We start from the raw sequence: 71,670 nt of genomic DNA, 5'->3' as shown, positions 1-71,670 counted from the left end.
GAAGCCTGTGAATTTGAATTTAGAACCAGGAAACACCAGGAAGCCCATGGCTGTGGGGTCATGCTTGTATGAGAGGTTAACAAACTTCTTCCTTTCTTTGCTATCAGCATGGTGAGTACATCTTCCCATTAAAAGTAGCCCCAACACAGAGTTCATGGTTCCGTCTCTACCTCTGCAAGCTGAGCACTTGGATTTTTGTTTTTCAGCGCTGGTGCCAGCCTCTGCCCCACCGCACCATGTTGCAGCTAGGCTGTGGGGGTCATGCTTGTAAGAGAGGATGAGAAACTTCTTTTCTGTGGTTTACATTTGTGGGCCTCCCTCCCAGGAGCCGTGCAGTTGGGGTCTTTTTTGAGCTGAGCCATATCATGTGGCTAGCCCCAAACCCAATAAAAGGACGTGCCTGCTGTTCAATGCGGACCATGTTGCCAGGCAGCACAATATCCTGGCTTGCACACAGTGAGGGCTCCAAGGGTAGGAAAGATTTTCAGGGGCTCGCCTCCCCCAAAAGAACACTGAAGGAACCATCTCAACTGGCTCTTCATCCACTGATTCCCCCCAAAACCACCCCAAATAGGATGAGGGGGGCCAGCCTCCTAGGAATCAATTGGGGGTGTCCCTGCCCTCCCCTCCGCCCCCACCCCCGACCTGAGCAACACAGCTTTTACTGAGATTTGGCAAGCCCCTTCCCCTGTGTTGGACAACTCTGTGTAGCGTAGCGAGAAGCCAAAAATCTTTTTCCTAATGTTTTTTATCCTTCTCTTTCTTCATGCTTTGGCAAATTCCTTAAGACAGGGAAAAGTGGCTGGAGGGCCAGCTGAGAAGATACAGACAGCTGCTGCTTTTTGTAAAATCTTTGATATTTCAGTTAGAAAAAGCAATTCAGTTATAGAAGCAAGAGATTTCAGTTAACTTGGCAATCTTGGGTGATGCCCTACTTTTCCTTCTTGCCTTCTGGAAAAATGGCCTTTTGCTTTCCAGGGGAGGGGAATGAGGGCAATGCAATATAGGAATTTAGGGGAGTAAAGCCACTTCCAGGTGCCCATGGCTACACACATGCCGGCACTTCTAATTTTGAAGCTGCAAAGTTGCTGCAGAGGAGAATTAGCCTAATGAAGTGCTGCATATTCACCGCAGCATTTCATTAATAATCTCCCATCCCCCTGATTACCGTGCCCCTTCAAAGTTGGGGGCAAGTGTAGACAAGCCCTTAGAGAAGCAAAACCAAATGCACAAACACAGAATGGGGGATAACTGGCTTGGTAGCAACACTGCTCAGAAAGATCTAGGAGTTGTGGTGGATCACAGTCTCAACCTGAGCTAGCAATATAATACTCTTGCAAAAAAAATGGCAAATGCAGTTTTGGTTTATGTTAACAGAGGCATAGGATGTAAATCATGGGAAGAGAGAGTACTGCTTTACTGAGTGCTGATTAGATCTCAGCTGGAGAACAGTGTCCGCTTTTGGTCACCACAGTATGGAAAGTATCATAGAATCATAGAACGATCAAGCTGGAAGAGATCTAAAAAAGCCAAACCCATCAGATCAGCCCAGCCAGGGCTTTGTCGAGGCGAGACTTAAACACCTCCAGGGATGGAGACTCCACTACTTCCCTGGGTAGACCATTCCAATGCTTCACCACCCTCCTAGCGAAAAAGTTTTTCCTAATGTTCAACCTGGACCTTCCCAACCACAACTTGAGACCATTGTTCTGCATTCTGCCATCCGTGACCACTGTGAACAGCCTCTGTCCAGCCTCTTTGCAACCTTCCTTCAGTAAGTTGAAGGCCATCATCAAGTCCCCCCCTCAGTCTTCTCTTCTGCGGACTAAACAGTCCCAATTCTCTCAACCTTTCTTCATAGGTCATATGCGCCAGCCCCCTAATTATTTTGGTCGCCTTCTGCTGGACCCTCTCCAGTGTATCTACATCCTTCCTATAATTGGGGGTCCAGAACTGGACACAGTACTCCAGATGCAGCCTCACCAAAGCCGAATAAAGAGGAATAATGACTTCTCTGGATCTACTGGTAACGTTCCTCTTGATGCAACCTAATATGCCATTAGCCTTCTTGGCTACAATGGCACACTGTTGACTCATGTCCAGCTTATCATCCACTACAGCTCCCAGGTTCTTTTCTGCAGAGCTACTACTGAGCCAGTCGGACCCCAGCATGTAACAATGCTTGGGATTCTTCCAGCCCAGGTGCATGACTCTGCACTTGTCCTTACTGAACCTCATCAGATTTCTTGCAGCCCAGTCTTCCAATTTGTCTAAGTCAGTCTGGACCCTATCCCTACCCTCCGGTGTATCTACCTCTCCCCCAAGCTTAGTGTCATTTGCAAACTTGCTGAGGGTGCAATCCAACCCTCATCCAGGTCATTGGTAAATATGTTGAACAGAAGAGGACCCAGAACCGAACCTTGGAGCACTCCACTAGAAACTGGCTGCCGTCCCGACATTGAGCGGTTGATCACTACCTGCTGGGCCCGACCTAGCCAGCTTTCTATCCATGTTACCGTCCATTTATCCAATCCACATTCCTTGGTTGTAGAGAGATGGAAAGGAACTTACCATCCATTTATCCAATCCACATTCCTTGGTTGTAGAGAGATGGAAAGGAACTTACCATCCATTTATCCAATCCACATTCCTAGGTTGTAGAGAGATGGAAAGGATCCAGAAGTGAGAGACAAAAGATGGTCGGAGGTGTGGAATGCAAGCCCCACGAGCAAGTGCTGAAGGAACTGTTGATGTTTGTTCTGAAGCAGAGGAGAGAAACATGATAGCAGACTTCAAATACTTGGAAAATTGCCATAAAAATAATGGAGGAAAATTGTTCTCTATTGTCACAGAGAACAGGACAAGAAACAACTGGTACCAAGTACAGCATAGCAAATTTAGGTTAACCCTTAGGTGAAATCCTACTTACGCTTAGAAAGTTGGACACTGGAACAGTCTGCCTGGGCAAGTTTGTGAAAACTCCACTGGAGACGTGACGCTACTTGACTGTGAGTCTGTTGAAGTTCTGGGAGGGAAGGGGAGGAACGGGGATAGAGAGCAAACCAGACCATTCGTTCCTCCTCCTAAAGTGCTGGGAGGAAGTGGGTGGAGCAGGAACGGCAGGGCTCCAGTGCCCTGGTGCATGGAAGGCGTGTGGGGGAGAGGGGCAGCCAGGGGGCACAGGATGCTCGCCACTGGTCTAAGGGAATTCTTGTGACTTCCTGCTAGCCAGCGTGGTAAACAGAAGTGCTCCTTGTGACTGGTTTGGTGTGTCTGAGGGTGGAGGAGTCCTCAGACTTGGACCGTAAATAGCCATCTTTAAGCTGTTTGCTCTGATTTGTCCTGCTCACTGTTACCCCCCTGCCAACCTGTATTATTTCAGGAGGGGTTCAAAAAGAGGCGGGAGGTGAGCTGACAGAGCTGCAAGGCCCTTGGGCAAAGGGTGGAGGGAGATTTAAAGAGCAGCAGCCAGGAGCCCCAGGCCCTGGGGCACTTGATCCCTTCTCCCCACTCCCATTAATGGGCTGACCATCTGCTTGGATGGTTTAAACATACACGGGTATCTTGGCAGGGGATTCAACCAGCTGGTCCTTGCAGTCTCTTCTAACCATATGCCTTTATGAGCCTCCCAATTTTCGTGCAGCTGTGACCCATTTTAGTGTCTCAGTACTATTGAATAGACACACAAGAAAGAAAAACTGCTTCCCCAAATACCGTGTTATTCGCTGAAGTTAGTGGATTTTCAGAGATTTGGTCCCTGAACATTTTTCATTTTATGCTCAAATTCTATCCAGGGGTTCCTCCCGGAGTAAACTAATGCATTGTTAGTCTTTGGTCAAACTTCAGCCAAAGCAAGGGCGCGTGTGGCAGGGTGGGGGGCAGAACATGGGGGGTTAAGTGCCTCCCCAGCTTTTGTTTGGCCTGGTGGGGTAAGGAGCAGGGGGAAGAAGCAGGGCTCTGTTCTATCCCCCAACATCCTGGCCACTGGGCTCAGGTCGGGCGCAGCGGAGGCAGGCTCAGCCACTTCCCACGCCCCCACTCTGGGTCACTGTGCTGTGCAGTGCTGTGGGCTGCTTGTGAGAGCCCATCTGGGGAGACGGCAGCAACAGGCTGCTACTGCCTGAGCCCAGCTGCAGGGGGCAGGGACTGAGTGAGCCAGAGTCCCCTCTTTCCCCAGCTCATCTCTGGCTCATTCTGCTGTTCCCTGGCAGCTGGGCCCAGGTGGGAAGGCCACTGCTGTCCCCTCCACAGCCAGACTGTCCCTCAGCAAGCTGATGCACTGCAGCGAGCTGGAGTGAACCACTTCCGCTGGTGTGAGAAGCAGCTCTCTCCCACTCCCTGCCTGGGCTCGCCTGCCAGGAACTGGAGTGGAACATGACAGGGGCGAGGCAGTGACAACAAGATATGGCCACCTTCTCCTTCCTGCAGCTAAATGGTGGAGGGCTCAGAGCGCGTCAGTGAACGCAGCATAGGGATGTTGCTGGGAAGAGGAGATGTGACGTAGTAATATGTTATCCCCTTTTGACTGTGGCCCCCTCACCCAGCACTAAGAGGTGCAAGTCCATGAACCCAAAGGGATTAGTATTCTGCTGTCTGGTTACTACTTGCAATCATTCCAGATGGCTGGAGTACGGAAACCAAATTGGCTTGCGTAGTTCCCAGAGACTGGAAGCAAGTTGTCCATTGCTGCTAGGTATGAAACCTCCCCATTTCGACAAATAGCAAGCTGTGGGTTTGGTCAACCACTTACCCATGGTTGGTGGTTTGGAGTCCAGCCATAGGTTTATTATGCACTTTCTAGCAAAGCCTGTTGATCTGCTTGTTGGGAAAATTTACCAGCATTCATATATAAACACCCCAAGGGAAGGGATGGGGGTGGTCAGTCAGAATTATTTAACAGTAGGTTTTCTATTACTTTTGCTCTAATAGCATCTGCTTTGCTTTTCTTTCCTCTTTTCTCTCCAAGCAGGTGGTGAAAATAACTGGCAGGCTGAATAAAAGGCTGGAAACACTCCTGCTGCAGGGATGGGTGAGGTTCCTTAGTCTTTTGTGTGTCTTTTTCAATCTATGTCTACTTGTGCAGGTGTGTTTGTGAGAGTAACTGTGAACATGTCTGAGAAGTGCTGTAACATCCTCTGACAACAGATGTTATAGAAGTGAAAGTATTACTACTGATGGCTGCCTACAACAGAACTGCGCATAAGATGGGTACACAGGGTCAGAAGCAAAGATTTAAAAGGTCGTTTCCTTCCAATACACCTGCCTAGGGTCAGCAAGAATCCCAGTTCTGTGATCCTGCCATTTGCAGGGACTCTTTCTCTATGTCCTGGAGCAGAAATTGCTCCAAAGGTGAGGGGGCAGGGAGAAGGGAACCCACACCCAAGGGAGGGGAGACTGCATAATCCCTCCCTGACTTTCTCTGGTCCAGGAGCCTCTGCATGTTACCCTGCTTTGGGCAGTGTCTAAATGCCATATGCTAGTCCATAGTATCATCCAGTAAATATCAATTTTCCCCAGATCCATAGATTTCCTCTGGCCTGGGCTTTGAGAACCCGTGATTTTTAAGGGATCTGCTACAATTTTGGCTGTTTTTCTAGAAGCTGCCTGTGACTTTGGGCTATTTTCATTCCGTCCCACCATCAAACTTTCTGGGTGGGTGGGGAAATGGAGCTGGCACTTGCCCTAACTTTATCATGCAAGGAGAGTGGGAAGGAAAAGAGACAGGGCAAAGTCTGGTAGCCAATTTTATTGCTAGTTTTCAAAGTACAATGTGGTTGGTGGTCGGAGTACAATGTGGTTGGTGGTCAGCAACCTTTCCAAGGCAGAGTGAGGACTTTTGACCTTTTGACATCTAAGTATGGGCCTAATGTCAGTGATACTTTTTAAAGTCACTAGTAGTTCTACTTACTTACTTAGTAGTTCATTACTTACTTACAACAGCTTCATTAATAAATAAAGATGCAGAGATTTACTGTTTGTGGTTGTTGGTAGCATCAGCTGGTATTTTGCTAATTCACAGGCAGCATGACTTTGAGCAAGCTCCCGGCTGCAAGGATGAAGGGAGACAGGGCTGAGCTCTAGCCTTGCATACTGATAAAAATGGCCTTGCGCGCTACTCTTGGTACCTGTGCTGGGAGTTGCTGACCCAAACACTCAATCAGTGTTTATTATTTTGAGATTGGCTTCTTTACCCTATCCTATCTGTGTTTTTTGCAGGCTCCTTGGCAACTGCTAAGTGGAGACATGCAGTTAAATGTGTGACCTCTATGCAGGCCAAGTAACTATTCTGTAGAAAATTAAGTCCTGCAAGAGGTTGCGAAATCTATTCACTAGAAACGAGGAGTATTTCTGGGTCCAAATGGTGATATTTAATACTCAATTCTTGCTGTTAAAGAGACATGACTGGGTCACTGAACACACAATGTACGTTTCACCTTCCACAGATCTTCTTTCTTGCAATCATGTTTGTAAGCATTGTAAACTACACAGCCTATCAGGTGTGCTACCTAAATGAATAAAACAAAAATGTGCTCTGAAGAAAGGAGTACACACACATCATATTTTCATCCAATTGTTCAAGGTGGTTGGAAGGAAGATCCAGGACTGGATGATGTTTCCCAAATAGCTGTTCATTCATTGGTGGTTGCAATAGATGAGCTAAAACCTCTAGGACCTACAACTAGACTATGTCTAATTCTTGCTGATTCTGCGACACTTCTACAATACGGCCTTTCCTATCCAGTCATAAGAATATTAGGATGGCCATACTGGGTCAGACCACAGTTCCATCTAGACCACAGTCTTTCGACAGTGGCCAATGCCAAATGCCCCCAACAGAAAGAACAGAACAGGTAATCATCAAGTGATCCTTATCCTGTCATCCGTTTCCAGCCTCTGACAGAGGCCAGGGACACCATTCTGACCCATCTTTGCTAATAGGTATTGATGGACCCAATCTCTGTGAATTTATTGAGTTCTTTTTTGAGCCCTGATAAAGTCCTGGTCTTCACAAAATCCTCTGGCAAGGAGTTCCACAGGTTGACTGTGCACTGTGTGAAGAAAAACTTCCTTTTGTTTGTTTTAAACCTGCTATCCATTAATTTCATTTGCTATCCCCTATTTCTTATGTTACGGGAACAAGTAAATAACTTTTCCTTAGTCATTTTCTCCACAACTGTCATGATTTTATAGACCTCTATCATATGACCCCTTAGTCTCCTCTCTTCTGAGATGAAAAATCACAGTCTTTATAATCTCTCTTCATATGGCACCCTTTCCATACCCATAATCATTTTGTTGCCCTTTCCTGAATCATTTCCAATGGTAATATATCTTTTTTGAGAAGAGGCAGCCACCTCTGTACACAGTATTCAAGATAGGGGCATACCATGGATTTATCTTAGTGCTATTTTATTTTAGAGGAAATAAGATATTATTTGCCTTATTTTCTATCCCTTTTAAAATTATTCCCAACATTGTTTGCTTTTTTTTTAACTGCTGCTGCACAGTAAATGGATGTTTTCAGGGAACTATCCACAATGACTCCAAGATCTCTCTCTTGAATGGTTTTTGCTAAATTAGCCCTGTCATTTTGTATGCATAATTGGGCATATTTTTTCCACTGTGCATTACTTTGTATTTATCGCTAAAATTCATTTGTCAATTCATTGCCCAATTACCTAGTTTTGTGAGATCCTTTTGAAGCTCTTCAATGTCATCTAGCTGTTTGAAAAGTGTCCACTGAATGCCTTGTTGATGGCCATCTGTTATCCTGTTGATAATCCAGTCCATTGTGATCAAGAACAGGAGAGGTGATAACAGGCACCCTTGTCACTCTCCTGAGAATATGCTGAAGGAGTCTGCCAAAACATCATTATGAACAACTTGGCGTGTTGAGGGTTCGTGCATTGAACAGGTCAGGTTAACAATTTTGGATGGAATGCCACCACATTGCAGCGGTTTCAACAAAGTGTCTCTATCAATATTGTCAAAGGCTTTTTCAAAGTCTTTGAAGGTAATGTACATGGGGAATTCCACTCAAGTGACTGTTCTATGATCGTTCTGGGAGTTGCTATTTGGACTGTACAAGATCTCTCACTTTGGAAGCTGGCCTGTTCTTCCCTGAGCTATATATCAATTTCTGTCTTTGTTCTCTCCAAGAGAATCCTATCAAACACTTCTCCTGGAATAGACAATAAGGTGATGCCCCTCCAGTTCTTGCATTCCTTCAACTCGCTTATCTAGGTCTTCCTCTGTGCTTGCCTTCCTGATCTGCTCTTCGAGTGCTGCTCTACACACATTCCCAGTTGCTTCCTCGCCTAGCCTCTCCACGTCTCTTTGTTTCTTGAACTGTGTCTTATACTCTCTCAAGTTTCATCTTGATGTTTGCAATCACTAGACTGTGGTCTGAGTCCATATCCACTCCTTGGATATGTACTGATGTTGCCCATTTTCTTCTTGTCAAAATCATATCTATCATGTTCTCGGACTTCCTGTCATTCGATTGCCATGTCCACTTCCCACAGTCCTTTCGTTGGACTCTTGTGTTGCAGATCACCATCTCGTGCTCAATAGCAAACTCTAATAGTTTCTCGCCTCGTTTGTTTCTTTCTTCATATCCAAACCTTCCCATGACTCTCTCCCAACCTTCATTATCTGTTCTGACCTTTGTGTTCTAATCAACTCTAACGATCAACACATCTCTCTTTTGTTATCTCCTCCAGCATCGTTGTCAAGTCTTTATAGAACAGGTCAAACTCTTCCTTCATGCTGCCTGATGTGGATGCGTACACCTGAACAACTGGGATGTTGAACAGTTTCGCTTTTAATCTCACTATCATCATTCTTGCACTCACCAGTCTGATTGATGCACCTCTAGCTCTTTTGCTAAGAAGGAATCCAACTCCTGCCTCATGCTTCGTTTTGCTCCCTGACTGAGTAACTTTGTAACTGCACATCTCTCCCAATGCCATCTAATGCATCTCCGCCAGTCCAAGCATATCATGGGGTATCTCTCCATCTCCTTTCAAAGTAGCCCTAATTTTCCACACACCCACAGCATTCAGACGTTCCATGTCCCAATTGATAGTATATGCATTAGTTGTAATTTTCTTTCAGTAGCCAAATTATCAGTCCAACCCCAATCACTCGGTTGGGATCAAGGATCTTGCTTATCTGGGCAACATCCAAGACAGCATCTTTTATCTGTTAGCTGTACTGGCATCAGATTTCATTCGTATTGTTGCTTTATGATCAGCGCATCAACCCTCATCTAACCAAACCTCCTCCTTTATCCAGGTTTTGGAATGGCATGGAACCCCTACAGCAGGGTTGGGATGCAAACATGGATCGAGATTACATTTGAAAAGGGTCATTAGCTGGGCTGGGCAGCTCCACAGGTGGCTATTAAGAAACCATTCACTCTCCTGAAGTGATTCTCAACTTCTTAATTGGATTAACAGCCATAAGGCAGTTATGCCAATCAAATTGAACCTTTTCAGCTGCAGGACAGAGAACATACTACAGGAGCAGCACCCAACTCAGGTAAGGTAGGGGCCTGAGTCCAAGGTTGGGAGGGAGAGCAGAGCTGATCAGCTCCCTGGCTTCCAGCCTCTGCCGGCGTTCTGCAGCAGGCGCTGCCAGCTAGGGCTCTGTGCCCCAGCAGGCTTCCAACTGCTGGGGTCGGGGTTCCCCCTAAACCCGCGTGACTGGTACAGCTGATTAGAGCACCACAACCCATCCGGCTTCCAGCCACAGGGGTCACTGTGCTTCCCCTAGCTCCTTCCAGTCTGTGAATGACTCCTAGCCCCTGAGTGACACACCTTAGCCCCCTTCAGCCCGAGTGACTCCTAGCCCCTGAGTGTGAGTCCTTGGCCCCTTTCAGCCCGTGTGTGTGATTCTCCTAGCCCCCTGTAGCCCCCGTGCGACTCCCCTAGCGCCCTGCAGCCTGTGACTCCTCGCCTGAGTGTGACTCCCATAGCCCCCTCCAGCCCGAGCGTGTCTACCCAACCACCTTCTGCCCGAGTGACTCCTAGCCCAAGTGTGACTCCCCTAGTGCGAGTGAGACACCCTTAGTTCCCTTCAGCCTGAGTGACTCCCCTACCCTCCTGCAGCCCCTAAATGTGACTCCCCTAGCCCCGTCTAGCCCAAGTGTGACTCCCCTAGCATGTCTCCCCTAGTCCTCTGCAGCCCCTGGGTGTGTCTCCCTAGCCCCTGAGTATGACTCCCCAAGCCCCTGATTGTGTGGTTTGAGCTAGGGGAGCAGTTTGGGGATGAGTGTCTTTCAAATACCACAACTCTAACCATAATACACGTGTCAAAACAAAAAAAGCAGTCATGTAGCACTAACAAAATAATTTATTAGGTGATGAGCTTTTGTAGGACAGCCCCACTTCTTCAGATCATAGCCATACCTGAACGGATTCAATATCTAAAGCACAGAGGCACAAAAGTTGTTATCAAGGTTGACAAATCAGAAAAATTGTTATCATAGCTGGCAAATCAGAAGAGCAGAGGGGTGTAGGGTGGGGAAGTTAAGAGTTAGCTAAAACGAAGTATGTAAAGTATGTATGTTAACATGGTTTGAACTGGGACAGCACTTACCTGGCCAATTATAAAGACTCTTTTACACACATGGGTCTGTCCCACGAAAGCTCATCACCTAATAAATTATTTTGTTAGTCTTTAAAGTGCTATATGATTGCTGTTTTGTTTTGATAGAATCCAGACTAACACGACTACCTCTCTGTCATAATAAATGTAGTGTTATGATTTGATTAATCTATTTCCCCTTTTCTATGAAATAACTATTATGACTATACAAACATGAGAGGGCACAATTTTATAGTCTTGCCTCGGGCACGAAATCAGCTAGTTATGGCTCTACCTTTCTTCCCCTCCCCACCCATTTTTGAATTGTCTTGGGTCACAAAGTCTTCCCGAATTGTCAGAAGGGTCCCTGTCTGGAAAAGGTTGGGAACCACTGCCCTAGAGGCTTTATGGTGGTTTTGCCTCTGTAGGCTTTTGTTTAAAAGCTTTCTAAGGTCACAAATTCCCCAATTTTTGGAAGTAGCTGCCACCACCCAAGAGAAACCCCCTCTTTAAAACACAGGAGGACACATTTGGGATGTCTTCCTGTGAGGTTACCCAAAGTTCTTAACTCTCCCTTAGGAGAGAGCTTGAAAACAAAGAGGAAGACATTAAGCGGCAATCTGAGAGCAGACCCTTCAGTCTTGGGCATGCATATATACAGACACTTTTCTAGGACAAAAATCAAACAGTTGTTTTTTTTTCTTTTAAAAAAATTGGTGATTTACTAAAAACACAAAAGTCTTAAGTGATACTTAGGTGTTACAGAGCCAAAAAAAACAAGTAGGTTAAAGCACAGAGAATTATTTCCCAGGATTCAGTTTAAAAGTTACAGTGTACAGGGAGGTATATCAGCCAGCCTAAAAAGTCCTGCACCAGACCCAAAATAACCTGATCACATCCGATTAAACAGTTCCTTTCTACTTACAAATCTGTATGCCCAGGTCTTCTTGTGGCCTGAATATTTGCTGAATTCCTTAAGCCTGCTCAGGGTTAAACATCTTTGTGTCTCTCTCCTCCAGCCACACAAAAGAGTAAGCCCCTCAGAGGGCAACTGCTTACGTTAAAAAATCCCCTCTTCTCTTTTCCCATTGGCTCACCTGGCTGCTTGCCAGCAGAGAACTCTCTCTCTCTGGGTTTAACCCTTTGCGGGCATTCATTCATGACAGCAGGCCACTGCACCGGACCATAAGCATCGCCTCAAGACACATTCTGGAGACTAACTGGAGGACACTGAGCCTGACTGCCCCTTTTACAAGGCCACCTGAAGGAAGAAAGACTGGTGGCCCCTGTAGGACTTGTTTTTCTTCCCTGCCTTCACCTTTCTATATTTTGTTTTCGCTGAACCCAGGGGGTAAGCTCAAGAAAGTCAACCAGAGGCCAGGGTTCCTATCCTACGGAGGAAGGCTAACCACTCCAAGCTGGATGATGAAGCTCTGCCCCTCTGAGAGTGTATTATCCCCTCCTTTCCCTGAGGTTCTGCAGAGGGACTCGGTCCCTGACAAGGTCAGAAAGGATCACCTTCTGGATAAGGCAAAGGAGCAGGTGACAGAACTGGGCTCAGTTTGTGCCCACTGTAAAGTAGGGAGAAGGATAAAAGGGTATGTAGAGGTGGCTGGAAAGCTAAATTAGTGATGTTTGCAGAGAGAGTGGAGCTCAAAGGGACAAGGCTCTATAAGTGCAAAGAACTATAAATAAAACCAGCCACTGACTGTATACAATTTCAGAGCAGATGTTTTTAAAATCTATATAAGGGGAAACTCTAACCTTCTTCAAAGGTTTTCTGAAATTTAGTGCTGCTTGCCTGGCCTGCAGCTACTGCCTCTAGCTGCTGCACCATCACTTCCAGCTTTGCTTTTTCTTCCTTGCCTACTGGGGGGTAGCAGAGAAAGTCCGACTTCCCCCTGCCATTTTGCTGGGATGATTGGAATGAGCAGAGCTTTTCTAAATACTTCTGCCAGCTTTTAAAGAAGCCACTGACCAGCACACAGCAATTCTCCTGGCAAGAGAGCAGATTTAGAAGCAGCCTTCAGGTGAATCCATATGGAGGGACCCTGCCATGTTCTCCAGGTGACAGCTTTATGAAACCATGACAATTGGATGGCGGGAGGAATAGAATGACCCTCAGCATTGTCTGCGGCTAGAGGAGGGAGCTCGTACTGCTTCTGGCCAAGCTGTGAGGATGCTGCCACTAAGTCTTTCCCCTCACCAGCACCTCAGAGGAGTTTTGTTGCCTTTGAAATTACTGCAGAGGGAAAACAGCATCAAACTGATGCCCAGGGAAAGAGGAAATACAGACACCCTGGGATCTGCTCACCCAAGTGGCACCCACCCCTCCTTCCCCCAGACTGTGGTGTCTCCACTCCTACTCCCCCCGCCCCCCGCCGCTCCCCCCTGCCCGCCCTCGAGCGCTGCCCCCGCCTGCCCTGCCCGCTCTAGAGGGTTGCGCTTCCTTTGCAGCTGTAAAGGTGCGCGGCTCAGGCGCCCTTTCTGACTCCCAGCGCCGCCCCAGCAGAAGATATCCCCGGCCCCGGCAGCTGACCCCGCTGTCTGCGGCGCAGGTTATCTAAGGCGGGGCGGGGCAGAGGAGGAGCGAGGCGGGGAGGCCCCGCCCCGCCCGCGGCTGGAGGGCGCCGCTCCTCGTGTCCAGCCGGGAACGCAGCGCATCGCGGGGCCGCCATGCGGGACTACGACGAGCTGATCGGCTTCCTGGGCGAGTGGGGCCCCTTCCAGCGCCTCGTCTTCTTCCTGCTCAGCGCCAGCATCGTCCCCAATGGCTTCAACGGCATGTCCGCCGTCTTCCTGGCCGGCGTCCCCGAGCACCGCTGCCGGCTGCCGCCCGGCGCCAACCTGAGCCGCGAGTGGCTCAACGCCAGCATCCCCCGCGAGGTGCAGGGCGGCCGGGAGGGGCCCAGCAGGTGCCGCCGCTACCGCCTGGCCGCGCTGGCCAATTTCTCCGCGCTGGGGCTGCAGCCCGGCCGGGACGTAGACCTGAGCCGGCTGGAGCAGGAGAAGTGCCTGGACGGCTGGGAGTACAGCCGGGAGCTCTACCGCTCCACCATCGTCACCGAGGTGCGCCGCGCCGCGCGGGGGACGGGGCAGCAGCGCCCGTCTTGTGTCACGCGCAGCTGATGTGCCTGTGCGGCCGCTTGCAGGCGCCGGCGCCGCCAGGCGGGTGCGTCCCCGCCTCCCCGGGCTGGCGGCTCGCAGCGCGGCGGCGAGTTCCATTTCGGGAGCAAGCGATCGCCGGTACTGGCGCGGCTCGGACACGTGCGGAGCCTGGCTGTGGGGGCTGGAAGGCAGCGCGTACACCAACACCCACGCACCGACAGGCGCGCGCGGAGCCCTCTAGCGTGCAGACTGCTGCTGGCTTCCTTCCTTTCCCCATCCCAGCCCGGGGCTGACGGGCGAGCAGTAGTCCCCGAGCGGTGTGGGTGCCTTTTGTTCCAATGCAATGCACGCCCCAGAGTTTTGTTCCGCAGCACGAGAAGGGCGCGCACTGGGGGTGGCCGGGAAGGGGTGCGGTGGCTGAAGGTGCCATTGAGGTGCCTACATTCTAAACACGTGTTTTCTTCTCCCCCCCCCCCCCGCCCCCCAGCATTTTCTAGCTTGGTTGTAAATATTAGTTTGGAGCTAAAAATTGGCAATCTAGAGTGCAGGTCAGACTGCAGTCCAGAGCCAGCAATAATAATCTTCAGCTGCCCAGACATGTGCTGTTTTGAAGATCCCATCAGGACTTGGTCTGGAATAAAACATTATAATATTGACACCACAAGCAATTGTTTCTTGGAATAGGCTATTCTGGAAGGATGTTTCAATTTATTCTACCCTGTTCTATTCTATGCTAGTCAGAATGAAACAATGTTAAAACTTTTTAATTGTTGTCTTCCTCTGCCCCCCTTTATTATTGGCTGTGTTGTAATTCCGATCACTCCTTTTCCTGTGTTAAACTTTAGCAAGTAAAACACAAAGCTAGGGTGACATCCTGTTCCCACTGAAGCAGATGATATTGTTACTAATGGCTTCAGAAGGGATAGGATTTTGTTTCATTGTTCACTGAACATTGTGAATCATAAACAAATGGTGTGGTATTGGTTCTTGCTAAACCCTATGAAACGTGCAGAATAATATTTTTTTTCCATGGGGATTATCATAAATTGTTGCTCATGGCGAACAAAAAGCATTAGTTTCTGCCTTGCTGAACAGACTTATGCATATTGGTGGAGTGGGAGACAATCTTTTAAAAAGGAGAGAAGGAGGAGAATACGATGACCCTTCAAAATTTATATAATTGTAGCTCCTGGTCTTGCTAGCTTGCTGTGTGTTGCTAGTCCCTGTGTTGTCTTTATTTACGTGTCATCTCAGCTGCAATCTGTGTTGTTTTAGAGGGGTAGTCGTGTTAGTCTGTTTTAGCAAAAACAAAGAGGAGTCTTGTGGTGCCTTTAACACATTTTTGGGCATAAGCTTTTGTAAGGGGGCCCCAATCCATGAAAGCATATGCCTAACTAAATTTGTTGGTCATTAAGGTGCCCCAGGTTTCTTTGTGCAGTCGTAGTTTTACTTGTTAGGTGTCCCTTGCTTCATCTTCATGTGTATTTCACCATGCCATATCTGGGATCAAAAGATCTGGCACTGATACAGGAAGGGTTTGAAATGTAAAGAAACTTACTTATTTGGCATTGACTTACAGCACTTGTCCAGAAGCCTTCGGCCTGATGGGGGCTCTGAGTCTAGCTTACTCAGAGTCAAAATCTTTCATCAGGGACTATAGGATATTACAGTTCATTTCAAAATATTTCAGTTATGGGACACTAGCAGCCGAGTGTTTTGAAATTGGATTTGCCCCGCCCTTTTGCCTCTTTCAAATGTAAAAAGAGGAACTGAGAGATTTTTTTTTCTGTTTAGAAATTATAAGAATTTGCGATTAGGTCTTTGCCTTTGCTGGAGGAGGTTTTGGCAGTCTGCTGTGATTGGGAGATCACATCGTACCTGCTTACAGGGGTGGGGTGGGGCAAAGGGGGACATCTGCCTTGGGGCTTGGCATTTCAAAAGGGCCTGGAACTCCCAGTCACTGCCACTACTGCAGGAGTGTCTGTATCAGAGCCATGGGCCTTTAAATTGCTGCTGGAGCGCCATGTGGCATGCTCCAGGTGGGGGCAGGGGGAAGAGGAAGGAAGGGGGAACACATTGCATTATGGGCAGCACTGAGGACTGGTGGCCCTAGCCCCTCCCCTTATTCTCAAGACCTTGCCCCTTCTGAGAGTGTGGAGCTACCCCTCCCTCCCACCTTGCACAGGGGGCCAGCAAGTCTGTTTCCCACCCCGCCCCCCGGCTCACATGGCTTGACTGAGAAGGCTCCATGCCAAATTTGAGGCAAAAACTTTTTCTTCGTAATGTCATATGTTAAACTCCATAAAATCACTGATGTTAAATAGTTGTTCACAGACAAACTACATTAGTTCATAGTGTTACAATAGCACCCATTAGACCTAAAGAGATTGGGTGCATTGCACCGACATGTATTGGTGAACAGGCTGACAAAACTCCCTTCCTCTGGTACATGCTTAGCTTTTATTCTCTTGGTTTTTAAGAAGTTATAATATCATTAGTTATCTGCGTCCAGACCCCCAAGTATTTTAGGCACTTTGCTCCTATTGACATCAATAGGAATTACAAACTTAAATACCTTTGAAGAGCTGGATCCCAGTTGTGATAATCCTTCAGGCTAGAAGTTATCAAAATGTCCAGTTTATGGGTTGCTTTTTAAAGCAAAAAGTAGTTTTATTTTGGGCAACAAAAAATAAAAAAAGGACAAAATTCTCATTCTTTTTCTTTGCAGGTCACCTCTGAAGCTAGATCTACATTAGGCAGTTCAGTTATTTCAGGTACACAATTCTAGCTATGCCATTTACATAGCTAAAATCGACATATCGGAATCGACTTAACTTCCTGAGTGTAGTCTGAGCCTTTTTAGTCTTGCATCGACGTTCCTTATTCCACATGACAGAGTGGAGTACAGGGGCTGACGACCGAGCCCAGAGAGGTCAATTTTGCTGTGTCTTCACCAGACACGCGAAATTGAGCTCCGGAAGATTGACCACAGTGCATCAATCTTCCCATAAGTGTAGATGTGCCCAGAAGGGGCACCTTGGCTTAAGTCAATCCTAATTGCCATTCTGAAGTACAAAGTCTGCAGAGCAACGAAGGGTCCTGTGGCACCTTATAGACTAACAGAAAAGTTTTGAGCATGAGCTTTCGTGAGCACAGACTCACTTCATCAGATGCTCAAAGTGAGTCTGTGCTCATGAAAGCTCATGCTCAAAACTTTTCTGTTTGTCTGTAAGGTGCCACAGGACCCTTCGTTGCTGTTACAGATCCAGACTAACACGGCTACCCCTCCGAAAGTCTGCATAGTTACCTTTAAACATTGTTTATTTAAAATCCATGTGTCCTGAATGAACCAACCACATTTTGGTTGTATTAGAGTAGGCCAGGAGGGGCATGGATGGTGTCTTTACCCTCTGTTTGCCAAAAGCTGAGAACGTGTGACAGGACGGATGAGAACAACAAGAAGTCTTGCGGCACCTTATAGACTAACAGATATTTTGGAGCATAAGCTTTCGTGGGCAAAGACCCACTTCATCAGATGCATGAGTGGGGGAATGGTTTCAGAGGGGTATTTAAAGAGTGGGTCCCAGTAAGAGGGAGGGCCACAGCTGACAGGGTTGATTCAGCAAGGTGGAAATGGCCCGTTGTCAGCAGTACTTATCAAAAGAGGAAAAAACAAGTCAGATCAGAGAGGGGGATGTGAGCCTTTGTCAGAGTCTAATGGGGAGATATTAGCACCCAGAGCAGAGAAACTGCCTTTGTAAGCTGAGAGCCACTCCCAGTCTCTGTTTAATCCATGGTTAATGGAGTCAATTTTGCAAATAAATTGCAGCTCAGAGATTTCTCTTTCCATTTGATTTTGGAATTTTTTTGTTTCAGGACTGTCACCCTTAAATCTGCCACTGAGTGTCCAGGGAGATTGAAGTGTTCCCCCACAGGCTTCTGTACATTACCGTTCCTGATGTCTGATTTATGTCCATTTATTCTTTTACAGAGAGACTGTCCAGTTTGGCCAACGTAAATTGCAGTGGGGCATTGCTGGCACATGATGGCGTATATTATATTAGTAGATGTGCAGGTAAAGAAGCCCCTGATGGTATAGTTGGAGTTAGGTCCTGTGATTATGTCACTGGTGTAGATATGTGAGCAGAGTTGGCAGTGAGGACTGTTGCAGAGGCTGGGTCCAGGTCTAGAGTCACTGGTTTGTGATTTGTAGTGACTGGTGAGGATTTGTTTAAGGTTGGCAGGCTCTCTGCAGGCGAGGACAGTCCTGCCTCCCAAGGTCTGTGAGAGTGAAAGATCATTGTTCAGGATGGGCTGCAGATCACTGATGATGCGCTGGAGAGGCCTTAGGTGGGGGCTGTATGTGATGGTCAGTGGTGTTCTGTTTTCCTTGCGAGGCTTGTCTTGTAGCAGATGGTTTCTGGGTACCCGTCTGGCTCTGTCAATCAGTTTCCTCACTTCCTTATCAAAACAAAAAGCAGTCAAGTAGCACTTTAAAGACTAGCAAAATAGTTTATTAGGTGAGCTTTCGCGGGACAGACCCACTTCTTCAGACCATAGCCAGACCAGAACAGACTCAATAGTTAAGACACAGAGAACCAAAAACAGTAAGCAAGGAGGACAAATCTTTTTCTGATTAAGGTTAGTCAGTACCACAGACCTCTATCATCTCTCACTTTGTGATGAAAACCCTTTTTCCAAGTGGAGAACGCTACCAGGCATTTGTGGTCAGTGGGATAACATTTCCCTGCAAGTGTTGTGCAGTGTGATTTAAACTTCTGGCAAATGTTGAAACAATGTTCCTCTTATTTAGGATGGAAATAGTACTGTAATGAGAGCCAGTTTCCTAGCAGAGCCAGGCAGCCATCCACTTCTCTCAGCTTGTTAGAGATTTCAACTTGCATGTCAGCACTGAGCTGGTTACTTGATTGTGAAATATTAAAGGAAATCGGGCATCAAAGCTTTCTCGGCTGTCAGCTTCATTAAAAAAAACATTACATATCATCTTATGGGAATGCTTCTTGTGTTGCCTAAGCATTTATATGGGTGCTCCAGTGTTGTGAAACAATGAAGAACATCATTAGAGTGTAAAAACCTCTAAAGATACTTTCCCTATCTCTCTGCGTTTCTCAGCCTCTTACTATTTGGCTTCCTGCTAACAAGTAAAAGAAACAGTGCGTATCTTCATACCAGCCAATGGTGGTGTTAGTGTTGGAGTCTTTGGATTCCAAAATGTGATTGACTTCTGCATCAGAAACCGTCTGTTCTCCTAATCGAAGGGATAGAGAGCCACACTTGCTAATTTGAACCAATACCACTATTAGCATTTTTGTTCAGATTTGCACTAGCCAGAAAAAAACACCTTTAGAATTTACACAGCAAGAATTGCCCAGTTGATATTATTTTTAGATTTGTGTTGACAAATCAGAGTAGAATGGGTACAAGAAAGATTGTATGCGTTTTCTTCACAAGCTTTTTAAAAAGGTAGTTCAGAATATGTGTTGGGATTCTGTTTGTTCCCTAAAGGCAGCATTACATAATTACTGAAATGGGAACTCTTCCTCAGCATCAAACAGTTACGTCAACCAAATGGGTAGCAGTGGCCAGAATTTAAAATCCTCCAAATAAATAGCTGACTGTAAACCACTACAGTTTTAAGGTTCCTGCAGAGATTACTATTCTTCTCAGTGATGCTTTTAAAATAGATTTTGTGAGAGCTATCCAATGCAGGCAGTTCGCAGTATTGCTAAGGGAACAGCATCTAATGCTACCATCTTTGCCATTAGATGAAGGTAATCTCATTAGTATATTTAATACAGTACATTTTGTGTAGTACACATGACATTTATTAGCTACAGACTTTGTACAGTCATGAGAACCAGTGGCTGTTTGAGCTTCCTTGGAGTTGCTTGCTGTTGATCTCCACGTTTATTCTTGCACATGATTTCTGCATTCCTGAGATGTATAGGCTCAGGCTTTTAAACGAGATTTCAAACTGCAATAATTTGATTGGTAGGAACAGGATGGATTTCAAGACATTTGTAGTGCAGTTTCCTGCTACGTATTATGGTCTTTGCTGCATGGGATGCTAGGCTGAGGTCTGCACCATGGAAGACTGAAGAACTTTAATCAGTAATTTCTGGTAGAGTACCAGAATGAAGTGTTTGTAGGAAAGCTGGTTCAATAATCTCCTGAAAGAGCACTCTCATTTTCAGCAAACTCAATTCTGCTCTCATTTTGGGGAGAGGTAACTGGTTTGCAAACCTGTGAATACGAAGTTGTCACTTATTACTAGCACCAGTCAGAATTCCCTGTTCTGTGTGCCCTGGCTAATTTGTAGTGGTCAAGTTAAGATATGTGGCTATCATGGATGTTGTCTCTTGCGTAAATAGTTTTTGCTGCTGAGAGTGAAAGAACCTTCCAAGTTTACCAAGACTTTGCCCTCTGGATATGTTGGATCAGGAATTTTGCAGAATGACTTCTTTGATGGTTAATGAATAATGTATTTAGTTAAGATATTTCAGAAGGTGTGTTTGTAGTTAATTTATAAAACGGCTAAACTATAATTGCTGCAGTACATTTTTTGTCAATAATAGTAGATTGACTTTATTTGCAATAGTTATTTAGAGAGGGTGATCATGAGCCTAATTCTGCAATCCTTAATCGCTTGAAGTCTCCCTGCGTAAAAGTTGTAGGATCAGGCCCAGTAGATGAGTAAAAAGATCTGGTTTATTCATGCAAACGTGGGATGATGCCAGCTAGAAAAGGAAAAATAATTGGCTAATTTAAAAACTTTGAGATCAGGAGTTTGGTTTAGAAAATGTAGTACAAACCACATTTTGGTTGCATCTCTTCTTTTCCGTGACTGGTTATAGGACAATACAAGAAGCACCAGTTAGACAAATGCCAGTAGCTCAAAACAACTACTGTAACATTTGATTAAATTTGTTTTATTGACAGGTAATGGTATTATTATTATATTCAGTAGAGAAAAATAGGATTAACACTTGCTACCTTCTTCTAGATTTTAGAAGATAGGTGTTTAATAGACTAATATACTTGGCGCCAGTAAGAAAGTAAACTTAAATCTCCCTTGAATTATCCTAGATAACTAATTTCATGCTTGTGAAGAGAGTCGGGTTTCACACACTTAGGGTATATCGACACTATGAAAGTAGGTTGAATTTATTAAGGTTGATTTTCCAGCGCCTGATTTTATAAAGTCGAGGGTGCCTGTCCACACTGGCACATAATGTCGATGGAGTGTGTTGCCAGCTTTGACTTTCCCTGTCTTGTCCGTTCCTGCTGTCCCATTGCTTTGTGGGTTTCTGTCCCAGGATCTGATGGGACAAAAATGTGTCATGTGTGGTTCTTCATGTTTGTCATCAGCATCCCATAGCGCCCTTGTCTCTTCCCTCTCCCTTTGGAAAGCAATGCAAAAAGTGTTTGTACACAGTGGTGTGTCGGTTCTGGTGGCATGAAACAAGCTTAGACAGGTTGGATCGTATTGTTCTGCAAGTATGGGACAATCAGTGGCTACAAAACTTCTGCTTGTGTAACGCCACTTTCATGGATCTTTGCAAATTACTTTCCCCCACACTGAATCACTGCAGTACCATAATTAGACCTGCCCTGAGAGTTCAGGAGCATGTTGCAATAGTTGTATGGAAGCTTGCAATGCCAGTTTGTGGACAATCAGTTTGGAGTGGGCAAATCTGCAGTGGGAGCTGCTGTGATCCAGGTAGCCAAGGCAATCAATACCCTTCTGCTACCAAAGAGAGTGAATCTAGGAAATGTGCAGGACATAGTAGACAGTTTTGCTGCGATGGTGTTACCTAACTGCAGTGGGGCAATAGATGGAACACACATCCCTTTCTTGGCACCAGACCACCTTGTCACAAGATACACGTAAACCCCAAGGTGTACTACTTGATGGTGTTGCAGGTGTTGGTGGTCCACAAGGGTCATTTTGCTGACATCGGTGTGGGATAGTTGGCAAAGGTGCATGATGCAGGCATGGAACATTCAGGAACTCTGGTCTATTCAGAAAGCTGCAGAATGGCACTTTCTTCCCAACAAGAAAATCACTGTTGAAGATGCCAATACTGATTCAGGATGATCCAGCTTACTCCTTGGTCCTGTAGCTCCTGAAGTCATACACAGGCAGCATGGCCTTCAGTAAGGAACAGTTCAGTTATAGGCTGACAAGTACAGAATGGTAGTAGAATGTACCTTTGGCCATTTCAAAGCCAGTTTTGGAAGCTCCCGATTTGCTTAGACCTCTGTGAAGGCAGCAGTCCCCTCGTATTGGCAGCCTGCTGTGTGCTTCGTAATTTATGTAAACTCAAGGGGTTGATTTCATGAAAGGCTGTGTGGCCAAAGCAGATCTCCTGCCTCGTAATTATGAGCAGCCAGACACAAGGGCAATAAGGAGAGCACAGAAAGGGGCACTGCTAAACAGGGAGGCTTCAAAAAAACAGCTTTATGAATGATCAGACAGTGACATGACAGTCATGTCTCTTGCTCTTAAGGAGGTCCCCCACAAATGATGTGTGCTTGTGTGCAAACACCCTCTCCCCCCATGCAATACAAGCAATAAAGACATTGGTTTTGTGACCTTAATCATTTTTATTCAGGGGACGCTAAAGAAATTCACGGCAGGAGCTTCGGGGTGAGTAAGCAAGGGTGTTTTGCTATCACAGCTGCTCTGAGAAGAATCCCTGGAAGTGGAATGCAAGGCTGTCCCAGTTTCTCCCCCTCGCATTCCAGGATGCTGAAGTTGGTGGTGCGGGAGGTCAGGGAGCATCATGAGGAAGGCATGTAGTTCAGCATGGGCTGTAGTTGGGCTCTGTGCTCGTGCACCAAATACTTCAGGAGCTCTGTTTGCTGCCTCATTATCTATAACATCTCTGTCCGGATCTCCACGTCATGCTGTCTGAGTGATCTCCTTTCTTCCCTATCAGCCTGCCTCTCCTCCACCGTGGTTCTCCTCCATGCACTTAACTGTGCCCTATCCATGCAGGTGGCTTCCATGTGCTTGGTGAACATATCTTCCCATATTCATTGTCTCCTGTGGATCTGTGCCAGTCTAACAGCTGGAAGGGGTGGGGGGCGAGTGGTGCTGAAAGAGCCCACCCTTGATCACAGTGCAGTAAAACAGAAGTGAGGGCCAGGCATTAAGGAGACATGTTTACTGTAGGTGCAAGAAGTTTACCAACACACAAAGGAATTTCACAGATGAATCTCTGAGAAAGACAATGGGGAGTTATTACAGGCCAGGCCAAATTTTATCTTTTAAGTGTCCTCTGTGCAGCAGGAGCTACGCATAGATCGTAAGGACCTGCTTGACGTGGTTTGCTTTCCACTGTGGTCGAGCACAGATTGGGGCACTCTTTCAGGTCTGTGATTGCAAAAGCAGTTTCTCTAGCTGTGCACGCTGCAAGCAGATTGGGGGTGGGGGTGAAGGGCTGTGGCAGGGGTGGTCACCCTGTACTTCTCCTCTTGCTTTGGCCAGTGGCGGGTGGGACACCCATGGCAGCGTGGCTGTTTTATCAGAGCTTTATGTCTCTTGTAATCTCTGTGCACTTCTACTCACCACTCTGCTGTGACACTGAAAAATTTCCTTTCCCCAGCAGCCCAGGAGAGGAGGGAGGGAGGGTGGCTGTCCAGGTATGGTAGAGCAATTTGTGCTTTCTTCCCTGTGGCGGTGTGGCTCTTTTGGTCACCATGTGGTCTCTCCCCCAAATGTCTTTGGCTGGGACAGTGAAAGTTTTCCTTCTCCCAGCAGTTCAGGGAAGGGAGGGGATGGCCCAGACATGGTGGAGCAGCTTGTACTTTCCTCCCTGTGGCTGGTCACCCCATGGTTCCCCCCGCGTCTTTCCACCCTTGGCTGGGACAGTGAACGTTTCCCTTTCCCCCAGCAGTCCAGACGGGTCTGGGTGGTCCAGGGGAGGGGGACTCGTGGGCTGGGGTTTGGAGATTAACCCGCAGTGGGGCAGAGGGGTGCTGCGGTTTGTGGGCTGGGAGGGTGCGCGTGGGCGGGGGGGAGTGCTTCATGCAGACCTGGCACTTTGGCCTGCAAACAACCGCTCTGATCCCATCGCAGCTGCGCTGGACACGGGACAGAGAAGGAGTTCACTGACCTGTTGGACAAGCTTTAAAACAATAGTGCCTGGTCCCGGCTTTCCTTCCAGTTTTGTGAGCTGTTAGCCCAGGTAACTCGAGTCTCCAGTAGCCCTCAGCCTCAGTTGTACTCCCGTTGCCAGTGAAGCCGTTTTAAACAGCAGCCCACAGAGATCTTTATCTGGCTTTCCTGCAGAAGCAATCACTGGCATCTCAGAGACACCCAGAAGCAGTGGGGCTTGAATTAAAGCATTCCTCTGACGGAATTAAAGTGCCAGCTCCTCTCCCAGGGCTCCATGTTGAGTCCCAGGGCAGAAGTATGGTTCCTGCAGATCCCCTGGAATATTGACCCGCCCCCCACCCCAATGTGTCAGCCGGGTGACTTGTAAATATTTCAGCAGAGCAACACTGGGGAAGTGACTACAATACACAGAAGACTTGAAATCGAGTCAGCCTAGTTGCTCATTTCCAAGACTTCTCTGCCATGTAACCTTAGAGATAAAGACGTGTCCAACTTGGTGAGTTACTGGGGGAAGCTGCTGGCTGGAACTGGTTTGATGTTTGAAATGCAGAGTGCAGGTTTAGCGCTCTCATTCCTTGTTGTCCTCATTTGCAAGCAGAGGGCCAGGAGGAGCTGGCAATGGCTAGTGCCCAGGGCGCACATTTAGGAGTGTAACAGCTGTGACAAATGCAGACCCCCTGTAATGCGTCACAGGAGTTCCCAACCAAGATTAAAATCACCTGCCAGCTGTGCCTTGCCTGTGTGTGATCTCCCCTCCCAGAGAATTGTGCAGTGTTTACATCTGATTAAAAACAGGCGAGTGACTGCAGCAGTTCCAGTGCTCCAATAACAGAGGCACCAGTCTCTGGAGATCTGGGGCAGAGCAACTCCAAGTCTGGGGGCAGTCAGGAGGATGGGGGATCATGGACTGGGGTGTGGAGGTGACCCCGCAGTGGCGGGGTGCTGCGGTTTGCGGGCCAGAGCCTGGTATGGGCAGGAGAGGGGGCTGTGTGTGGGCTTGGCCCAGATCCCAAGGTGGGGGCAGGAGAGAGGGACTTGGGTGCCCCCACTTGGAGAGGATTGCAGCGACGGGTCCTGCAGAGAGGCCTGGGACTGATGGATATGTGAGCGGCCCCAGCTCCCAGCTGCACGGGGGGAGGAGGGACAGGGTTGAGCTCCCATCTCACATGCCAGTGAAAATCGGCTCTCGTGCCACTCTTGGCATGAGTGCCAAGGCTTGGCAAGCCCCGGGCTAACTCAACACATCCTGGATGACTATTCTGTACTACAGTGGGGCAGGAACTCTCCAACTTGTCGCCCCCTTATCATTGCAGGAATTTGTCATGCCCCTTCTCCAGTCAAGCCCTGTTACTGCCCTTGGCAGCTGGACAGTGGCGGCTGCTGGACAGGGCGTTCATGTTGTTTGCATTATAGGAGGACTATTACTTTTAATCCTGCTTCTGTTCTGCCCTACAAAACCCATTCCCATCCATTCTTGCACTGTTAGTTGAATACTTATCCCGCTCCTGCTATTCCAGCTGCAGGACTCGCTGTCATAAATATTGTGGGATATTGTGCATAAAAATAAATGTTTTTTCCCTTTAAAACATTTGAAAATTAGATGAGGAATCTGAACAATCCACCACTGAGGTTTCATCTTAAGCTATTCTCTAGCTACAGAACATCCAAATAAATCTTGCTTATTTTTTTCAGACGTTGCCTTAGCATTGTATTTCATGTACTTTCTTCACTACTGAAGGTCAAGTTTCTGTACAGGGGTGGATTTAAACATGATTAATATTGTGTTGTGCATGGTAATATTATGTTGATCTAATTTTTAACTAGCCTAAATTTACGATTAAATAATCTGATCTGAAATTGATAATATATGAACTCTGGATTCACGAGAGGTTCTGGCAGACACATCTTAAGTTTGTTTATCTGAACATGTGCACTGACAAAAACATACTCAACAGTCATATAACTGTGAATGTCTCTAATAAAACCTTGAGCTGTCAGGCTGATACAGGCTTGAATTGAAGATCAACAGGAATGTTTCACCAGTGACTCATTTGAAATGTCCAATCACAACACATTCCAGTGAGAAGAATAAATAGCGAACATTAAATGAGCTCTAAAGCTTATTAGACCAGAAAGCATTTTAAAATGGAGTTGATGTGTGAAATGAGTTGACGTTTTTTAACCTGATGGCATTTCTTTTAGCTGCAGAAATGCAACAAGCCTTCCACTAAAGCAGTGTAGGTACAATGAAAACGTTCACGAACGTGGAATTATGTTGCTTGTCGCTCCTTCCTACTCCCTCACCTGTTTTAAACTTTACCTCCTATGTAAATGACCCTTTTATTGTTGCACTCTTGTGGTGAGAGTCTCTGTGCTAAAGAATAGGGCCAGAAAGCTCTCTGTTTCTGCCCCTTCATTCAGGTGGAGCGTGAACTGTGCCCTCTCCATTATGTGTGTTTCTCCAGGGTGCCGTGATAGCATAGTTTTTATAGTAGCTAACTCCATTCAGATAAGTTAATTTTTCCACAGCTTTGTGAGCAAGGAAGAGATGATGCCTCTGATACCAGCTATGTCAGCCACCCCACCCGCTTTGGTACATGTAGATCCCAAAATCCTGGGAGGAACTTTTGCAGGACTCGACGGAGGATAAAATGCTGTGGAACTCTTGCTTTCTCTAATCTCTCTTCCACCTCAGATACTCTACACCCCAGTCATAGAATCAGTGGGGCACTATTGGGCCCTGTAAAATAATCTGTTACCTGAGACAAGAAATAGTTATAGTCCTGTGGCTCTCTCAGTGCAGTTGCCACCTGCACAAAACAAAATAAAGCTCCGTGGCTAATGTGCTGACTAAATGCTTGTTCCTCCAGTGAAAATGTAGCTTCTATAAATCCTATTAATTTAGAAAAAGGCAGAAATGTTATGTGAAGGGAATGTGGGGAAAGAGACTAGAAGTAAATCATTTTATATTTTTAATGGCATCTAAGGGCCTCGGTTGGGGTCCAGGCCCCATTGTTCTGGGTTCCATGCAGACATAGCAAAGAGACAATCCCTACCCATTTGGCCTTAAAATCTAAAACCACAGGCTGCTGAAGAAGTAGGGGATTCAGTGGCCCAGGTGTACAGCGGAGAAACATTTGGGTGCTTATCAGCTGTCTGTCAGCCATTGTGCAACGCCCAGCTGTCACCAAACTGTGGTCATATGTCTCAGAGTGCATTGTGGGTCTGATTGACCAAGTGGTGGGGAGGGAAGAGATGTAATTGGGGCCAAAATAGGGAGGCAGTTAGAGTTGGGGCTTTCAGAAAACATACTGAAGGGGGAGCGAGGTTGTAATTTTTCCCCTCCCTACAAGACCTAAGGAGATCCCTTTTTTTTTTTTTTTTTTTTTCTTTCCTTTTTTTCTGCTGTCTGTAAGCTATGCTTTTGCTTTTCTGGAAGCCAAAGTATGTTGAAATCCGTACAATAATGAACTCGGTTACTTAGTTAATTTAGGTAATCTTTAGAGCCAAATTATTGTGAAACATAAGAAGCTGTCACTATCTAATTAATACACTACATCGAGGAGTGCCTGATATTCAGAGCCAGGTAGAAAGACAAGTGTGAGAGAATTAGGCCAAGGATGTTGAAATCCAGACCTTTTCAAAATGAATTTGTTACTAAGCAGCTAATTTAAACCACCTTTTGTCTGAGTGATTGTGAAATCGTATTAAGAAATAAAGCAACATCTGTAAAGTTCTCTTTCTTTTGCAGTGGAATCTGGTGTGTGATGATGACTGGAAAACCCCGCTGACTACCTCATTGTTCTTTGTGGGAGTGCTTACTGGGTCCTTTATCTCAGGGCAGCTCTCAGACAGGTAAATTACATGCAGAAGGTGAACCTTGTTGCTTCTAGAATTTTACAGCTTGACCTAAGTCTTTAAAAAGATGAGCGTAAGCCTTCCTTTCTGAGCATGTTTCAGGATTCAGCCAAGAAGAGGGTGCTAAGTCAATTACAGTGGTATTTTAAAAGGGATGGAACTTGCCCAATTTCCATAACTCTGCAAAGTGCACATGTATTTCCTTGTGCTCAGATGTGAAGGTATTTGACCATTTGGCAAAAGGTTAATTTATGTTTCTTGAGCTGTGGTCTTCAAGTAGTTTCATCAAGATATAACAGCCTCTAACATCGTAATGGAAGACATAATGTAAGAGCACTGAGATGGTTTGAACTCAATCCACCATTTTTCTCTGTGTACTGAAGAGGGTTTGATGGAGACAAACTGAGCAGATCCAGAATGAAGGATCAGCTGACCCTTTGTTACCGTACATGTTAACATGATTCACAATGAGCAGATACGTTTTTATAGATCCATCTTTCAGCTTAAAGGCTAGAACTCCTGTATATCACAAGCTGTTGAAAACCATCTTTTTAATCCTGTATTGATTCCAAAAGTGTGCTTTTAGTTAATGTCTCTCTTTTAGAAAGGCATCCTGTCTTGATTTGAAGATATCAAGAAGCTATGGTGAACCTGCCATTTCTTTTGGTAGTTTTCTCCAGTGGTTAATCAGCCTCACTGTTTTTTTATTTTAATTTTTTTTTTCAAAAAGTGCTCCTAATTTCTTATTTGAATTGATCTGGCTTCAGCTTCTAGCCATCAGTTTTTGTTATGCCACTTTTCTCTCAAAGAGCCCTGTAGGCAGTGCCAGCCGAACAATACAGGCGAATGAGGCAGTTGCCTAGGTCCATAGTGCACCAAGCATTAAGGGTCGCCAGATTAGATGGAAGTGATTTTTTTTTCTCTGTTTAGAAGTTATATTAATGTGTTCTCTTTTATGAATGAAAGCATCAAATATTTCACTTTGTAGATGAGAATGGAATTGGGACAAGAAGCCCAGGAATGGGCTGGAGACAGACTGGGACAGGAATAGGTTAGAAATGCTGATGTTATATAATACAGGAAGGAAATTTGTCTTCCTACCAGCCTTTGAACAAGGCCTGCAGCTTCATATTGAAGAATGTGGTGAAAATAAAATATTGAATAACTGCTCATGAAGTGAGCAATATGCATTTTATGCACTGAGTACAGGAGGGGATCTGGAAAATGATAGTATGTGAAGATATAATTCAAGGCTATCATAATTTACGTGAACAAAGGGGCCGAATTAAAGTAGCCTAAATTTGTAATTTCCTAATTTTTGAGTTCTTAATTTTGCAACCTGACTGGATGTCACCTCTTCTGAATTATTTTTGCTAATATCATGAGTTCCAAACCATTTTTAATGCTCTTAAAAATGATGGACTAACAGAGCACTGCCAGTATTGATAAGCTGTGTGGCTTCAAGCGGAGCGTATGTGTAAGTATGTATTGCCTAGCCTTGAAATGATATTAATTCTGGATATTTTTTAAATTAGCTCTCCTTGTCTTGTCTTTGCAAAAGGTATGGAAGGAAGACTATTCTGTTTGCAACCATGGCTGTGCAGACTAGCTTCAGTTTTGTGCAGGTCTTCTCAACCAGCTGGGAGATGTTCACAGTGCTGTTTCTTATAGTTGGCATGGGACAGATCTCGAACTACGTGGTGGCCTTCATACTAGGTATGAACATCTGTTACATTCAGTGCTTGCTTGGTGTGCTGGTGAATGATGTATTTTTTAATTCCAAGTAGACCATTTGATCAGAAACTATCACATTCTCTCCCTAATCTTCTCCATTAGCATGCATTTCCTGGAAAAAATAAGGAGTCTCTGTTAATTAAAAAAAAAAAAAGCATGAATTATATGCTTCATGTACACTTTACTGTCTTAGAGCAAAAGAATATTTTAGAAGATTTTTAAGTAATTAAAAAGTTTTTTTAGACCAGTGGGTCTCAACCAAGGGTACAGGTACCCCTGGGATTCTCAGAGCTCTTCCAGAGGGCACATTAACTCAGTATTTCTCAACCTTTTTTATGATAAAAAAATTTACTTATTTTATGTTCATATAATTTTTTATTTATCCTTTGCACAATGATAAGTACAATGGCACGTTTATTGCTTATAGGCAATTTCTCCCACCAGCCAACTAAAATTAAGTTGTTTAAACAAATGTGTTGCAATGGTAGAGAAAATATTGTGTGTCTGAAAAGTATTGTGTGTCTGAAAAGTGTAGGTACTGGGGGACTTAATTTTTTTTCAAAGGGGTACTTGATTTTAAAAAAGAAAAAAAAAAAGCTGCAAAACACCTGTTTAGGCCAAACACATACACAACAGCGTTACCCAGTATGTTTATAAGTTGTGGTGCCAAAGCGCCGCCCCCCCACCTTTTTTTTTTTGTTGTAGGTACCTGCATTAGGATCCAATTCAGCAAATCAGTCAGGCTACGTCTACACTAGGGCGTTTTATCAACAAAGCCCACGGAGCATCCAGATTCCTAAGGCATTTTCTTGATACTAAATTGACAGAGTGCAGCACTTTTGTCAACGGTATTATCCTGCTCTCCACGAGGCAGAACACGTCTGTCAACAGAAGAGCTGGTCTGGACGTTCTGGGGGGCCCTCTGTCGACAGACAAGGCTTCTGGGACAATGGGTAGCCCTGTCTGCTGTGTTTACGGTTGGCCGTTTTGTTGAGAGAGTGGCCAGGCAGTCCAGCCACTCTCTGTTGACGTAGCGGATTGCTCTAGCTTCTGGGACAATGGGTAGCCCTGTCTGCTGTGTTTACGGTTGGCCGTTTTGTTGAGAGAGTGGCCAGGCAGTCCAGCCACTCTCTGTTGACGTAGCGGATTGCTCTAGCAGTCCTCTTGGCAATTTGGTCACAATCTGTTGACAGACGTTTTGTCAGAAGATACCTTCCGACAAAAACTTCTGTTGACTAATCGCTTTAATCTAGCCATAGCCTTAGATATGTGCTCAAGTCCCATTGATTTCAATGGCTGTGTCTACGTGTGCCACTTCTCGAAGCAGCATGGTAATGAGCCGTCTGGAAGAAGCTAATGAGGTGTGGATGTAAATTTCCCTGGCCTCATTAGCATATGGACACATGGTTTGGAGTCTGGAAGAAGCTTAAAATTTTGAGGAAGAAGGGGCTTCTGGAAGGACGGTTTCCTTCCAGAAGATCCCTGCAGGCTGTGCGTCTGCACGTGTATTCTGGAGTCTGGAAGAGCTTCTTCCAGAGTCCAAACCGTGTGCCCATATGCTAATGAGGCGTGGGAAGTTTACATCCACACCTCATTAGCATCTTCGGACAGCTCATTACCATGCTACTTCTGGAAGAAGTGGCATATGTAGACACATCCAGTGAGACTCCAGTGCATGCTTAAACTGAAATGAATGATTAACTGCTTAGGGCTTTAACAAACGTCCATATTTGGAGAGTTAATTAGTAGGGAAATTGCCAGTAATTCAGGTATAATAATGTTCTGCAGATAAAGGAATTTGAGAGAAGTTAATTAAGTATAATAAACTTCTTTCCATCTGTCTTGCAATAGTTCAGGCTTTGCTCATGGAATAACTTAACTCTGGCACAGTCAGTCAGGTCTGAAACTGCTGCCTTTCATTTCCCTATCTCTAGGGAGAGAAACAGATCTGTAGAAATAGTTCAAGGTCTGTTATCCGAAGGAACAGCTCTCAGAAGAGTTGTTTCAACCCCACCCACCTTCATGCAGCGATCTTTGCTGCCTGTGCTTCAATCCTACACAAAAGTAGTACCTCTTATAAATCCATTGGCTTCAGTGAAATTATACCACCTTCTGCCAGTGTGAGAGCCCATTGATTATACTGCTTCAGTAACTATAGCACTGCAAATTAAAATGTCCCTTCCATATGGCAAAACAAGGTAAAGTCTGACTACATGATTTCAGCAAAGGTTGTTACTGAAAGGACTGTGGAATCACATATATTCTGAACAGTCAAGTTAATTCTAAGTTATCCTAAATTTTATATATTCTGATTTGAGTTCTCCCTAAATGTTATATTTTAGGATGAAAATATTGCTCCTGGCTGCTACTTTGTGAACAGAGAGTCAAATTAATCCTTGGTGTAAACTTCACTGATAGCAACAGTGTGTGTTATGTCCAAGATCAGTTTGGTTCAAAGTGAGGTGGTTTTGTGCACTGTCAGGTTTGTGAGATTTTTTTTGAAGCCTCAGTCTTAAAACTATGTGGTTGTCTAGATGGTAGGGATAGAGGGGGTTGAGATTCTTTCTGAAGCTGTAACTTTAAAAAATTGAAAAAAAATTAAGATAAACCATTTTGTTTGGGTGCATTTGGTGAATTATTTAAATATTTCAGTAGTGGCTGTTTTGTTTAATTTGTCTGCTTTATTCTTCAGAGACGTCACATTAAATATGTATGGTTCACTCATTGTCACTACTTGCTTTGTTTTTAAGCAGATGTTGATCAGACAGTTAAAACATATATTTTTTTTATTTTAAATCTTATTTTATTTACAAACTTATTTTTCCTAACACCAAAATCATTGTAATCTTATTATAGGCAGGTTACATGCCACATTTTTTTTGGTTTTTTGTAATTAAAAATAAAAAAAGTTTACACCAGGTTGTAATCCCCTGCAAAATGGGTGGAAGTTGGAATGGAAAATACTGATAAAGCATGACCACAATATTTCAAATATTTCAAAAATTTCCAAATTAGATGATTTTTTATAATCTTCCTTCCTTCGAGTGTCTCCACTCCCCCAACTTCAAAGTTGGGCTCTCTACTTCTCAGTTAACTTGGAAGTAAGGGAAAAATGTGTGGAGACTCTCTGCTGGTTACTTTGAAGTAGTACCTAACTTAAAAATTAGTTCCTAGTGTAGACACAGCCATTGTGTTTAGTGTTATGGTCACATGCTATTTCATATATAACCAATGCGTACTAAACGGGGCAAGTTGTAGAATTATAGAAGTATAAGATTTTAGAAAAGGCTACCTTATTGACTCCCCAAAAAGCATTCATTTTTCTTTCAGAGTTTGGCTAATATATATTTGAAATTGGAATAATAACTTAAACTGTGTCTTTAAATGTACATCACCTTGTAGGAAAATAGCCCGTCGCTCAGTATGATGCTACGGTTGGAGTATCTTGTAAAATGCAGGTAAAACAAGAAAAATGCATTCATTGCTATTCACTTGACTCTGTGCTACTGGTGCTCCTGCAGTCTCTCCAAGGGAATCATAGTGGAGAAGTTAAGGGTAGGTTTATTTTGCAGAACTGTTCCCAGGTATGAACAGTCACAACCAGGCGTTCCATCTACTAGAGATTAGTATGGCATGACATCCTCTATAAGGACCTGTCCCATAGCCTACTAAATTCAGTTGGCCTTAATTTAACTGACTCTGGAAATTTATATTCGCAGGTAAGCTCACTTGACTTAACCAGAGGCATAGCTGTTAAGGGATACGTGGAGGGAAAAATATCTTGCTGCTGTTCTGTCAACAGTTTTATAATCAAGGGGGAGGAGACAAGTAAATTGTGTCCCATATCATGGCCTTCCCATCACCATGTGGCTAGCTATAAAGTTATTTGTTGCAGACTCCACTTATTTTTTTACAAGTCTCAGGGTATTTGTGTTAGTCTGTATCCGCAAAAACAGCAAGGAATCTTGTGGCACCTTAAAGACTTCATCAGGTTCAAGTAGTAGAAATTAAGGAGACAAGTGGAGGGCCAGTGCTAATGGGGCCAGTTCAGTCAGGGTAGATGTGACCTACTCCCAGCAGTTGAAGAGGAGGTGTGAATACCAAGAGTGGGAGCTTTTGTAGTGAGCCAGCCATTCCCAGTCCCTATTCAAACCCAGATCAGTACTTTCAAGTTTGCTAATGAAGTGCAGCTCTCCAGTTTCTCTTTGAAATCTGTTTACGATTTTTTTTGTTGAAGGATAGCCACTTTTTAATCTGTTACTGAGTTTCCAGAGAGATTGAAGTGTTCTCTTTCTGGTTTTTCTATGTTACCTTTTTGGATGTCTGATTTGTATCCATTTATTCTTTTGTGTAGAGACTGTCCGGTTGGACCAATGTACACGGCAAAGGGCATTGTTGGCACATGATGGCATGTATCCCATTAGTAGATGTGCAGCTGAATGGCGCACCTTATGGTGCGGCTGATGTGGTTAGGTATTTTGATGGTGGTGTTTGAGTGGATATGTGGGCAGAGTTGGTAGCAGAGTTTGTTGCAGGGATTAGTTTCTAGGTGTCGTTGCTGGTGAGCATTTGCTTCAGGTTGGGTGGCTGTCTGGACTGGCCTATCTCTCAAGTTTTATGAGAGAGAAGTATCATTTTCCAGGATAAGTTGTAGGTTGTTGATGACATAATACAGTAGCTTTAGCTAGAGGCTATAGATGATGGCTTGTGGTGTCCTGTTATTTTCTTTGTTGGGCCTGTCCCGTAGTAGGTGACTCCTTGGAACCCATCTGGCTTTGTCAATTTGGCTCTGCCAATCTGTTTTTACTTTTCTACAAACTCTCATTCACCTCTGTCGGCGGCTTTCTCTCAATAGCACAGCATGGCCTTAGACAGAACCCATTTGGTGCCTCAAGTATGCATTTCTAAGGCATCAGTGTGGCACTGCTAGAGAAGATTGACCTTAAATTGTGAGACTGGCCTTCAACTAGAGATGCAGGTTGCGACACTTCCCAAAGATACCCAGGGGCGTGAGGCAGCCTGCTACCGCATGTCCTTTGCATGAGGAAGCCTTGTTGCTACTGGTCAGCTCCCTGACTTCAGCAGCCATGCACTCTCCTCTTGGCCTTGCAAGCCCCATGTTGTTCAGCAGGTCAACAATAGGCCCTTAAGCCCTCCAAGTATCTCCCTGGCATATCCAGCCGTAGTCCACTTGGTATTCAGAAACTTGCTGCATCCACAGAAACAGTACAACCCAGCTTAGCACTTCTTCCTCAGATTACTGCTCCACTTTACCCACAGCACTCAGGTTTCTTCAGAGTGAAATCAGATACGAGTTTGTTTAAACTTTAGAGGTTCAAGAAGTCGAGAGTAGAAGCCTTGGAAACAAATGGTTACATATAAAAGCAAATCACACATGTTCGGGAGCCTAGACTAAATTAACAAAATACTCTCATGTCTTGTAGAATATTGCTCACCTCCAATTCTTGAAGTGCTCTACAGCCAAGCTTGGCTGTGACCCTCCTTTCTTGAGATGAGTAGGCTGTCAGCTTGTCTCCCAGGTGAAGGATTATGGATGTTTTATTGCCCCAAGATACACCTGTCCTATTTCTTGCCTTTGCTCATAAATGGGAAGCCCAGAGCTGTGTGTTCCCCACACACTGGTACAGATTTCGTTTCTTGTAGATTTCAGTCTCTCATTCCGCAACTAGCTAAGCGTGCCTCATGTTATATGCCTGTATGTATACAGTGCACCATAACCATATAGCTAAAGAGGGAGATAAGTGCCTGTTACTTCTTGCCTGAAAGGAACATTTCCACGGTATGTCACCTTTTAACGACCTGTCTTAAATCCAAGATCTAACAAATATTTTCAGTATAGATACAAACTTTCTTAAACGCTCTCACTACATATATTTTTACAATGATTATGTCAACTAGTGGGCAATCGGATATTGGAAGAGAGCTCACGTGCCACCTTTCAGTTAACTCTTATGTGACCCAGGGGATCTCTGTAAAACCCATGCCAGTAACTTGTCCTCTCTGCCAGTTTGTACCAAGAGGCCCCTGGGCCACACAGGGAGAAACAAGTTGTGGAGAAGATCTAATTTCTCTGCCTCATCTCCCTTCTTGGAGCTACCTTCAATTCCCCAGATGCAGCAGAATTCTTCTATATATGCTAATAAGTATAAGTTCAGCTTTTCTTGAATCCAGTTAGGAAATAATTCAGCCAAAAGAAAAAAGCATGTACAGGCTCTCACTCTTACAAGTTTGACTTTGGTGGTATATTTTTGGGAGGAATGCTGTTGAGAGGAGGCTCCTGCTTCTCTCAAGGAAAGTTTTCCTGGTTCGAGGTTTGATTGGGTTGTCCATCCTTTGGAAAAGGAGTTTGCATTACAGTGTATGAGAAATCAAAACATACAGCCAATTTTTGGTCCAATTGCTGCTGTTTGCAGATACTGCATTCTTTTGTGAGACCAGGATTTGGTTCTACGTTCTTAGGCTAATTTATTTGATCAAACCTTGTATTAATGATTTGACAAATGCTTAGCTGAGGTTTTAGTGTTGTGCATTAATAAAGCAGATAAGTCCATTCATTGAATTACGGAACTTCAAGCAGAGAATCAAAATATGTTAGGAGGAACAGGCAATTAGATTTTTGCAAGCACTCCGTAGATAGTGTTTTTACATCCCATTGTATTGGGGTACGTAGTTATAGCATGTAGTTGGCAACCTCTTGGATTCCCTCCGTTTTATCACATAGTTTTCAGCCGTGTGCTGTTCTGGCGTGTGAGAATGTGCTGAATCATTAATGATAAGAGAAGGGGAAAACATTAAGAGAAACACACACCTGCTAGAAAGCAGAAAGATAGAACAAGTATCAGCTGACCTATGACCATGCTAGGGTTGCAAGCCATCAGGCAGAAAAATATGGTTGCAAAAATATCTTGTAAACGGGGTGATCTAATTGTTGAACTTTCTAGTCGTGCCTAGGCAGTTATAAGTGGTGTGCTTCTAGAACCCATGATTTTTAGAGCAAGTATCTGATTGAAGAACAAACCAGATGTACTTGGTCAAAGCCTGGGGTTTGAAATGGTGAGGTCACTTGAAGAAGGTTTCTGTGTTGAAGTGGGATGCCATTTCGACACAAACTGCTTGTTTGAAGTTGGAAGGGCTGTTCCAGGCCTTTGTTCTAAGGGCCTGGCATTAATGAGCTGTGCCTTATGAACGGGTTTCTGAGTGAGGGAAGTTGCTATTAAAAAGACGGACTTTTGCTCAGTGGGCTGTAAATCAATGGCACTTGTTGAACTGAAAATCCTTTCAGAGAAATATTTTGGGTCTCACTGTAACCTACAGCAGTGATGGGCAGCCCCAAGTGGTGAGTGGGCTGGCTGCATGAGTGGTCCTCCTTCACCTCAGTAGGCCACAGCCCACTGGAATCCCACGTGTAGCCCCTCCTTCTCCACGCCTCTCACACACTGCAGCGCCAGAGCCCCACATTTTCCTGCTCCTGCCCCTACCTCCCAGCACTTTTGGAGCATGCAAATCACCAAATTCGCTCTCCGTAGTTTAACTGTAATCACGTAAGCTGGGTAATTGGCTTCCAGACTCACCGTGCGCCCTGTTTGTGATCTCCTCAGTATGGTAAAAGCCACGTTATCTTTCACTCAGATAACCGGCAGGCTCTGTTAACCTGCATGTGGGTCAGCTGCCACTGGCCATCTGTAGTGGTGCTAGCTAGTGTGTGACTGGCTTCCCAGCCAGGGCAGGCATCAGCAGGGCTGGCTTCCTGGCCAGGCCCAACTGCTGTGGGGCAGCCACCCCCCAGCTGGGGCCAAAAGACTGAGGTTGGCTGCCCTGCAGGGGCTAGCAGCAGTGGGTCATCTCCCTCAGCTCCCAGGAGAGGGGGCTGATCCTCCCAGCCAGGGTCAGCCAAGTGGCGCCCTGCTCAGCTAACCAGAAAATTTGATTATCCAGCAACCCCTGTTCCCCAGGGATGTTGCATAATCAAGCTTCTGTAGCATATCATGAAGCTTAAACAGTACAAGAGAGCGTGCTGGTTCTTGGAAGATAATTAGAATGTTATGTCTTGTCCTACTGTTTAATGTAGCCTATTTCTAAGCTCTCTGCGTGCGTGTGCATTTCTGTGTGAAGTTAGTTATCCATTGTTAGGAGACAGGGTCATGTCTCCTAAAATAGTTTCAGGTCCACGTTCTTTTGGCTGTACATAGTATTTGGCCACTCATTAACTATTCCTTTTACTGTTTCTACTGAATCCAAGAGGGATGCATTTCCACAACTGCAGGTGATGATCGGCGAGATGTGGTTTAGTGACTTGGGTGAGGGGAGGTATATAGTAGGTGCCCATGTGGGCCATAGGAATGTTGCTGTGTTCCTTATAGCATGTTGAACGTTTCTTTTTATACGGTAATTGTGATCTGCCTCTGTTGCAAGGCAGATTCAGTAGCTACAAGGAGCAACTGTATGAAATGTCTGTGAAGTTGAATTGAAGCCTCGAATGCATTTTTAGCTCCTTAAGAAATCTCTAGTTTCTCAAGAAAATCTGACTTTGAAAAATGAATATGGACTTCTGCTATTAGACGTTGTTTACAGGCTTGCTGCCTCGGTTGCTTTCATCCAGTGATGACTGGGAGGAGGAGTAGTGCCTCAGATGGGAGCATAGAGCAAAAGGTTGCCTCTTGTTTTGTGTTCATGGTAGGCATTGCTGTAAGTTGATCTTGTAGATAAGAGCTGTGAGCCAGGCATGTGCAGGGTGGCCATTTGAAGTTCAGTACCTTCCCTCGTAGACACAGGGACTAAATAGACATAATGTTTTGTACAGCAGAGCGAACAGCTGCTGCGGGATCAGGGGTGAGGAGCTGGGTGTGCCCACTCCACCCGCCTGGAAGGGGTGCAGCCTCATACAGAAGGCGTGAGCTGAGGACAGTCAGCCCTGGCTGCAGCCTGGAACATGGGGCTGGGCCCACCCACCGCCCAGCTCTCAGAGCCGCGCAGAGCAGGAAAGTGGTGCTTCTGTGGTGATTCAGAGGTGCCCTGGTCTCCCGCTGTTGCAGAAGTGGCGGCAGTGACCAGGAGCTTCAGGCCTCTTTGATACACTGGGCTGCTATACAATTGCCTCGCTTGCAACCCCCATCAGTGGGCCTGGTTTTATAAATGGTGCATGTTTCCAAGAATCTCTCCTTTCATTTGCTATCCAAAGTCAAATTGTATGACTCAAAATCAACTATTAAATATTACATTTCCTGCTCTTAACCAATGTTCCCTCTAAGTTTTTTCCATCCATGTGTGGAATAAATTTTGCTATGTGCAGAAGTACACCACCAGTAGAAACACATGCTACCCGCTGTGGGTGTTCTGCTAGTTAGCTGGGTGGAACTTGAATCTCTCTGGGTAACCGCCCAAGCGCTCAGCTTATGGAAAACAATGGTCATAACCTGGACACTATCATAGAATGGCCTGGAAAAACAGCTGGTTCATCCAGCATGTTCCTTTGCATTTCACAGGACTGTTCTTTGCATTGGTGATATATATATATATGTTAATCCTTGCTTAATTTCTGCAGTTATGTCCTTCAGCCATTTCCCTGGGAAGTCATTTCTACCAAGACTTCTTTCTTTCCTTCATTAGCTTCAGGCCTCTCTTACTTTCCATGGCTACCAGATTTTTTTCTGGTCAAATTATGTGACTACAAAAATGCACTATATTTGTAAAGGCATTTTGGTAACATCTTGAAATTGCTCCCCTTTGGTGGGAAAGAAATATAAATGTACCTGACACTAGATCTTATGTTAGATCTCATTTTTGAACCCTAAAGTTCTAGGCATTTTTAACAAAATGTTTAAAACCCATAATTGGTTGTTTTTAAATACTAAATTTCTCATAAAACACAAAACCAATAACAGACCCAAGAGGCTATTATAACTCTGCTCTTTTTAACAAACAAACCCATGGAAAGTGAGGATGGAGGAGAAATGTTTTGAAATTGCTTGTCTGGGAATTCTTCACAAGCTGTTTGCTCAGGTTCCAGTTCACAAACTCATATTTTTGACCTGATGCATTTCTCCCACTGTAGCTTTCAGGCAATGTTACAATGAACTTTTATGAATTATAACAAATATACAGAACCCTAAATCTCTGGTACTTTTTGTTTGTCTGCTTGATGTCATTAGTTGAGTTCATGTGATGATTGGTGAGTAAAGCAGTCTAATGCCCCTAATAGATAGGAAATGTATGTAGTCAGGTGACTGAGGACCATGTGAGAGATGGGATAGAATTATAGTTATGCTCAGACTTTCTTGAGAGAAGGCTAGTTATTTTGGTGGAAAAAGGGGTAGGTAGCTGAAGGCTTACACTGTTGTTCTCTCTAAAGGACTAGGTATCAAACTGGCACAACATGTGTGCTGAATGAGCCAGCTGTCAAAAATTTGCTTACATCTTGGGGATGCATGGCAATTTGAACTGTAACTTTTTTGCAAGATACTTTTCTTATCGCTGAGGTCCTTCAGTTTAAAATCATGTTATATCTTCATATGGCAGTACTTCTCTTTAAAAATAATATTATAGATTGATCTAACCTTACCACAAACTTGCAGCCCTTTAAGTGGGAGAATTCATGTCAGTCTGTCCACTAATCTCAATCCACAGACCTGCTTCTGTCCAGGATCTTTCAAAACTCAGTTATATGCTAACTCATAAATTGGAAGATCATTAAACAGGGAAGTAGATTCACTCCTTGTAGGACACTCAGCAATGGTCCCCAAAAGCTGGTGCTTATTAGAACTTCTCTATGTTAAGCTTCAAAGCAGACACAATCTGTCCTAGGCTGTGTATACACAAGAGAGTTTTGCTGACAAAGTCTCAACAGAACGCTACATTTGTCTTGACAGTGTTATCCCTCAAAAATTTGAGGAATAATGCTCTGGCAACAGAGTTCTGTTGACAGAAGTAAAGCGCAGACATGTCTGTCGACAGGCAGGGCAGTCTGGCTGCTCTCTGTCGACGGAGTGCATTGCTCTGTCAATCTGCTTTTGTGTGTACATGTGCTTTGTCGACAGAGTTTCTGTCAACGTAACTCTGTCCGCAGACGCTTCTAATGGAGATGTAGCCCTAGACAAGGCATTGGGAAAAATTAACAAATCCAACAAAATTCTGCCAAGATTCCTGGCTAAAGTTAATTTTGTTCCTTGTTATATTAATAGTACAGGCCATTAAGGTTACATCTGCCCAGCAGCATTATTCCTGAATAAGCTGTTCTGGAAGAGGGCTGTAAAATCACCTCTCCACCCCGCACCCTACCCACCCCGTCCCAAAGTTGAGACTTACTGCTGCTGCAGTGTGGAGGAACCGCCAGCTCCTCCACCAGAGCCGCCACGTGCTTCTCCCACCACGGGTGGGGTGTGTACATGGGAAGACGCACTCGCGTACACGCCCCACCTCTGGTGGAAGGAGTGCATGGTGGCTCTGGTGGTGGCCCCTCCAGCCGTGCCAGTGGGGTCCAGCGGCATCAACTCTGGTGAATGGCAGGATTTTTCCTTCCTCTTTTTCCTCTTTTTTTAGTGGGGCGGGGGCAGGAGTGCAGCTGGGGGAGCCTGTTGGGGATGAATGGGCAGTAAAACCTCACTATTAACAGACTTTCAGACATAGCGGACACCCTTCCCCCCTTAGTCCATTAAATCAAAGGTTTACTGTACATCTTTTGGAGAAGTTTGGCAGGAATATAAACAAATTGACCAAGACTTGTACAGAGAAGAGTGGTTGAAGTTAGGGTTCCAAGCACTGATTAAACACCCAAATAAATTTAATTGACATTCATGGGAACTATTAGATTCTTGGCATTTTAAAAATCGGACCAGTGAAGTCCTCAGATGTCCCAGTTTATCCTTTCCCATAATGCAAGGGCGTGTAAAACTGATTGTAATGCAGCTGGTGAACCTGTGGAACACGCCAGTGTCGGGAAGAACTTAAGTGAGGAGTTTAGCAAGTTTTTAAAACTCTCTTGTAGGTCTATGTGAATCACAGCTTTCGTGGCAAGGAGTATAGAGGTCGACTGCAAGCCCTGAGAAGTTGATTTTGTGTGTCCATACTAGGCATGTGAAATCAAACTGTGGAACATCAACTCTGAGCAAGTTGATCGTCCAGGGTAGTGTAGATGTAGCCTTAGAACCTAAGTCTCCTCCTACTTTTGTTCAGTCCATTAAGCAAGTATTGATGCTAGGAAAGCAGAAATTCAGAAGGGCAGTGGAACAAATCTCTGAAATGGGCCCATTTATTTTGCTGTCTTTGGAACATCATCACAGAGGTCATGAGTGTGTGTAGTGTTTAAAATAGTTCTGTATTACTTGTAATGTTCTTTTGTAGAGCCATCGGGGGCACTGAAAGAAGTGGTTTCTTTCAGTTACTCGGTAATAGCTTGGCAACTTTGAAATCTTGTGTACAGTTAAAATCTGGAAGACTGTCTCCCCAGGTGATCCTCTCGTTAAGACTGGTTTTATTTTGTGCCACAGTGCCTTGCAAGGGTGTCTTTAAGTGTTATAAGGGAAATGACTCCATTCTCACAATTGTTTGAGCTGATTTTTTAATTGTGGTAAGTATTTAGACGTGATTTTACAAAAACAGTTAAAATGCTAATCCAAACTCCCTTGTTTTGCACAGGCACAGAAATTCTTGGCAAGTCAGTGCGTATTATATTCTCTACGTTAGGAGTTTGCACATTTTTTGCCATTGGCTATATGTTGCTGCCACTGTTTGCTTACTTCATCAGAGACTGGCGGATGCTGCTTCTGGCTCTTACTGTACCTGGGTTATTCTGCATTCCACTGTGGTGGTGAGTTTATTTGTATTGCAAGGTGTTCAGCTTCAGAAATTTCCATCTGTCACTGATAGCCTGCAGGGTGAATTGTGAAATCACCATTGGGGGTTATAATTGCTATGGATTTTTTTCTCTTCCCATTTTGGTGTTGTGCTGGCTGAGTGAAGGGGTTTGCCTGGAAGACAACACTTTTTCAGCCAGTTTGTAAGATAAGTTATCTGTGTCCCAAACCTTGCTGACACTGTTAGACTCCATCTTATCCTGGCTTTCCAGTACTGTTTGGAAAGTCTTTCCAGACTATCAGGCTCTTAACCTCAAACTCTTGTTATTACCTTTTGGTTATCTCCTCTTATTAGTATTGTGTGAGTTGTATGGTACAAACTTTCCCTTCCAGCTTTTCATTCTTCCCCTTTATAGAAGCCTGTTTTCTATGTGAATGCTGCTGCCGGAATGCGCAAGGTCGTCATCTTTATTGAAATGCTGCTTGGAAACCAAGTGCTTTGCCACACACAATAGTTATGTCTGAGAGGGCTGGAGAAGCATTGGAGACCGGGACAGGGAAGATGTTTAAAACTTGTTGTGATATTAAGGTTGTGATGAACATCTCAGGCTCCCGCTTGGCCTTCTGTCTCCGATCATATGTCATTTAGCTTAGTATCTATTGCATCTTTCTTTGAGGAGATTTGACCCTGCCTTTGAAGAAGGAGAAACTCTATGCTCTAATGGCTCTTCTTGCTCTTTGCTCTTTAATCACTCTGATCTTTTTCGTAACACGGTCTCACCACCATGGAGCACAATGAGGCCTTAAAAACAAAGGAAGTGCAGTGGGGTAGGGAAGCAACTAGGTGTTTCACCCAGCAGCTGACTCTAGCTTAGAGCTGGATTCAGCAACTTGTTCCATAGGCATGGCCACTGCCGTGAGCAGGGCTTTGCCCTTGTTCAGCAGGATTGGGGCCTCAACACAAGTCATTTTCTTTAACATGAGCATCCTAGTGGTTCATTATTTCTGGGTTGCAGTGTCTCGGGGACATCCAGTGCCCCAGCAGAGGGAGATAATTCAGGCATTTGCATCTCTTCCCTAGCATTCAGATTGGCGCTTGCTTGCTTGCTTGCTTTCTCAACGTTTGGCTGTAGTTTTGGGGGTGGTTCAGGGAGCAAGGCAGGTGTTCTTCTAATGTCATGAAAAAGAAATCAAAATCAACAAAAATTAACTGGGACAAACCCAGTAGACAATAACAGATCCTCTGTCAGCAGTTCTGCAGTCTAATCATACTTTCCGTCAGGTGGTTTCTGCACCAAGGCCACATAACTTTCCTAAAAGCAGCTATGTGGATTGATAGGCTGTAACAGTTCACAGCTCCCTTGTCATCATTATGTAACCCTTCAGTGTGTTACTTTTGGATGTGAAGTCAGCCATATGACATGCAACTCCACAGTAAACCAGGCATCTCACGGACATCTTTGCTAATCTGTGCGACGTTAACAAATTCAGAGCAGCCCAAGGTAAGTTCATCCTAAAAATAACATATCAGAATCCTTTGTGTCTGTGATGCTGTTTCCTTGCAAAGATAGACTTCACTGCTGAAGTAAAACCAGTGCATGCCATGACTAGGATAAAATAGTTTTAGGGAAACCAGTCCTGTACAGTAAATAACTTTCCAGAAAACACATGTTAAACACAAAATGTTTACTTGCCTAGGGTAAAGGTTGAGGTGAAATTCTAGTCTATAGGAAACATAAAATTTACAGTTACAAAGCTGTGGCATTACCACCTTTTCCTAAACCCTCAGTCCCCCAGGCCAGCCGCAGGAAGTGAGTTTTGATGGGCTTATCCCAGTCCTTGCATGGGGAGGGTTATAATGGCATGGTCTCCAAAACAAAATTCTGTGCCGTGATCAGTGCGTATTTGTTTGGCCCACATTCTGGAAGCTGCACAGAAGACAAGAGTACGAGTGTGTTAATTTTAAACAACAAAGTCTATACCTGAAATGCAATTAGGCTAACAGAACCCCAGGAAAAATTTGTGGGCTCAGGATTGGTCAGTAGCTTGTCCAGGGTGAGATTTACATAAGCATCAGAACATCTTGCAGTTTTGTTTGGCTGGTTAAGCAGAACTCTGTGGTTTTGTTGGTGCCACCCTGTTTTTTCTCTCAGCCCTTTGGAGGCTGTTAAGGGGATGTGCCAGCCTAGCTGGCCCTAGAGGCTGGGGATGCTGTCTTCTCTTTGACCTGACTTCCTGGGGCTTGGCAACCTGAGGTTCAAAGTGCCTGATACCTTTCAGAATATCATTTATACAAATTGAAAGTAGGGAAGAATCTTACAACCCTTTGGAAAAGTTTCCACCTGGATTCATGGGAACCAGCCCTTGTATTTCTGAGCTGTTGCTGCTATGGGTCCTTCCCTCTTTCCTCCCCACTTTTCTTCTCCTTGCTCCTTTACCTTTTCTTTTGCTACTGATGCCATGCACCTGGCTCTTTCCTGTTAAACCCTGGCTGGCTGAGCACACAGCCAAGAGCAAAGGAGACAGTGAATATGCCAAATTGGAGCAGGCGTATGTTGGAGCTCCAGACCCTCCCAGCAAGGGAGTGAGCATCTGTGAAGTCTTAATACAGCCCCTATAGCAGGGTCTGCTTTAAAGGTAAGTTTTATTTCTTGGTTGTGGCACTTGGGTGAGCTGAGATGGGGAGGAGATGGCTATTCCCCACTTTGCCCAGGAATGTGACTGACTGGCCAGGAATCTGACTCGCTGCCCCAAGGCTGAACCAATGTGTGGAGCTCCATGTTGAGCAGGGGTGAGCGTTGCCCTCTGAGCATTGTAGTAAATGGTTGGTGGACTTGATTCTGAACTGAAGCTGAAGGGGGCACCAACACCACATCACCACACTTCACATCTGCACTACAACCCTGGCCCTGATGTGGGGTGGCAGCCATGGAGCAGGGGAGAGCCAAACAGTGAACTTGCCCTCCTGTGCTACAGGTCTGGTCGGAGCACCTTGCTCTGGACATATCTCCCTGGTGCGTGACATCTGAGTGCCATTCGGGTTTGATGCCCAGAGTTTCTTTATTTCTGTGATGCAGCTGAATCCATGGACTCACACTGAAGTGTCTCTTGATATTGGATCCGGGGGGTAAGGAGTATCTGGTCCCTATGTGAAAGGCAGTTCCATCACACATACCTGCTTAATAGGGCTTTTGATGGGAATGCAGACAAGCCACTAACTGGCTTTAGGTCATTCAGGGAGGTAAGTCGTATTAGCTTGCCTACTTAGACCCTTATACAATACATTATTTTTACTTTTACCTGTTCTGCCAGTCGAGAGGTGTCAGCAACAGGCTTTGAAAGTGACAGTTTACCAGTTTCCTCCTGCTTTTTTCCCTCTTTGCAGACAGCTGTCATACTGGTTTTTGAAAACACATCTGGCTAGCCTTAGCTCCAACCCTTCCACCTTAACTCTGACCATTTCACGGGCCGCATCTTGGGGTTTTATTTTGATTGTTGGTCTCTCACCTTTGCACTCATTGCTCCCTGCTTCATGCCTTTTTAAATTGACATCAGTTTAAACGGACTTTCCCTCGCTCACCTACAGACAGTTCTGCACTCCCAGGCTACGTCTACACGTGAAGCCAACATCGAAATAGCTTATTTCGATGAATAACGTCTACACGTCCTCCAGGGCTGGCAACGTCGATGTTCAACTTCGACGTTGCGCGGCACCACATCGAAATAGACGCTGCGAGGGTACGTCTACGTGCCAAAGTAGCACACATCGAAATAAGGGTGCCAGGCACAGCTGCAGACAGGGTCACAGGGCGGACTCAACAGCAAGCCGCTCCCTTAAAGGGCCCCTCCCAGACACAGTTGCACTAAACAACACAAGATACACAGAGCCGACAACTGGTTGCAGACCCTGTGCCTGCAGCATGGATCCCCAGCTGCCGCAGCAGCAGCCAGAAGCCCTGGGCTAAGGGCTGCTGCCCACGGTGACCATAGAGCCCCGCAGGGGCTGGAGAGAGAGCATCTCTCAACCCCCCAGCTGATGGCCGCCATGGAGGACCCGGCAATTTCGACGTTGTGGGACGCGGATCGTCTACACAGTCCCTACTTCGACGTTGAACGTCGAAGTAGGGCGCTATTCCGATCCCCTCATGAGGTTAGCGACTTCGACGTCTCGCCGCCTAACGTCGAAGTTAACTTCAAAATAGCGCCCAACACGTGTAGCCGCGACGGGCGCTATTTCGAAGTTAGTGCCGCTACTTCGAAGTAGCGTGCACGTGTAGACACAGCTCCAGTGTGAAGAGAAAACAGTCCAGAGACAAGACAGGTGTTTTGTTTGGCATGGTAGTCAGATTAGAGGAGGGATGCTGTGCTTGCTCGTTCCCTGCATCTGTGGAGTCGATGCACTTGTTTCTGGAGAAGGGGGTTGTTTAGAAGTGAGAAATGTGAGTTGTGTCTCTCACCCCCAAAATGGTACGTATTATTTTCAAAGAAGTTACGTGAAATCGTTCTTTTTGCACTGGTCTGTTAGGGAGCTCCTTTCTTGTTGTTTTGAAGCAGCCTCATTCATGATCGATGAAGACCTAGAAAAGATCAATGCCTTTATTTCACTGTTAAGTAAAGCAAAACAGACATACCCCCTCCCCGATGTGAAATACCGTTCAACTCCATCTTTCTGCTGGTTTGATTGTAGCTGGAGAGATTAAGTAAAAATGTTTTTCAGTGACTCTATGTTATCACCACCAGCCTTGAGAGCTGAGCAGATGTTTGTTCCTCTGAGGAGTGGTATTTTAAATAATACTACTAATTATGGAAATGCTTGCACTGCCTTATCTTCAGTGCAGTGTTGCCTGCCTTTTCTCAGCCCCACACAGCATCATTTTGTTAGTGGGAGCACTGGAGGAAAATTAGGTATTTGAACATAACAGACCTGTTGGAAAAACTTGTAACTCACTCGGGTGTAAATCCCCATGAGCAGTAGTAGTAGTAGGCATCCTTCAGTCTATGTGGACTATGGATCACACCCTTCGTAGTTCCATCTGGGATCATCATTTGCAGAGTCGACTGTGACTGTGAAGGCCCACACGAGAGTGACAGTCCTTGCTGCATCTGCAGTGGGTGTCTGGCAGGTCCTTACTGTGCTTTCTGTGGGCTCGCTCTCTTCTGCTAGCTGTCGGATCCTCATCTTGCCCTCCTGAAGGCCCTTGTGTAGTTCCTGCCTCCATCTGCTGCGATCGTCTGCCAGCTCCTCCCAGTTGTCCAGCTCAATGTCTACCTCCCTGAGGTCCCTCTTGCAAGCATCTTTATAGCGCAACTGGGGGCGTCCGGGAGGTCTTTTGCCAGAGACTAGCTCACCATACAGGATGTCTTATGGGATCCTTCCATCATTCATCTTGTGGATGTGGCCAAGCCAGCGGAGCCGCCGCTGCCTGAGGAGGGTGTGCATGGTTGGGATTCCAGCTTGCTCAAGGATGGCAGTGCTGGACGCTCTGTCCTTCCATGATATTCCAAGGATGTGCCTGAGGCAGCGCAAGTGGAAGACGTTCAGCCTCTTTTCCTGGCAGGCGTAGGCATACAGGGTCCAAGACTCACTGCCGTAAAGGAGGGTGCTGAGGATGCAGGCTCTGTAGACTTGCGTTTTGGTGTGGGTGTACAACTTGATGTTATTCCACACTCTCTTGCTGAGTCTGGACAGAGTTGTGGCTGCTTTTCCGATCCTCCTATTTCGCTCAGTCTCCAATGACAGAGTGTCAGTGATGGTGGACCCGAGGTAAACGAACTCATGGATGACCTCTAACGAATAGTTGTCAGTGCTGATTAATGGAGGTTCAGCAACGTCCTGACCAAGTACGTTTGTCTTCTTTAGGCTGATGGAAAGCCCAAAGTCCTTGCATGCTTTGGAGAACTGATCCAGCAGTTTCTGAAGCTGGTCTTCTGTGTGTGACACTACAGCAGCGTCATCTGCGAACTGCATATCTCTGATGAGGACTTCCCGCACCTTAGACTTAGCTTTCAGCCTTGCACGATTAAACAGTTTCCCATCAGATCTTGTGTGAACAAAGATGCCCTCTGTTGAAGATCCAAAGGTGTGCTTCAGGAGGAGCGCAAAGAAAATCATGAACAATGGCGGAGCAAGGATGCATCCTTGTTTGACGCCGCTCCTGATGCTGAAAACATCCGATAATGCGCCGTCATATTGGATGGTTCCTCTCATGTCTTCATGGAAAGACTGGATCATCTTGAGTAACCGTGGTAGACAGCCTATCTTCTGAAGCAGTTTGAACAGTCCATCCCTGCTGACCTAGTCGAAGGCCTTGGTCAGGTTGATGAAGGCAATATAGAGTAGCTTCCTCTGCTCCCTGCATTTCTCCTGCAGCTGCCTCAGAGAGAAGACCATGTCAACGGTAGATCTCTCTGCGCGGAATCCGCACTGTGATTCGGGATACACCCTCTCAGCAATCTTCTGGAGTCTACCAAGGATGAGGTGAGCAAACAGTTTACCAGTGATGCTTTGGAGGGAGATTCCGCGGTAATTGTTGCAGTCGCTTCTGTCTCCTTTGTTCTTATACAAGGTTACGATGTTAGCATCGCGCATATCCTGTGGAACCTCACCCTCTTTCCAGCACAGGCACAGTAGCTCGTGTAGGGGTTCCAGGAGAGTGTGTGTGGCACACTTGATTACCTCTGGTGGTATACCATCCTGGCCTGGGGCCTTTCCTACTGCAATGCTGTCGATGGCTTTCTTCAGTTCGTCAACAGTTGGTTCCTGATCCAGTTCGTCCATTACTGGTAGGAGCTCGACGGCATTGAGGGCTGTATCAACCACAATGTTCTCGCGTGAGTACAGCTCAGAGTAGTGCTTGACCCAGTGCTCTGTCTGTTTGGCGTTGTCAGTGATGACTTCACCAGATTTGGATTTCAGAGGTTCCGTCTTGTTCTGGGTGGGTCCTAATGCCTTCTTGATGCCCTCGTAATCCCCATGAGAGCTCATTGAATTGTTTTGCTGGCTTCCTGTGGCTGGAGACCTAGATTCAGGGTCATGTCCCAGGGTATCAGTGAATTGTGTTTCACACCTGTCTTCCTAGGTCTTGACGTTTTGCAGTGCAGACAAACCGTATGAATTGCCTTGAGTCTCATCCTCCACTGCAGGGTCAGAGACTGGAGAAGCAGAGAGGTGATAGGTGGGGGTTGAGGTACATCAGCAGAAGTTGGTAAGGAAGCTTGCACAGTGCCAGCCAGTGGCATTCATTGCTCTCATGAACCAATGTATTTACATTCTTTTTATACAGTGAAAAAAGAACTTCCCTCTCAAAAGCTTGGTAAGAGAAATGCTCCAGAGGGGTTCTACATATCTCTTGCTTCTGCTGGCTGTGCACTCTCATTCATTAACAGACCTGTAAAGAAATGCAGTGGTAGTAGAAAAATGTTAACCCTTTGAGAAGGGTTCTAGCAGCTAACGGTTCAGATCAGCCAGGTATCTCAGTAGTCTTTGATCTCTTATTCCAGACAGAGGGGAAATTACCACTGACTAAGGAGACAACAGTTGTTAGGATTTAGAATTTTTAAAAAAGTGGGGAGGGAGAGGCATGTCCTTCTAGTCTGTGTTTCATAGTAACCTACATTATCATGTTGGATTTTACCTGTCAGATGCAACCATGGCCACACAGTGGCGCTGGTACTGTTCTTTTAGGCTGATCAATAGTAACAGAGAAAGCCGTGCTAGTCTATATGCTATCAAAACAAAAAAGCAGTCATGTAACACTTTAATATTGAGTCTGTTCTGGTGTGGCTATGGTCTGAAGAAGTGGGTCTGTCCCACAAAAGCTCATCACCTAATAAATTATTTTGTTCATCTTTAAAGTGCTACTTGACTGATTTTTTTTTTTTTTATTTTATTTTGATGTGAAGGTTGTGTATAAATTTCCTGTGGCAAAGTAGCCTTTCAGTATGTCTGCACTGTCCTTTACCTGTATCCACCACAAGTCTGTGGTGTTTGCGTGCTGTGTACAGCTTTGTGAGAATAGCTTGTTTATATGATTGATTTTTTATGCTACCTCATTTTGAAAATTTTTGCCATTTATCAAGAAACTTCTGTCTCGCTAATGGAATTTAATGATCCCCTTAAAAAGTCCATGAATACAAGTAATTTCAGAAACAATTATAGGAAGTGGGCTCAGTCCCGCAAGCACTTGAACATGTGTGGTGTTCCCCGTCTGCCTGAGTAGTACCATTGAAGTTAGTGGTACTAAACATATGGGTAAAATGACCCATGTGTTTATCTGAGTTGGACCCAACTCAGGAAGTGATCTTTCATTCAGATGGCAAAAACCCATCCCAAAAGTGTATTTAATAAAGATGATTAAGTCAGCAGTGGCAATCGTTCGGGAAATGTTGTCTCACTCCTTCTGAAACTTGTTGCAGGTTCATTCCTGAATCTCCCCGGTGGCTGATCTCGCAGGGAAGATTTAAAGAGGCAGAAATCATCATCCAAAAGGCTGCAAAAACAAATGGCATTGTAGCCCCAGCTCTGCTATTTGATGCCACAGAGGTATGTTTTTGTTTGCCCTGCCTCTTCGGGAGGGTTGGGGTGGTGAATGGTGATGGGGAGGGAGAGATGACTGGTATGACCTCTTGAGCTTTCTTCCATTTCTTCAATTCTGGGATTCTAATCTGCTACCGAGCAGCCATTGTTATTTTCCTGTTCAGGCAATTCATTTCCATATCATTCTGATCAGCCAGAACACCAAACAGTTAAAAGCACAGCTCAATCACTTAGGCTACATCTACAGTAGAAGTGTCTGTCTACAGAAGTTACTGTTGGAAGAGAAGTTCTGACAAAACTTCTGTCGACAGACTGCATCTACACAGAAAGCAGATCGATCTTTTGATCCGCTCTGTTGACAAAAGGGCCTCCCAGAATGTCTGCGCAGCTTTTTGGTCAACATTTTCTGGCAACGCATTTTGTGTGTAGACACTCCACCAGTTTTGTCTCCAAAACTCTCTGTTGTAGAGGTAGCCTAATTGTTCAGTAAATTGTCCAGGTTCAGTATCTGTTGTAACACCAGGCAATTGGAGATGGCTCATTTGTGTCAGTATGGCTGAAAAAGTGCCTCTGGAGTTGATGTGTATTTTTGTAGAGAGATTTCTGTTCTTCAGCCATGAGTTTCTCCATCTTTGTCAGCACTGTCTTGTCTCGTTGGTGTAATGAAGGGACATTGTTAGGGTATTGCTGCCTCACTCCAAAAAATGAGAAATTTAAAGCGCATTTCTCTCCATCTCAGTTGGATGTACTATTGACAGCTGATCATTCATTTTAGCCCCTCCAGGTGGGAGGATGTATGTGGAGCAGCTGCTCTGATCTCCAGATTTTGTAGTGCATTCATGCATCTACCAGCAGGAGGCACCAAAGGAGAAAGCAAGGCTTCACTGAGGAGCCTATCCGTCCCTGCACAGCACTGAAGAGCGCCCTGAAAAAAGCGCCCTTAATTAATAAACATGTATAGTGTGGGGGCAGTTTAATTGCCCCATGGCTAAGTAGTTCTTTCTCTCTGGAGTAGTGCACTGTGTGAGTGAGCAGGGATAGGCAGGGGTGATATTATTTGTTTTTTGGGTTTTTTTTTTTTTTTTTTGTTTTTTACTAATCTGGTGATAAAAGTATTCCATTTTAATTAAGAACATTCAGTACTTTCATAGGCGTGATGCCTCTTGAATAATCTTCTTAATTTCAAAGGATAATGCCTAGCCCCAAAAGCTTATTGGTGTTTGAATGTTAACTGCAGCACAAGTTCACAAATAATACATCAACTAAGCTGTGTGTTTTTGTCTCCCTGTAGCGGCTAGCTCTGTGACCAAAAAAGATGGCTAGTTACTCTGCTTAATCAAATGATAGAAGCTTATGTTCGTTAGTGATTATGAGCCTTGGTTTCAGTCCTGATGTGCTTTGTGTGAGACTTTATGTATTGTTTTCATATTAAATAGCCACATTTTCTAAGCTCCATTTATACTAAGGCACAGTATAAAGCCATGTGCTATTATGACTTATCTACAAGAAAAGTGTGTTCTTTGAGGAACTTGCTGCTTGTCAACAGAAATGGCTCAAGCCTTGTTTAGGTTTTGGTGATGCTGCTGAAGATCTGTTCTCAAAAAGAAAATGTGTTTTGTGGGTAGAAACTGTGAGCCGTTGTAGCCATGAGAAAGAAGAGCTCTTCCTTTATTTCATAGTTGTGGATCAGCTGCACATTTAAAACTTTGAGACTTTTTCTGGCTCCAGTATAAAAGTCTGTCTTTCATCACTGCCTCCCACCTCTCAAATTAAGTGGCAGTACAGCTGTCCCTGCCCCACTCCCCACAGACTGCATATGGCTGAGCCCAATGTCAGCCACTGCACTTGCTGTTGGAGGATTCCTGCATGATATATGCTCTGCTAAAGCTCATGAGAGATTACAGACCAACATTCCTAGAAAGTGAAAACTTCTAGCTAGCCAAACAAGAATGGCCAAGGAACTAGTAGCTCAGCTCTGCATCCCCAGGCAGGCCAATAATGTGATACAACCTTCCCCCTGGGACTGAGAGATTAGATCTGTTTTATGGCCATTCATTCCTTGGCTGGCCCCTCACCTGACGCTAATTTGGTACAGTTGTGGCAGTGGCCTTTGTAGTAATGGCACCAGTCTAGTAAGCCCTACACTGAGATCACCAGATCCTTTCTTCCTCCTAGGCCACTAAATAATAACAGATTCTGGCCACTGCCGATCCAGGCAGGATATATTGCTCAGGTGGGAGCCCTGCCTCCAGGCTCTGAATTATTTGGATCCAGAAAAGAGGACTTTGTGCATGCTTGAGTGCTTGGAGAGGGTCTGCTTCCAGCACCAAATGATGTCCAAGCCTCTGCTAACATGGGGAGCAATAGTGGTAAATATCCCAAGAGTAAGTAATTGAGTTCAGGATTGAGATCTGATTTCCCTTGTGCTGTTGCAGCTGGTCACTGCTGAACAGTCAACAGAGCCTGAGGAGTCTTTGTTTTCCACTGATCTGTGCGTTCTAAATAGAGAGAGCCGTGAATAGGCAGTATACAGGAATACACAGGATACAGGCAGTATACACCCGTGTTGGTGAGACCTGTGCTGGGAGTGCCCTTTTGGGCACGAAGGAGGAGTTAGTGTCTTTCCCTCTTAGATTTTCCATTTTTTGACTTGCTAACTGATTTTTCAGATCAAATTGGTACTGGTGTGTCAGTGATGCCCTGTGGCACAACTAAAAGTTGCTGCTGGGGGTAGAGTAATCAAAACTCGTATGAAACCCTTTTGCAGAATTGGTTGTGTGGCAGTTGTGTGGTAGGGTATCATGTATTTTCTGCCCTAGGAGTGGTAATACTGGGTTATATTTTCATAACCTCTGTCCTCCCATGCCTGTGTGTTAAGACTTTTGTCTCATGGATTAGACTGATCTCTTTTGCAGATAATAGAGCTATTTTGATTTTGGGGTTTTTTTTTCCTCCTCAGATGCAGGATTTGAAGCTTCAACAGCAACAGAAAGCTTACATTTTCGATTTGTTCAGAAACCAAAACATTGCCGTTGTCACTGTTATGTCATTGATTTTGTGGTAAGTGGCTATGTGATCTGAAAGTCCACGTAAAACAAAGCAATCTGTTTGTCTGCTGTGGTTTTTTTATAATAACCAATCTCCTAAACTAGGACCTATTTTAAACCTGGGAATCTGCATAAGGTGGCCAAACACCTGCAGTAAGGTGCATGCATCCCGGTTTAGGCAGGTAGACGTTTGTATACTTAGTGTGGATGTATGCGTGTGGCTATATTTGTGCACTTAAGTGTAGATCCAAGTGCATGGTAGCTGCTTTGATGATGAGCACATCATCATGATGATATAGCACATTGGCTACTAAAAATGCTGCTGTAAAAAAAAAAAAAAAAAAACGAAGTCCCAGCCTGAACCTGACAACATCCATTTGAGGTGAATATTGCTTTCTTGGGAGTGTTGTGGAAGAGGTCAAATGGGTTATGCCAGGCCACACAGCAGGCCAGTGACAGAACAAAAATTAGAACCTAATATCTGACTTCCAAACTGTGCGCTGTTCCTCTGGAGCAGTGTTCCTTAAGCCTTTTGAGACCACGGAACACCAAACAATAGTATGTTTTATGCGGAATGCCTATGAGCAAAAATTGTCAAAAAAGCCCAGCAATATATATAGCAAAACCAGTTTGAAGTAATTTAACCAGGTATCAGCAATGAAGAAGTACAACTGTAAGTGGTTTTAATAACAGAAAATACAAACCATCCGTGTACTTTTCCAAACGCTTGAGGCACACCTGTTAGGTGTTCTCAGAACACCAGTGTTCTGTGGAACATAGTTTGAGACACTACTCTAAACTCCACTGCCTCCCATCTAGAGGAGCTAGCTAATTCCCTTTGAGTGAGACATCGAGATGTTCAGCATCTGAAGTCTGATCTTCCAGTTCTCTGCGGAACCATACATTGAAATGCTGCAGTGGAGCTTTTATACGTATACCAAGTATTTTAATATAATTTGCTCTAGGGAGCGGTTCATTAAAAATGGGGTTGCAGACGGCACACTTTAATGAACTGGAATGTTTTGGGACTTCCTCCTTCATTCGCTCTATTGTTAATGGCTCCATCACAATGAAACACCATTATAAATAACGTCCAGTGAGCCTGTCATCTACTACATTATATGTAGGCAGGAGAGGTAAGGTAGGGGTCTGTGGAGAGGATTGTGTTTGTCTATTTTCAGTACATAAAAAGCTCCAGGGGCAAAAGACAAAGACTATGTCTACACTACGCAGCGTTTAGCAACAGGACAGTCCTGACACAGCCTCACTGATGAACGTCAGCAAGTGTGAATGCTGTTTGTCGGCACTTTTGTTGACAAAATACTTCCACCCCCAATGAGCAGCATTCGTACTTTCACTTGCAGCAGCAAAACCTGGTGTGTGGGAGTGTTTTTTAAAGCATCCGGGAATAGCAAAAGTTTTGTCAATCAAAACAAAAAGCAGTCAAGTAGCACTTTAAAGACTAGCAAAATAGTTTATTAGGTGAGCTTTCATGGGACAGACCCACTTCTTCAGACCATAGCCAGACCAGAACAGACTCAATATTTAAGGCACAGAGAACCATATCTGATTTGTCCTCCTTGCTTACTGTTTTTGGTTCTCTGTGCCTTAAATATTGAGTCTGTTCTGGTCTGGCTATGGTCTGAAGAAGTGGGTCTGTCCCACGAAAGCTCACCTAATAAACTATTTTGCTAGTCTTTAAAGTGCTACTTGACTGCTTTTTGTTTTGATAGTGTATAGACTAGCACAGCTTCCTCTCTGTTACTATTTGTCAATCAAGTATGAGTGAAGGCATACGTATAGAAACTGTGTTGTAGTTATTGAAATTCTTAACCTATCTTATCAATGCTGATGTTTGCTATAATGCTGTTTCATGATCTTGGGTAATACTGCAGAGACTTGATTTTTTTTATGCATCTTTCAGGATGTTAACGTCAGTTGGTTACTTTGGACTGTCACTCAGCACTCCCAACTTGCATGGAAATGCCTATGTCAACTGCTTCCTCTCTGCTGTTGTTGAGGTTCCAGCTTATATATTTGCCTGGCTGCTCCTCCGAACCTTACCTCGGCGATATTCAATATCTGGCACCTTGTTCTTAGGAGGAGGTGTTGTGCTCTTCATTCAGCTGGTACCCGCAGGTATGATCTTCAACTCATGACTTAAAAATAAAATGCATCCTATAGTGAAATCTAACTGTGGCAATAAAGGCTTTGAAATCAGAAAGTTCCTGGGTGAAATTTGCACTAAACCTCAGTCATTTGTGGTTTGATTTCTGAGGTTGTGTTCATACCTGCTGAGCACCTACAGGTCTCATTGAGTTCAGTGGGAGCTTGGGTGCTCCACACATCTAAATATCAAAGTATTGATTTGTTTATGTGTTAGATGACCAGCTCATAAAATTGTTTAAATTACAGGATACAACTGCATCTGAACTGTTCATCTAAAGTGGAACCTAAGTGCTTTGCTGATTAGAGATAAGTTTAAGCATGTGCTTTTGTGGTCTGCTGAATCAGAGCCATAATGCGTTTCAAGCAGGACAGGCCAAAATCATGATAGTACACAATAAGCTACCTGTTCAAGTCATAGACTCCACAATCTAGGGATGGAAGATTAACATTTTAATCTTCTCTTATCACTACAGAGGAGGAAAAAATGAAGTCTTTGGGAGGTAAAAGCAGTGGAAGTAACGAGCATGGGAACTTTGTAGCTTTATTGATTCTTATTTCATTTTAATTTCAGACCTTCACGTCCTGTCTGTCTTCCTGGTGATGCTGGGGAAGTTTGGGATCACAGCCGCATTCTCAATGCTTTATGTCTACACTGCAGAGCTCTACCCAACCTTAGTAAGAAACATGGCAGTTGGAGCTGCTTCCATGTCCTCCAGGGTGGGCAGCATCATTGCTCCTTACTTCGTTTACCTTGGTGAGATGTCTCCCGTAGTTTGATTTGAATCTAAAAGCATATGCGCAAACTGCCCAGAAAAGTGATCCCCAGAGAATGGTGCTGGCTACAAAGTCCTGGTGCTCCAGTGATTTTTAAGACAACTTTCCTGATGTTGTAACTTCAGTCACTGTCTGCCATTTGGGGTCATTTTGTTTTACACCAAGGAAAATAAGTGGTGTGACTCCAATTTTGTACAGGTACAACAGTGGTGACAGAGGGCCTTTAATTCGCATTGAGTGAGGTAGGTACTTCCAACAGAAGAGGAATAGTCACTTGCTCACAATCCAAAGGCCAAGAGGGTATAGCAAAGGGTGACGCAAACAAATAAGAGTGGCTGAGATGATACTTTGCCACATCATGATAGCGCAAACTTGACAACTAATGTCAGGCTACGTCTGCCCTTTCCTTGATGGTCGATGGCTGCTACGCAATTTTTGGTGCACCAATTGCGTACCAGAAATCGACTTTGCAGCCATCAACTTCCAGGCCTGTTTTCACAGCAGAAGGTTGATGGGCTCACTCTTCCCATCGACCTTCTTTAATCCTCACAGCTCGCAAGGAGTTCTGGGGTTGATACTGGCCCTGGAATGTGCCATTTCTTGCATGCATGAAATGGTGCCCCAGAAGATTGACCCGGAGCAGCCGGTCTTCTACAGCAAGTGTAGATGTAGCCTCAGACACTCCTGGAACTTGCCATTCTCAGTCAGCTAGTTTCCCCAGGGCATGATGGTGCAAATGGGCCTTCAGAAGAGCCTTCTATACAGAAGGCCTAGTGGTGGCCTGACAGATTAGCACAGGCAATGTGTTCATTCCATAGTGGTCAGCGTAAAAGAGCCCAGAGATTTGGGAAGCTGAAAAACAGGCAGATTCAGGTCAAATAATCTCATAGAATCTACACATCCGAATGTGGTCCTTCGCAACTATGCTGTATAAAGTGTGCCCAGTGGTGTGTGTGTATAGCATTTATCGAATTACTCACAGAGCTCTGTGTTAAGTGTATTGAGGCTGCAAAGCCAAACACTCAAAAGTAAGGAAATTCTGCCTTTTTGGACGTAGGTGCTACTACAGTCTTTAATTAGCTGTTCATTTGCCATTTTATAAATGGAGAACTGAGGCTCTGAGAGATTAAAGTCAAAAGCATCCACTCGTGTTGGGTGTGCCATTTGCGACGGCTATGTTGGTGCAACGGAGCAAAACATTATATACTCAACTAATCCGAGAGAGGTGAGAGCTTCTTCCTGTTGAACAGGTCAGCATCATTCCCTGGTGACTCACTTTCACTTCAAAACCCAAAGGGTATAATTTTAAATGTAGTAACGTTGTTCCTTGACTGTTATCCAGACCCACGCCACACAATGATTTTGAGTATCAGGAAGTTACAGGCTTTCAGCAGAGACCCCGCAAGCCTCTCTTTATGGATAACTATCATTAAAATGGTGTGCTAGGTTTAGTGAGTTTGTCAGGTCTTGAATCCTTTGCCAGTTGGCACCAATGGGCCTCTGTATGGACCCTCCACCCCTTCCAATCTGTCCCTCTCCTCCCACCCCAAGTCTCCCTTCCTAGGCTTGCCCAACCAGTCCCAGTCTCCTGGCTCAAACAATCCGAGCTTGCCCCAAACCCTCCCATGTCTTGCTTTCTAGTGTCCTTGATCAACCAATGCCACTCTCTCTTCTCTAGCTTCCAGTTCCAGTCTCCTTCCCCAGACAGACCCAGTCTCAGCAGGTGCCTTGTCCGAGTCTATTCCTTTTCCTTTTCTCCTGGCCTGCCTTTGTCCCCTGTGCACTCCAATCAAGCAGCTGCCTCCTCTGCTCTGTCTGAGTGCCAGCAGGAGAGTTACTGAGAGCACAGGCAAGACAGGCTCCTTGTTTTCAGGTCCAATACCTGGTCCTACCCTAACTGGGAGCAGGCGTTACAGGGGCAAATCCTGTAGCCCAGGGTTGGGCTGCGCTCGGCTGCTCTGTGAGTATGGTCCTCCTGCCGTCTGTCACAGGGAGGAGCTGTGACAGATTGAGCATGCTCAGGGAGGACAGAATCTTCAGAGGCTTAGCTGCTTCTAGCAAGACTCCACTGAGCATAGGTAACCTGCAGTTGTGTTCTAGGGGCCTATAACTCAGCCAGATTTAGGTGGTTATTTGCTGGGGTGGTGAAAGGCATATGCTGGACGTGAGGGTGACACCTGGCCCCCTACTCTCCCCTCCTCTTTCCTCCCCATTTGGGGACGGTAAATGTTCGCAACAAAACAGTTACCCTAACCTCCTTTGCTGAAATGGCTGAACCATTTTTGTTGAAACTTTAAAATAATACAGTAAACGCTTTCATATCCGGCAGCCCTGGGACCGGGAGGTTGCCAGATATTCAGCTATGCTGGATAATGGAGAGGTATACTTAGCAATGCATAATGCTGAAGAAAAATAAGATTAGATACTAAGAAACAAACAAAAACATATGCAAACTACTTTATTTACCAACAACAGTAGTATTGTACAGTGTAAACTTATACTGTATTTGCTGTGTTTATTTGTATTTACTTTCAGAAAACATAAATAAAATTTACTGGTGGTTAAAACACCAGTTATTTCAGAGTTCCAGGTAATGGGATGCCAGATATGAAAGAGTTTACTGTAATAATAAGTAATTCAGCCTGACACACACACCTGGAATGGAAAACTTCAGCCTGAAACGTTAATTTCTGGCAAAGCTGTAAACAGCTGAAAGCAGGATCTTGCCGTGGGAATTGCTAGGCGACCCAGCTGCTCCTGTAATAAATTTCCTTTCACTTTGCCATTCTTAGGTGACTAAATATTTGTATAAACATTATGGGCAAGATCTTTAGCTGACATTAATTTGCTGTAGCTCCAGTGATGATAGTAGAGCAAAATTTCCACGATGTGCCCAGTTGCTCTGTTCACATATATAATCAACTGCATATTTTAGAGAGTTTGTCTGTTGGATCAAGAACTCCTCCAGCTGGGACCACCAAATTTGGTATGCAGCTTCCTCTTGTAATTTAAAGCAGCATAAGGATTTGGTTGTGCCAGGGAAATGGGCTGTGCCTGGATTGCGATTGTTTCTCATAAAACCAAACAGAAAACAAACAAAATCACCGAAGTAGATACAGCCCTCAGAGTTTACAGAAGTTAGTGAATTTAGTGAGTTTAGTTGAGAGAAACTGGACCAAGATGAGCCAGAAAAACCAGATGAACCTGGACTAGGAGTGCTTCTAAAGAAACCTTACAGAAGAGATAAAATGGAGAAATATGGAGTTGTGCTCTGTTTTGTCACAGCTAAATCAATGCTTAAGGTTTGAAAACTAGAAGAACTTGTGTTGGAAACCAAATGGACAATAGCCTTTTTCTTTTTTTTTGTTAAAACATAGCAAATGGTAAGAGTTTATAGGGATGAAGAGAAGTAATACATTTGGTGGAATTCCCATTTTAAAAATGTACTAAAAAAATTAAATGGACAAATTTTAACAATCCCTTTTTTTAAGCAATCCAAAATAAAAATTAACTTCATAAAAATAACACTGTGTTGTTGAAGAATACAATCATTCAAACAAAGCATGTACATTTTCCTTTTACTTAAAAAAATTAAATCTGCTAATTTATTAATATATAAGGACTGATTCTGCTTTCTTGTGTCTCAAGCATTTGTTTTAAATGAGTGCAACTTGATTTACTTCACGGGAGTTCATCCTGATTTGTGATGATAGAGAAAGTGAGGGGAGAATTTCACATACACAGTCTTACCCGTATGTTTGAACATGGTAAAATTTCCAAATAATTTAATCCCGCTGCATGTTTCTCTCATCAAATGTTTTCACAACTCTTCGGCTGTGTCTACACTAGCCCAAAACTCCGAAATGGCCATGCAAATTCGCAATTGACACAGCTTGCAGCTGTGTGGCTTATCCAGATGGGGCTCCTTTTCAAAAGGACCCCGGCAACTTCCAAATCCCCTTATTCCTATCTGCTGTTAGAAATAAGGGGATTTTGAAGTTGCTGGGGTCCTTTTGAAAAGGAGCCCTGTCTGGACGAGCCGCATGGCTGCAAGATGCGTCAATTTCAAAGTGCCGTGGCTGCCGGCATTCTGATGAGGCGCTGAATATGTATTTCAGTGCTTCATTAGTAAACTTTGAATTTCAAAGTTTTGGGCTAGTGTAGACATAGCCTTACTGTCACAAAACTGGAGGCTTATGGCCAGGATTTCTGTTTATTCTTTGTAACAGAAAAAGGCCACTCAATTTCAGTCTCTTTGTGTTTGTTCAGCACATAAGGCAATGTGGCCCTGATCCTGCTCAGGATCCTTGAATGGTAATGCAATGCAAACAATTATTTGTAATAACACAGAGGATAGTCCTATAGTAAGGGAACATGTGATTTTTTTTTTCTCACCCTTTGGATTCCTTTGTCCCAGGGGCCTGCCTGCAGGACTTCGGCACTCTAATGGAAGAAGTCACAAATTTAAAATAGATAAGCTTTAGGTGAAGGTTGTGAGCTGTAGATATTTTTTCAGTTAAAATAGAGCCTTATTGTTTAGCCAGTTATTGGGCAAAGATGGAGGTCAAAGCACAAACGCTGGCTCTTTTTGGTGGTTGATCCTTGCTTTGCTCTTCAATCAGAAATAACATTTTCCTGTCCGAAGCACTTGTATTCTGCATCAAAAAGTCTCTGGTTCCTTGGTTTGAACCTTTGCTGAAAGATCTCTAATGTTCTATCCTATTGTGGGTTGTAGATTTTGCACCCTGACCAAATACTTGTGCACAAATGTAAGGCTTCTAGAAGTAATAGTGATTTTCCAGTTCCAAACCTGATCCTGACTAGATCCAGTGCACTCTTTCTCATATGAGGCCTGTTGCTTTCCCCTCTTCCGCTCAAGATTTTTTTTTAGATGTTAGTGGAGGAAGTTTGATTTTCAAGTTTTATAACAGTGAGGCTAAGATTTAAGTCCAGATGCAAACAGACTATTGAAGGGTCACTTCCTCCAACAGTGGTACTAGCAACTGTGTTTATCTTGCTGAGACATTTGTCCTAAAGTGAAGAAGCAGCAAGTAAAAGCTGTTAAATGGTACACAAGTGGTGCCAGAGAAGTAACTGGCAAGACAGATGAGATAGAGCTGGTGAGATGTGATCATCCCTTATTATAGTTTGGCATATTTTTAACCTTTTGTTAGGGTTGGCAGCTACATGAGTAACTCCAGTCTAGGATTTGCTTGCATTGATTTCTAAGTGAAAATGTTGGCCAGCAAATTATGCCACTTATATAACATAGCGATGTCCTAAATATTTATTCTATTTGTAACTGTTGGTATATAACTGATGTTGCCATGTCTTGCGTTCCACCAGATGCCTATGATAGATTCCTGCCTTACATGCTCATGGGAAGCCTGACTGTGCTGATAGGGATCCTTACCCTGTTTCTCCCAGAAAGCTATGGAAATCCTCTCCCTGAAACCTTTGAGCAGATGCTAAGGGTAAAAGGGTAAGTGGATTTCATTCTCTCCGTAGATCAGAAAAATATAGTTGCATCCAGCTCAGTAACATCACCCCATTACACTAAACAAATGAAAAAGCAATCGTGTAGCACTTTAAAGACTAACAAAATGACAAATGAGTATTTTACAGGCCTGTTCCAGGAGACTAAACTTTTCAGAAGGCCTCTGATTTTTCAGAATTGCTGAGTTTCTATTACTCCAATTGAAATCACTGTGGGTGCTCAGACTCTCTGGAACCAAGACCAACAGTGACTTGTACTAAGCACTCAAAAATCAGAATCCTCTCCTGAAATGTAACAGAGAGGAAGCCTGAAATGTTATCCTAAATGGCTCCAGTACTCACATTAGAGGTCTTCACTGTTGTTAGTGGGCTTTGTATACAGTGTTTAACGGACTTAAACATCTCTTGTTCTTTGGGAACAGTGTGGCCCAGTGGATTGTGGTCAAGGAGTGGAGTGTTAGTATTTATTATAGAAGTACAATCAGCTGTGTCAGGTGCTGTACAATGCACAACTAAAAACGTGGTCCCTACGCTGGGCTCGTTTCATCTTAAGTAGATGAACAACCCAGACTATCCCAGAAAGCACGATGTCTCTTCGATCAGAGTGAGCAAAATATGGCATGTAAACTGGAAGGAGCCCATCAAACATTTTTCTTTGCGCCCCTGTAGCCAGAGGAAAATGTCTCGTGGCGCAGTGAGGCACTCGGGCACCCTGCTTGCCACAGCACCAGCCACATCACTCCTGGAAGCGCCACGGCCAGCTTTTGGGACAAGCGTGTTGTTGAAGCACAAGACTTCTCTGTGTTTAGGCAGCTAACATTCAGCTTTATTGAATTCCGTAAGGCAACAGACGAGCCAAACAGGACATGAGTAAAACCAGGTCCAGCAAGGCTGCTTGATGCAGCTAACTCTAGTATTTTATACTCTTACACAAACAAAGCCCAGTGTCAGCGGCAATTAGCTAGAGATCGTAAATCACTTCTCAAAGAGAAACCATTATCAGCAAAGAGGAACAGGTACTAGGGAGCTGGAGCCTTGACTCCAAACAGTTCATTAACGCATTCCGTAGAGCTCATCCTTCCTGCTATTCCCAAACAGGTCAAGGAAAGTACAGGCTCTTGTGTGTGTGCAGAAGTAAGGGATGTGAAATGCCTTCTTATACAAGATGGTTTCCACAGTGTCTCTGCATGCTTCCTTTGAGGGGAGAAAAGCAGTGGGTTCCAGGCCCTGCCCCCACCCCCGTCCTGACAGTTCCCATTGGCTAGAAACTGGCCCATGGGAGCTGCAGGGGGTGGAGCTTGCAATCATAGGCATGTGCAAAGACCTGCTGCCTCCTGCTCCAGGAGGTGCAGAGATACGTTTGCCCCAGCAAAGCAGCAGCTGGCAGCTTTAAACAGCGTGGGGCCACCATGGCTTGCAAACAGCCTGCATACCTGAGTGGCCTACTGGGCCACCAGCCAGCAGCTACCTGTGGAAAGCAATACCCAACCAGGGCCAGAACCTGCACCTGGCACCCCTTTCCACCTTCCCCAACCCCAGGGCTCAGGTCCCAACCCCATGCTGGACCCAGATTCCTTCAAAGACAGCGAACCCCACTCCTGAACCACAGCTCACAGCCTCAGGATCCCCTCCTGCACCTAAACTGCCTCCCAGATCCTGCACCACCTCCTGCACCCAGATCTCTGCCCAAGACCTCACATTTCCTCCTTTAACAGAATAGAAAAGTACAGCCCAGGACCACTTACCAACATTCTTAGGGGGTGTCCCCCTACAAAAATTATTGCCCACCCCTGTTTTAGATCATTTTTAAGAGAGACGGATAACAGCCTTTTTTCATTGCGGAAGTCAGTTTTGAGGCAGGATTTGGAATAAGAGATTGGGAGCTGGATGCACTTGGATCAGGAGGAAGCCTCAGGCATGTTCCAACCACTACCACTGAATAGCTTTCCAGGCTTAGGGCAAGTCACTTGACTTCTCTGGCTGCCTTTCCCTGCATCTTTTAAAATAGGGAATATATTTGTATCCCTCACAAGGGTGCTGTGTAAATTAGACCACATGTGTGTTAGAGAGATAAGGTGGGAGAGGCAACATACCACCCTGTAGAGAAAGCGTTGCAAAGTTTTTGTGTTTTCCCTTCTGCTCCATTGAAGGGCTGTTCATTTAACAGGGTTGTTCTTGTTAAATACCTCTTTCTTCTTTGTTTGCATTGAAAGGAATTGGGCTGTACTCAGAAAACAGGATTTCAGTGTTTATAATTCTTTCCTTTTGGCGGAAAAAGAGCTGCTGCTATAATCTGAGACAGTTTAGAGCCCCTCCCGCCCCCACATGGCCCGCTCCTGCCTCCTGAAGCTCCTTCATGTCACTCCCACCCTTCTCCAGTCCAGAAGAGGGTCTCTCTACAGAGCATCACATCCTTTTGTATTGGGTTTTTCTGCAGTTGTATATGGGAGGATGGTTGCAGCTGCGTTATTTTAGGGGTTTTGTTGGGAAGCAGAATGTGGCATGTCTGGTTCCTGTAAAAAGTTATGTAGCCCTCAAATCTCCTTCATTTTCAGATTCAGAAGCAGGCGACACAGCAACCATGTAAGGAGTTCAAAGGAGATCGAAGACACCAAGACTCAGATTACACGGTTTTGATAAAGCAGTGCATCTCCTGCTAGGCTGGAGAAAGAACAAGGACTGCTCCTTGCAGGAAAAAAAAAACCTGGCTTGAAAGCTACTGGTGGCACATAAGTATGAACCTACAATCTCCAGTGCTGTTGTACTAGCTGTAGAGGCTGCCCCATACTTGATCTTTGGTGAGCTGGTTTTTCAGAGATTTTGAGCAGCCACGGTCTCTGTTGAGTAGAGAGCTCTGAGCATGCTGCACCCTTTGTAAACTAGTCTATAAATAAGCAGTGGGAGCACTGACAGCACTGCCTCAGTGGAATCTTCCACACACAAGCTGCTGAAAGGTGAATCGAAATACCAAAGTAAACAAGTAGCAAGATTCTAAGGCTGATCTTTTCAAGTGAGCGGGGGGTGCCCAAATCCCTTCGTCTCCTCCAAAAATCCCAGCCTAAGTCTTTAAAGGGTAAATCCTGGATGAAGTCTATGGCAGAATTCCAGCTGACTTTAAAAGGGACCAGATTTAGCCTTAAGGTAGCACACACGTGGACTAGAAATGACACACAAATACCATTTTAACAGATGTTTGGATTTTGCAAGGGTTGATAATTTTCCTCTCCCACTGAAATCAGTGGGCACTGTTGGTGCTCATTCCTCCAGAAAATCAGACCCTTCACAGTGGATGAGGAAGACAGCATTCTGCTTTGCTCCTGGGATGCCATTACCACCAGGAAAAGAAACACTGTGGCATTCAGAGAAACCACTTTTATTATGGTATAGGTTGCACCTCCCTGATCCAACATGGGCCGCACCTGAACAGTCCTGAACAAGAGAATTTGCCAGACCAGGGGAGGTCCCCTGCCTTGGGACCCCAAGCTCAACAGGCATCCTGCCTCCTTCATCCCTTGCCCAGTTGTTGCAGACTGTGGCCAAACTCTGGCCCAGCCCTGCACTCTCAATGGGGGGCGCTGGCCCAAACCCCAGCCCTGGCTCCTGGCTCCTTGCTGCCCTCCCACAGGCCTACCAAGGGACACCGGCCCCTGCCCTGCACTGCTCCTGACCCCCCAGCTGACCCTCCTGCCTGGATGCTCTGGTCCAGGACCATCCATGGTCTTGCTGGACCACGGATATTACCAGACCAGAGAGTGCCGGTTTTAGGAGGTACAACCGGTATAAGAATACAGTACAACCCCAGTTATCCATTTTCTCTGGCACTGCCCAGCTCCCCCAGCCCAGCAGGTGGGTTGTTGCTAAGCTGGGGGAGCTGGGCAGTGTTGGATAAAATGGAATGCTGGATAACTGGGAGTGGGATAGTGGCTCCCCCAGCCCTGTTCTGACAGCCTGTCCTGCAGCAACGGGCAGCCCATCCGAGGCAGGCGACAGCCTCCCCCAGAAAGCTGGCCCTGCGGCAGCCCGCCCCAGGGAGTGGGCAGCTGCAGCCAGTGTCAGGGAGCTGACTCCCACGACAGCTGGCAGCCTGCCCTGCAAAAGCCAGCCCTGGATAGCTAGCAGCTCTCCCCCCTCCCCTCATTATCCAATATCTAATATTTAAAAAAAAAAAAAGTTAATTCAGCATTATTAGATGAAGAGTCAAATGAGAGCACTGCTTACAGTGCAATCCATTTCAGGCTTTTGAACCAATACCCTGCCAGAAAAAAAAACAAACAGTGTTTAATGCTTTCTTAACAAAAAAAAGTTATTTTTATCTGCATACACATCTCCTGGCCAAATGAAATCTGTCAGGTTTCTGTTAGCTAACCACCATTATTCAGAAGGTGATATATTTCCCTTCTTTGCAGAGGGCGGGCAAATGGAGTATGCACCGGTTAAACCTGAGTCTGAAAGCCTAAGGGGGATTTGAGTGCTGCGGTATCTTGTGCTGGTTCTCAGTGTAGGAGTGACTTTCACTGTGTATGTTTAAACAAAGAGAGAACTTCATAACCTCTCACCTACTTGTGTAACTGCCCTGCATTGTCATCTGGACCTTGTGAATCTTTTTGACTTTTATGTTGGAGCCAGTTGTGGCTGACACGGAAAGATACGTAGTGCAACACAGCACATCCTGTCAGTAACAGTGGAGTGACCGTTCTTTCTGAAACTAAATCTATTGGGCAAAGGTATTCCAACAGAAATTAAATTTAAATGCAATAGGTTAATGCTGTCAGGCGCAAAGACTCTGGCTTGGAAAATCACACTTTTCTTTTGCATAAGTATTTTTGCCAAATTGATAATGTAGCAAAAAACAGCCATTGTCTCGGGCCAAGGTTCTATTTCATTGCTACCATCTCATCTCTCAACAGAATTCTCTTAATAAGGCAGTTGCAGTATTTAAAGATTTGATAACAGCTGTTTTTTTGGGGTTATTTTTTGTTTTTGTTTTTTAATTTAGAGGAAAATTCCTGTTGCATAATCGTTTAGATTCTGTTCTGTTCTCCTTCCACCCTTAATATATAAGCATGGGATACAGTTGTTTACATCAGAGGCAGAGACTGGGCTTGGTGTATTGTGGCTATGCTATTACAAAGCTACTTTCAGTAAAAAAGGGTCTACTTATTCTGTTTTATGTGATCAGAGACCTGGCTATTTCTGAAACCGACTGAAATATTTTTATACTCTTGTTACTTTTTAGGACTACAGAAAACTTAACTTAATCTTCTTATGTTTTTAATTAAAAATCAAGTTTTTCTTTATTTTGAAAGCTTGTTTTGATTAATCCATTGTTCTAGCATGTAACACTGGTACATTTAATGTAAATTATGTGTTAGCAACTTTTTTTAAAAATGGGAATGTTTTTGACATTAGGGGACTGTACTCAGAAGATTATGAAATTGCTATAACAGGGATTTAAAATGGTGAATAACCTAGCAAAAAAGGAGTCTCTTCAGCTGATGGAGCATTTGCAAGGATTTCTGTCCTCTGATAAATCTCCCAGGTTTGAACAGTGATGCCTGAAGAAGTTCATAGGGTGTGAATCTGTGGAAGAATCAAGAGGGTCCAAAACTCCAGTTACTGGCATTTATTATTATCGTTATTTTAATTGTAAAGCCTTCCTAAGAGAATGGCTTAGGCTTAAAATGCTGCTGGACAAGTTTTAATACACACTTGGTTTGGCCTAGCATGGCAGTCTTCATGAGATGTTGTCTGCCTGTCAAACACAGCCTTGTTTGTAACATTTTTCAAATGATTTCTAGGTTGGGGCTTACTGTGGGAACTGTATGAGCAGTCAGGGTACTACTAGTAAAAGCAGTGCTTTGTGGGTGGGGAAGGAGAGGATTATTTCCATTGATCTTACTGGGAGTTGTATTGTTCCTCATGTGTTCTGATAATCACACCTACCCTGCTGTGTCTCTACAATGTACCTGCCGCAAGATCCAAAGCTGGTTTGTTGGAGATTGCTGAGTATGGATGAAAATGTGGCAGGTGCCATTAGCTTGTTTTTCTTTATTATAATAAAAATCTGTGCTGACCCATTATATAACCTATTTTTCCTAGGGACTATACCTGAAAAGAGTAAGGTCTCCTACAGGTTTAAACCTTTCTGAAAGGAAGTCTCTTGCAGATGTGGACTAAATTATGTTTCAGTAACAGGCTGTCATGGCGTTAGGGATTTGTTTGAATATGCTCAGTGAGGTGCAAGTGTGGGGAAAGATACGTGAAATCTCATCTGCCAGCTGATGGGAAAATCCTGAAAAAGGTAGAAATACATTTCTCATGCTTTTGTCACCAGGTTGGGCTTAATGGAATGTATTTTCACAACATAGCCCGAAAGAGCCACTGTTACAGCCAGAGGATGACTGTTCTCGGTCTGAAAAGTCTGTGGTATTTGCAGGCTTCTTTAAATGTTTGCAGAACTCTAGTGACTAATGTTGCAGCCTATAACTCCTCAATGCTAATTGTTAAATGCTCTCCAGAAGTTTTAAAAGGACACCTGACAAAGCCCTTTTTGGAAGGGTAACTGACAGGCAACTTTAGTGGGGAGCTGCTTCTTTTTTGCTTCTGATTGGAATTTTACTGAAGTTTAAGCAGATATGTCTAACTCACTTAGGGCCCAGAATTTAAACTTTGTGGGAGGCTTTTACAAAAATAATCCCCACCTACAAGCAATAGACACACGGTATGTTTATAAAATATACTGAAAAGTTTCTAGTTTTTTAAGCGAATGCCTTTGCTGTGTTTGCCATTCCAACATTAAAACACAGAACCTGAAAATGACACTGACTATAGAAGAATGTTGCAGACTGCACTGACATTCACAGTCCAAAGTGAGATGAATGTGAAAAGTAAAAAACATCATAAATAGTGGAAAGCAAATTAGATTTAAAAATAAAACAGGAAAAGGGGCACCCCAGTTAGTGGGGGAGTGGGAAATGTGGTGCCTGCTGCCACCTCATAGCAAGCTGCCTGAATAATTTCTGAGGCCATGTCTCTGGGGTGCAATGAGGGGAGGCGGTGGGAAGGGGTGGGATTTGGGGGACAGAGATGGACACACACTCCCCAGGCTGCTGGGACTCCCAGACCCAATTGTGAAAACACTCTGGCACCTGGGCCATGAATTTGGGACTGTTGTGCATTATGAAATACATGTTCTTGGGTGACCATATTTCCCTATGCTGAATAGGGGACACCTGATACAATTACTCATATTCAAGCAAGTTCAATGGCAGTCAGTCATGCAAATGTTCAAAGTAGCATCGAGTTGACTGAGCCCCTGTTAAAAGAAGTACTGTGTGGTTGGAGGTTTTTTATTTACCTTCTTGTCTTTAAGGCTCGACACACACAATTCTCATATACTTTTCTCATGCTGGTGTGTGGGGGTGCGTGTGACCCACCCGCCCAATCCTTCCTGCCCAGCACTCTCTGTCCGGGCTAGACCTCTGAGATAGACTCGCTTTGCCTGGTACCATGTCTTCCCAAGCCAACATGTTTGAGAGGGAGCATGCAGAGTCACACGCCACCGCCGCCGCCGCCACCACCCTGCCCAGATTGCTGCTGGAATTTACACCAGAATGTGGCCAGCAGCAGCCTTTCAATACCGTGCGAGAGAAAGGGATGGGAGCTGCTTTCAGTTACAGGGAAGAGGGCAGGAAGGGTGATTTGGCCTGTGTCTTTTCAGAGCTCATCTCTTCCCCTGCTTCTCTGCTCCCATGTGACTGGAAGCACCTTGTTCTTTCGTTCCTGCTTGTGCAGTATCAAAATGCAGCCAACAACTCCAGGCTGCTGCTGGCCATCAGTGTGTCCCAGCTGCTCCCTCTCCTCCTTCAATGGCGTAGGCAGGAAGGGGTTAAAGACTAAGAATGCATTTTGCACCAGGCACAGGGAGCTTCAGTAAACTCCACCAGAGAGGCAACTAGCATGGGTGGGAGGGGAGTGTGCCAAGGGAACGCAGCATCTGTGTGCTTCCGTGGGGCTGGGATGTACATGTGGAAGAGGTGCTAAGCCCCTGCCTGGGGACTGTTCTGGAGTTTGCAGGCATGGGGCATCGATAAGCTAGAAATTTATCTCCCCCACCCCCACATCCCTCTCTAGACTTTAGATGAGCCGTGGAGAGATTCCCTATGCCAGCGATATGCGGTGCTTTGGCACAAACAGGGCTCAGCTCTTCCTGGCCTATGCCCCAAGCTAAAGGTCCGTGGGCTTTCCTGGGGCATTGCCCCAGCCAGACACAGCAGGGGAAGGAAGGAGGCTGCCAGCCAGGCTGCTGGTGAGCTCAGTGCTTGGACCAGGGGCTGGCTCTCTGTACAATGCGGGGACCAGGACACACCCTGCTGGGGCAGGGGGAAGTTACAGAGAAGCAGCAGAGTGGGGTGGGAGAGACCAAAGCAGAGAGAGAACAGCAAAAGGGGGACCATGTAAGGGGCCAATGGGTGGGCAGCAGAGGTGACACATAACCAGGTGTAGTCGGGCATCTTTACTGGAACGGTGGTTGGATGTCCAGTCTACTCCCTTTGATGTTAATCACCTTGACCGCATGTGTGTGCTCTCTTTGGACAGCAGTGTAGACTCCGCAGTTAGCTGACACTACAGACCTGGGAGAGCCCCAAGAATCATGAACCAAGCAAGGTTTGAAGGCAATGGAACCAGGTTTATTGTCAATAGCACATGGGCTCCAACACCCTCCAGTATGACTCAACAGTTTACATTGGTACATATATACACCATCACAATGGACACGACTCAGTTGACGGCAAGGGGGCTCCATCATCCCCTAGATTGCTCGAGACGGCCTCAGTTACACACACTTTTATACACAGGTACAAACAAGTTACATATCCAGATACAACCCAGTAATTGTAATACATCAGTGCCCTCCAATGTAACTAGATCTACCGATTAACTGGGGGGATAATGGTGGTACCATCAAAACAACACTATCCATCGTGTTGTCATTACGACTTGTTCCTGAACTTGGGTCGGAATGTACCTGATGCTAAGCTGTTATCTATGGAAAGGGTGTGGTACCAAGCGGGATGTGTTTATGCATACCGCTGGGTGCTTGTAGGTGTTTTTATGTGCTTCTTAGGCCGTGTTGCTTAGCGGCCCTGTCTCTTGCTGTATTCCTGTGAGCAGAATCTACCTAGCTTAGTTTTTGCTTTAACCCTTCATTGTTCAGGCCTTTAGCTTTGCTTTATATTATTAACAAAGCATTGACTGTTGTTTTAAGCCTTTAACCTTACACCAAACCTAATTGTCAGGCCCTCTCATTACTACAACCAACAGCAGCAGCTCACAGCCAGTGCCAGCAAACAACAGGATAGGGAGGCAGGCTCCTGCTGACCAAGAGATGACATGCAGGAGGGG

At 45.0% G+C, this 71,670-nt stretch overlaps 1 protein-coding gene across 1 annotated transcript; it reads left to right on the top strand.

The window, feature by feature from the left end:
• The first annotated feature begins 13,094 nt into the window (after positions 1 to 13,094).
• Positions 13,095 to 68,338, top strand: SLC22A4 (solute carrier family 22 member 4). Its single transcript, XM_075009782.1, has 10 exons — positions 13,095 to 13,659; positions 27,594 to 27,697; positions 29,262 to 29,416; positions 42,086 to 42,257; positions 50,659 to 50,785; positions 53,739 to 53,839; positions 55,751 to 55,965; positions 56,567 to 56,749; positions 62,116 to 62,251; positions 64,821 to 68,338. Exons 1-10 carry the CDS (start codon positions 13,267 to 13,269, stop codon positions 64,900 to 64,902), a joined length of 1,668 nt encoding a protein of 555 aa, XP_074865883.1. The 5' UTR covers positions 13,095 to 13,266; the 3' UTR covers positions 64,903 to 68,338.
• The last annotated feature ends 3,332 nt before the right edge of the window (positions 68,339 to 71,670 follow it).

Source organism: Carettochelys insculpta, chromosome 15 (genome assembly GCF_033958435.1).
Source record: "Carettochelys insculpta isolate YL-2023 chromosome 15, ASM3395843v1, whole genome shotgun sequence".
NCBI classification, from domain to species: domain Eukaryota; kingdom Metazoa; phylum Chordata; order Testudines; family Carettochelyidae; genus Carettochelys; species Carettochelys insculpta.
Note: the sequence above shows the minus strand (reverse complement) of the source record. Positions and strands in the feature narration are given on the sequence as shown.

Coding starts and splice junctions, on each gene's coding strand:
- SLC22A4 (XM_075009782.1), top strand. CDS start 13,267: ATGCGGGACTACGACGAGCTGATCGGCTTCCTGGGCGAGTGGGGCCCC. Junction 42,258..50,658: donor TTCTGCATTCCACTGTGGTG/GTGAGTTTATTT, acceptor AACTTGTTGCAG/GTTCATTCCTGAATCTCCCC. Junction 56,750..62,115: donor TCCTTACTTCGTTTACCTTG/GTGAGATGTCTC, acceptor GCGTTCCACCAG/ATGCCTATGATAGATTCCTG.